The sequence below is a fragment of the Phyllobates terribilis genome, unplaced genomic scaffold, assembly GCF_046119375.1.
Source record: "Phyllobates terribilis strain yellow unplaced genomic scaffold, ASM4611937v1 Scaffold_6__1_contigs__length_29720123, whole genome shotgun sequence".
Classification (NCBI taxonomy): domain Eukaryota; kingdom Metazoa; phylum Chordata; class Amphibia; order Anura; family Dendrobatidae; genus Phyllobates; species Phyllobates terribilis.
Genome location: NW_027362766.1, coordinates 9,929,138 through 10,001,226, shown reverse-complemented (window position 1 = coordinate 10,001,226; position 72,089 = coordinate 9,929,138). Strand labels below are relative to the sequence as shown.

At 52.4% G+C, this 72,089-nt stretch overlaps 1 protein-coding gene across 1 annotated transcript; it reads right to left on the bottom strand.

The window, feature by feature from the left end:
- Positions 1-49,909: 49,909 nt before the first annotated feature.
- On the bottom strand, positions 49,910-61,974 carry RIIAD1 (regulatory subunit of type II PKA R-subunit domain containing 1). The gene is made up of 4 exons (XM_073637184.1): positions 61,815-61,974; positions 59,322-59,398; positions 59,195-59,241; positions 49,910-50,314 (listed from the first exon to the last, which is right to left on the bottom strand). The coding sequence occupies exons 1-4, from the start codon at positions 61,878-61,880 to the stop codon at positions 50,202-50,204; spliced, it is 303 nt and encodes a 100-aa protein (XP_073493285.1). The 5' UTR covers positions 61,881-61,974; the 3' UTR covers positions 49,910-50,201.
- Between the last annotated feature and the right edge of the window lie 10,115 nt (positions 61,975-72,089).

The window sequence follows — 72,089 nt, the reverse complement described above, 5'->3', positions numbered from 1 at the left end:
GCAGATGTCAGTGGTGTAATAACCTGCAGGATATATCACTGTCAGGAAGTGGAGGAGCGATGCTCTGCAGTTGTCAGTGGTGTAATAACCTGCAGGATATAGCACTGTCAGGAGATGGAGGAGCGATGCTCTGCAGTTGTCAGTGGTGTAAGAACCTGCAGAATAAAGCACTGTCCGGAGGTGGAGGAGCGATGCTCTGCAGAAGTCAGTGGTGTAATAACCTGCAGAATAAAGCAGTGTCCGGAGGTGGAGGAGCGATGCTCTGCAGATGTCAGTGGTGTAATTAGCTGCAGAATAAAGCACTGTCAGAAGGTGGAGGAGCGATACTCTGCAGATGTCAGTGGTGTAAGAACCTGCAGAATAAAGCACTGTCCGGAGGTGGAGGAGCGATGCTCTGCAGATGTCAGTGGTGTAATAACCTGCAGGATATAGCACTGTCAGGAGGTGGAGGAGCGATGCTCTGCAGATGTCAGTGGTGTAATAACCAGCAGGATATATCACAGTTAGGAGGTGGAGGAGCGATGCTCTGCAGATGTCAGTGGTGTAATAACCTGCTGGATATAGCACTGTCAGGAGGTGGAGGAGCGATGCTCTGCAGATGTCAGTGGTGTAATAACCTGCAGGATATATCACTGTCAGGAGGTGGAGGAGCGATGCTCTGCAGATGTCAGTGGTGTAATTAGCTGCAGAATATATCACTGTCAGGAGGTGGAGGAGCGATACTCTGCAGATGTCAGTGGTGTAAGAACCTGCAGAATAAAGCACTGTCCGGAGGTGGAGGAGCGATGCTCTGCAGAAGTCAGTGGTGTAATAACCTGCAGGATATATCACTGTCAGGAGGTGGAGGAGCGATGCTCTGCAGATGTCAGTGGTGTAATAACCTGCAGAATATATCACTGTCAGGAGGTGGAGGAGCGATGCTCTGCAGAAGTCAGTGGTGTAATAACCTGCAGGATATATCACTGTCAGGAGGTGGATGAGCGATGCTCTGCAGATGTCAGTGGTGTAATAACCTGCAGAATATATCACTGTCAGGAGGTGGAGGAGCGATGCTCTGCAGATGTCAGTGGTGTAATAACCTGCAGGATATATCACTGTTAGGAGGTGGAGGAGCGATGCTCTGCAGATGTCAGTGGTGTAAGAACTTGCTGGATATATCACTGTCAGGAGGTGGAGGAGCGATGCTCTGCAGATGTCAGTGGTGTAATAACCTGCAGGATATATCACTGTCAGGAGGTGGAGGAGCGATGCTCTGCAGATGTCAGTGGTGTAATAACCTGCAGGATATATCGCTGTCAGGAGGTGGAGGAGCGATGCTCTGCAGATGTCAGTGGTGTAATAACCTGCAGGATATATCACTGTCAGGAGGTGGAGGAGCGATGCTCTGCAGATGTCAGTGGTGTAATAACCTGCAGGATATATCACTGTCAGGAGGTGGAGGAGCGATGCTCTGCAGATGTCAGTGGTGTAAGAACTTGCTGGATATATCACTGTTAGGAGGTGGAGGAGCGATGCTCTGCAGATGTCAGTGGTGTAATAACCTGCAGGATATATCACCGTCAGGAGGTGGAGGAGCGATGCTCTGCAGATATCAGTGGTGTAATAACCTGCAGGATATAGCACTGTCAGGAGATGGAGGAGCGATGCTCTGCAGATGTCAGTGGTGTAATAACCTGCAGGATATATCACTGTCAGGAGGTGGAGGAGCGATGCTCTGCAGATGTCAGTGGTGTAATAACCTGCAGGATATATCACTGTCAGGAAGTGGAGGAGCGATGCTCTGCAGATGTCAGTGGTGTAATAACCTGCAGAATAAAGCAGTGTCCGGAGGTGGAGGAGCGATGCTCTGCAGATGTCAGTGGTGTAATAACCTGCAGGATATATCACTGTCAGGAGGTGGAGGAGCGATGCTCTGCAGATGTCAGTGGTGTAATAACCTGCAGAATAAAGCACTGTCCGGAGGTGGAGGAGCGATGCTCTGCAGAAGTCAGTGGTGTAATAACCTGCAGGATATAGCACTGTCAGGAGGTGGAGGAGCGATGCTCTGCAGATGTCAGTGGTGTAATAACCTGCTGGATATAGCACTGTCAGGAGGTGGAGGAGCGATGCTCTGCAGATGTCAGTGGTGTAATAACCTGCAGGATATATCACTGTCAGGAGGTGGAGGAGCGATGCTCTGCAGATGTCAGTGGTGTAAGAACTTGCTGGATATATCACTGTCAGGAGGTGGAGGAGCGATGCTCTGCAGATGTCAGTGGTGTAATAACCTGCAGGATATAGCACTGTCAGGAGGTGGAGGAGCGATGCTCTGCAGATGTCAGTGGTGTAATAACCTGCAGGATATATCACTGTCAGGAGGTGGAGGAGCGATGCTCTGCAGATGTCAGTGGTGTAATTAGCTGCAGAATAAAGCACTGTCAGAAGGTGGAGGAGCGATACTCTGCAGATGTCAGTGGTGTAAGAACCTGCAGAATAAAGCACTGTCCGGAGGTGGAGGAGCGATGCTCTGCAGATGTCAGTGGTGTAATAACCTGCAGGATATAGCACTGTCAGGAGGTGGAGGAGCGATGCTCTGCAGATGTCAGTGGTGTAAGAACCTGCAGAATAAAGCACTGTCCGGAGGTGGAGGAGCGATGCTCTGCAGAAGTCAGTGGTGTAATAACCTGCAGGATATATCACTGTCAGAAGGTGGAGGAGCGATGCTCTGCAGATGTCAGTGGTGTAATAACCAGCAGGATATATCACTGTTAGGAGGTGGAGGAGCGATGCTCTGCAGATGTCAGTGGTGTAATAACCTGCTGGATATAGCACTGTCAGGAGGTGGAGGAGCGATGCTCTGCATATGTCAGTGGTGTAATAACCTGCAGGATATATCACTGTCAGGAGGTGGAGGAGCGATGCTCTGCAGATGTCAGTGGTGTAATTAGCTGCAGAATATATCACTGTCAGGAGGTGGAGGAGCGATACTCTGCAGATGTCAGTGGTGTAAGAACCTGCAGAATAAAGCACTGTCCGGAGGTGGAGGAGCGATGCTCTGCAGAAGTCAGTGGTGTAATAACCTGCAGGATATATCACTGTCAGGAGGTGGAGGAGCGATGCTCTGCAGATGTCAGTGGTGTAATAACCTGCAGAATATATCACTGTCAGGAGGTGGAGGAGCGATGCTCTGCAGAAGTCAGTGGTGTAATAACCTGCAGGATATATCACTGTCAGGAGGTGGAGGAGCGATGCTCTGCAGATGTCAGTGGTGTAATAACCTGCAGAATATATCACTGTCAGGAGGTGGAGGAGCGATGCTCTGCAGATGTCAGTGGTGTAATAACCTGCAGGATATATCACTGTCAGGAGGTGGAGGAGCGATGCTCTGCAGATGTCAGTGGTGTAATAACCTGCAGGATATATCACTGTCAGGAGGTGGAGGAGCGATGCTCTGCAGATGTCAGTGGTGTAATAACCTGCAGGATATATCACTGTCAGGAGGTGGAGGAGCGATGCTCTGCAGATGTCAGTGGTGTAATAACCTGCAGGATATATCACTGTCAGGAGGTGGAGGAGCGATGCTCTGCAGATGTCAGTGGTGTAAGAACTTGCTGGATATATCACTGTTAGGAGGTGGAGGAGCGATGCTCTGCAGATGTCAGTGGTGTAATAACCTGCAGGATATATCACCGTCAGGAGGTGGAGGAGCGATGCTCTGCAGATATCAGTGGTGTAATAACCTGCAGGATATAGCACTGTCAGGAGATGGAGGAGCGATGCTCTGCAGATGTCAGTGGTGTAATAACCTGCAGGATATATCACTGTCAGGAGGTGGAGGAGCGATGCTCTGCAGATGTCAGTGGTGTAATAACCTGCAGGATATATCACTGTCAGGAAGTGGAGGAGCGATGCTCTGCAGATGTCAGTGGTGTAATAACCTGCAGAATAAAGCAGTGTCCGGAGGTGGAGGAGCGATGCTCTGCAGATGTCAGTGGTGTAATAACCTGCAGGATATATCACTGTCAGGAGGTGGAGGAGCGATGCTCTGCAGATGTCAGTGGTGTAATAACCTGCAGAATAAAGCACTGTCCGGAGGTGGAGGAGCGATGCTCTGCAGAAGTCAGTGGTGTAATAACCTGCAGGATATATCACTGTCAGGAGGTGGAGGAGCGATGCTCTGCAGATGTCAGTGGTGTAATAACCTGCAAGATATAGCACTGTCAGGAGGTGGAGGAGCGAAGCTCTGCAGATGTCAGTGGTGTAATAACCTGCAGGATATATCACTGTTAGGAGGTGGAGGAGCGATGCTCTGCAGATGTCAGTGGTGTAATAACCAGCAGGATATATCACTGTTAGGAGGTGGAGGAGCGATGCTCTGCAGATGTCAGTGGTGTAATAACCTGCAGGATATATCACTGTCAGGAGGTGGAGGAGCGATGCTCTGCAGATGTCAGTGGTGTAATAACCTGCTGGATATAGCACTGTCAGGAGGTGGAGGAGCGATGCTCTGCAGATGTCAGTGGTGTAATAACCTGCAGGATATATCACTGTCAGGAGGTGGAGGAGCGATGCTCTGCAGATGTCAGTGGTGTAATTAGCTGCAGGATATATCACTGTCAGGAGGTGGAGGAGCGATGCTCTGCAGATGTCAGTGGTGTAATAACCAGCAGGATATATCACTGTCAGGAGGTGGAGGAGCGATGCTCTGCAGAAGTCAGTGGTGTAATAACCTGCAGGATATATCACTGTCAGGAGGTGGAGGAGCGATGCTCTGCAGATGTCAGTGGTGTAATAACCTGCAGAATATATCACTGTCAGGAGGTGGAGGAGCGATGCTCTGCAGAAGTCAGTGGTGTAATAACCTGCAGGATATATCACTGTCAGGAGGTGGAGGAGCGATGCTCTGCAGATGTCAGTGGTGTAATAACCTGCAGGATATATCACTGTTAGGAGGTGGAGGAGCGATGCTCTGCAGATGTCAGTGGTGTAAGAACTTGCTGGATATATCACTGTCAGGAGGTGGAGGAGCAATGCTCTGCACTCCCAGCGGTGTGATAGTCTGCAGGCTGTTGATTCTGCCGGCAGCTGCTGCTCCTTTCCTGCCCGTCCTCAGTGGTATAATGGAGGGCTGTGTGCGGGGGGATTATGTGATGTGCAGGAACGAGGCTCCGTGTAACATCCTGGCATCAGAGGGGCGCCAGCTGCTACCTTATCACAGCAGATACAACGGGAAAGAGGCCTGCAGAGCATCACTCCCACAATTGATATATCCTGCAGATGATTACGCTGCTATGAGATCTGCAGAACAGCTTTCCGCAGTTTGCGGTTGGATGGGTGTGCTGATGGGGCGGGGGGCACACAGGGACGTGGGGATGAGACTGATCTGATGACGGGGTCTGCCGGGTAGTGGGGGACAAATAGCAAAAGACTTCCCGACAGCAGGGTCCTGCCTTCCCCCATAACTGTAGGCTTCCGCCTCGGAGAGGATTCACACTAGATCGGTCCCAGCAGACAGTCGCCTTACCGTGGTCAGTCGCCTTACTGTGGTCAGGGTAGAGTCGCCTTACTGTGGCCGCCGGGTCAGCTGAGAGTCGCCTTACCGTGGCCGCCGGGTCAGCGGAGAGTCGCCTTACCGTGGCCGCCAGGTCAGCGGAGAGTCGCCTTACCATGGTCAGTCGCCTTACCGTGGCCGCCGGGACAGCGGAGAGTTGCCATATCGTGGTCAGTCGCCTTATTGTGGTCAGGGGAAAGTCTCCTTACCGTGGCCGCCGGGTCAGCGGAGATTCGCCTTACCATGACCGCCGGGTCAGCGGAGAGTCGCCTTACCGTGGTCAGCGGAGAGTCGCCTTACCGTGGTCAGCGGAGAGTCGCCTTACCGTGGTCAGAGGAGTCGCCTTACCGTGGCCGCCGGGTCAGCGGAGAGTCGCCTTACCGTGGTCAGAGGAGTCGCCTTACCGTGGCCGCCGGGTCAGCGGAGAGTCGCCTTACCGTGGTCAGAAGAGTCGCCTTACCGTGGCCGCCGGGTCAGTGGAGAGTCGCCTCACCGTGGTCAGCGGAGAGTCGCCTTACCGTGGCCGCCGGGTCAGCGGAGAGTCGCCTTACCGTGGTCAGCGGAGAGTCGCCTTACCGTGGTCAGCGGAGAGTCGCCTTACCGTGGTCAGCGGAGAGTCGCCTTACCGTGGTCAGCGGAGAGTCGCCTTACCGTGGTCAGCGGAGAGTCGCCTTACCGTGGCCGCCGGGTCAGCGGAGAGTCGCCTTACCGTGGTCAGCGGAGAGTCGCCTTACCGTGGTCAGCGGAGAGTCGCCTTACCGTGGTCAGCGGAGAGTCGCCTTACCGTGGTCAGCGGAGAGTCGCCTTACCGTGGCCGCCGGGTCAGCGGAGAGTCGCCTTACCGTGGTCAGCGGAGAGTCTCCTTACCGTGGTCAGCGGAGAGTCGCCTTACCGTGGCCGCCGGGCCAGCGGAGAGTCGCCTTACCGAGGCCGCCATGTACTCATGAACTGGCCGCTGACTATTTTCCATTATTCCTATTTTCTACAGCAGTAATGCAGTTCTTATTTCCTATATTTCATGTTATAGCGCTACAGAGTGCTACTATTTGTTGGGTATTGGGGGACAATCAGGAGCTGTAGGGCTGTACATGATGGGTCGTGCTTCGGGCCCAGGAGCTTACGATCACATTCCTCACATATGTAGGGTGCTGTAGGGCTGTACATGATGGGTCGTGCTTCGGGCCCAGGAGCTTACAATCACATTCCTCACATATGTAGGGTGCTGTAGGGCTGTACATGATGGGTCATGCTTCGGGCCCAGGAGCTTACGATCACATTCCTCACATATGTAGGGTGCTGTAGGGCTGTACATGATGGGTCGTGCTTCGGGTCCAGGAGCTTACGATCACATCCCTCACATATGTAGGGTGCTGTAGGGCTGTACATGATGGGTCGTGCTCCGGGCCCAGGAGCTTACAATCACATTCCTCACATATGTAGGGTGCTGTAGGGCTGTACATGATGGGTCATGCTTCGGGCCCAGGAGCTTACGATCACATCCCTCACCTATGTAGGGTGCTGTAGGGCTGTACATGATGGGTCATGCTTCGGGTCCAGGAGCTTACAATCAGATTCCTCACATATGTAGGGTGCTGTAGGGCTGTACATGATGGGTCGTGCTCCGGGCCCAGGAGCTTACGATCACATTCCTCACATATGTAGGGTGCTGTAGGGCTGTACATGATGGGTCGTGCTCCCGGCCCAGGAGCTTACAATCACATCCCTCACCTATGTAGGGTGCTGTAGGGCTGTACATGATGGGTCGTGCTTCGGGCCCAGGAGCTTACGATCACATTCCTCACATATGTAGGGTGCAGTAGGGCTGTACATGATGGGTCGTGCTTCGGGCCCAGGAGCTTACAATCACATTCCTCACATATGTAGGGTGCTGTAGGGCTGTACATGATGGGTCGTGCTTCGGGTCCAGGAGCTTACAATCACATTCCTCACATATGTAGGGTGCTGTAGGGCTGTACATGATGGGTCGTGCTTCGGGCCCAGGAGCTTACAATCACATTCCTCACCTATGTAGGGTGCTGTAGGGCTGTACATGATGGGTCATGCTTCGGGCCCAGGAGCTTACGATCACATTCCTCACATATGTAGGGTGCTGTAGGGCTGTACATGATGGGTCGTGCTTCGAGCCCAGGAGCTTACAATCACATTCCTCACATATGTAGGGTGCTGTAGGGCTGTACATGATGGGTCGTGCTCCGGCCCCAGGAGCTTACGATCACATTCCTCACATATGTAGGGTGCTGTAGGGCTGTACATGATGGGTCGTGCTCCGGGTCCAGGAGCTTACGATCACATCCCTCACCTATGTAGGGTGCTGTAGGGCTGTACATGATGGGTCATGCTTCGGGCCCAGGAGCTTACGATCACATTCCTCACATATGTAGGGTGCTGTAGGGCTGTACATGATGGGTCATGCTTCGGGCCCAGGAGCTTACGATCACATTCCTCACCTATGTAGGGTGCTGTAGGGCTGTACATGATGGGTCGTGCTCCGGGTCCAGGAGCTTACAATCACATTCCTCACCTATGTAGGGTGCTGTAGGGCTGTACATGATGGGTCGTGCTCCGGGTCCAGGAGCTTACGATCACATTCCTCACCTATGTAGGGTGCTGTAGGGCTGTACATGATGGGTCGTGCTTCGGGCCCAGGAGCTTACAATCACATTCCTCACATATGTAGGGTGCTGTAGGGCTGTACATGATGGGTCATGCTTCGGGCCCAGGAGCTTACGATCACATTCCTCACATATGTAGGGTGCTGTAGGGCTGTACATGATGGGTCATGCTCCGGGTGCAGGAGCTTACAATCACATCCCTCACATATGTAGGGTGCTGTAGGGCTGTACATGATGGGTCGTGCTTCGGGCCCAGGAGCTTACGATCACATCCCTCACCTATGTAGGGTGCTGTAGGGCTGTACATGATGGGTCGTGCTCCGGGCCCAGGAGCTTACGATCACATTCCTCACATATGTAGGGTGCTGTAGGGCTGTACATGATGGGTCATGCTTCGGGCCCAGGAGCTTACGATCACATTCCTTACATATGTAGGGTGCTGTAGGGCTGTACATGATGGGTCGTGCTTCGGGCCCAGGAGCTTACAATCACATTCCTCACATATGTAGGGTGCTGTAGGGCTGTACATGATGGGTTGTGCTCCGGGTCCAGGAGCTTACAATCACATTCCTCACATATGTAGGGTGCTGTAGGGCTGTACATGATGGGTCGTGCTTCGGGCCCAGGAGCTTACGATCACATCCCTCACCTATGTAGGGTGCTGTAGGGCTGTACATGATGGGTCATGCTTCGGGCCCAGGAGCTTATGATCACATTCCTCACATATGTAGGGTGCTGTAGGGCTCTACATGATGGGTCATGCTTCGGGCCCAGGAGCTTACGATCACATCCCTCACCTATGTAGGGTGCTGTAGGGCTGTACATGATGGGTCGTGCTTCGGGCCCAGGAGCTTACGATCACATTCCTCACATATGTAGGGTGCTGTAGGGCTGTACATGATGGGTCATGCTTCGGGTCCAGGAGCTTACAATCACATTCCTCACATATGTAGGGTGCTGTAGGGCTGTACATGATGGGTCATGCTTCGGGCCCAGGAGCTTACGATCACATTCCTCACATATGTAGGGTGCTGTAGGGTTGTACATGATGGGTCGTGCTTCGGGCCCAGGAGCTTACAATCACATCCCTCACATATGTAGGGTGCTGTAGGGCTGTACATGATGGGTCGTGCTCCGGGCCCAGGAGCTTACAATCACATTCCTCACATATGTAGGGTGCTGTAGGGCTGTATATGATGGGTCGTGCTTCGGGCCCAGGAGCTTACAATCACATTCCTCACATATGTAGGGCTGTATATGATGGGTCGTGCTTCGGGCCCAGGAGCTTACAATCACATTCCTCACATATGTAGGGTGCAGTAGGGCTGTACATGATGGGTCGTGCTTCGTGTCCAGGAGCTTACAATCACATTCCTCACATATGTAGGGTGCTGTAGGGCTGTACATGATGGGTCGTGCTTCGGGCCCAGGAGCTTACGATCACATTCCTCACATATGTAGGGTGCTGTAGGGCTGTACATGATGGGTCGTGCTCCCGGCCCAGGAGCTTACAATCACATCCCTCACATATGTAGGGTGCTGTAGGGCTGTACATGATGGGTCGCGCTTCGAGCCCAGGAGCTTACAATCACATCCCTCACATATGTAGGGTGCTGTAGGGCTGTACATGATGGGTCATGCTCCCGGCCCAGGAGCTTACAATCACATTCCTCACATATGTAGGGTGCTGTAGGGCTGTACATGATGGGTCGTGCTTCGGGTCCAGGAGCTTACGATCACATCCCTCACATATGTAGGGTGCTGTAGGGCTGTACATGATGGGTCGTGCTCCGGGCCCAGGAGCTTACGATCACATCCCTCACATATGTAGGGTGCTGTAGGGCTGTACATGATGGGTCGTGCTCCGGGCCCAGGAGCTTACGATCACATCCCTCACATATGTAGGGTGCTGTAGGGCTGTACATGATGGGTCGTGCTTCGGGCCCAGGAGCTTACGATCACATTCCTCACATATGTAGGGTGCTGTAGGGCTGTACATGATGGGTCGTGCTCCGGGCCCAGGAGCTTACGATCACATTCCTCACATATGTAGGGTGCTGTAGGGCTGTACATGATGGGTCGTGCTCCGGGTCCAGGAGCTTACAATCACATTCCTCACCTATGTAGGGTGCTGTAGGGCTGTACATGATGGGTCGTGCTCCGGGCCCAGGAGCTTACGATCACATTCCTCACATATGTAGGGTGCTGTAGGGCTGTACATGATGGGTCGTGCTCCGGGTCCAGGAGCTTACAATCACATTCCTCACCTATGTAGGGTGCTGTAGGGCTGTACATGATGGGTCGTGCTTCGGGCCCAGGAGCTTACGATCACATCCCTCACCTATGTAGGGTGCTGTAGGGCTGTACATGATGGGTCGTGCTCCCGGCCCAGGAGCTTACAATCACATCCCTCACATATGTAGGGTGCTGTAGGGCTGTACATGATGGGTCATGCTTCGGGCCCAGGAGCTTACGATCACATCCCTCACCTACGTAGGGTGCTGTAGGGCTGTACATGATGGGTCGTGCTTCGGGCCCAGGAGCTTACGATCACATTCCTCACATATGTAGGGTGCTGTAGGGCTGTACATGATGGGTCGTGCTCCGGGCCCAGGAGCTTACGATCACATTCCTCACATATGTAGGGTGCTGTAGGGCTGTACATGATGGGTCGTGCTCCGGGTCCAGGAGCTTACAATCACATTCCTCACCTATGTAGGGTGCTGTAGGGCTGTACATGATGGGTCGTGCTTCGGGCCCAGGAGCTTACGATCACATCCCTCACCTATGTAGGGTGCTGTAGGGCTGTACATGATGGGTCGTGCTCCCGGCCCAGGAGCTTACAATCACATCCCTCACATATGTAGGGTGCTGTAGGGCTGTACATGATGGGTCGTGCTCCCGGCCCAGGAGCTTACAATCACATCCCTCACATATGTAGGGTGCTGTAGGGCTGTACATGATGGGTCGTGCTTCGGGCCCAGGAGCTTACGATCACATTCCTCACATATGTAGGGTGCTGTAGGGCTGTACATGATGGGTCGTGCTCCGGGCCCAGGAGCTTACGATCACATTCCTCACATATGTAGGGTGCTGTAGGGCTGTACATGATGGGTTGTGCTCCGGGTCCAGGAGCTTACAATCACATTCCTCACCTATGTAGGGTGCTGTAGGGCTGTACATGATGGGTCGTGCTCCCGGCCCAGGAGCTTACAATCACATCCCTCACATATGTAGGGTGCTGTAGGGCTGTACATGATGGGTCGTGCTTCGGGCCCAGGAGCTTACGATCACATCCCTCACATATGTAGGGTGCTGTAGGGCTGTACATGATGGGTCGTGCTCCCGGCCCAGGAGCTTACAATCACATCCCTCACATATGTAGGGTGCTGTAGGGCTGTACATGATGGGTCATGCTTCGGGCCCAGGAGCTTACGATCACATCCCTCACCTATGTAGGGTGCTGTAGGGCTGTACATGATGGGTCGTGCTTCGGGCCCAGGAGCTTACGATCACATCCCTCACCTATGTAGGGTGCTGTAGGGCTGTACATGATGGGTCGTGCTTCGGGCCCAGGAGCTTACGATCACATTCCTCACATATGTAGGGTGCTGTAGGGCTGTACATGATGGGTCGTGCTCCGGGCCCAGGAGCTTACGATCACATTCCTCACATATGTAGGGTGCTGTAGGGCAGTACATGATGGGTCGTGCTTCGGGCCCAGGAGCTTACGATCACATCCCTCACATATGTAGGGTGCTGTAGGGCTGTACATGATGGGTCGTGCTTCGGGCCCAGGAGCTTACGATCACATTCCTCACATATGTAGGGTGCTGTAGGGCAGTACATGATGGGTCGTGCTTCGGGCCCAGGAGCTTACGATCACATCCCTCACCTATGTAGGGTGCTGTAGGGCTGTACATGATGGGTCGTGCTTCGGGCCCAGGAGCTTACGATCACATTCCTCACATATGTAGGGTGCTGTAGGGCAGTACATGATGGGTCGTGCTTCGGGCCCAGGAGCTTACGATCACATCCCTCACATATGTAGGGTGCTGTAGGGCTGTACATGATGGGTCGTGCTTCGGGCCCAGGAGCTTACGATCACATTCCTCACATATGTAGGGTGCTGTAGGGCAGTACATGATGGGTCGTGCTTCGGGCCCAGGAGCTTACGATCACATCCCTCACCTATGTAGGGTGCTGTAGGGCTGTACATGATGGGTCGTGCTTCGGGCCCAGGAGCTTACGATCACATTCCTCACATATGTAGGGTGCTGTAGGGCTGTACATGATGGGTCATGCTTCGGGCCCAGGAGCTTACGATCACATTCCTCACATATGTAGGGTGCTGTAGGGCTGTACATGATGGGTCGTGCTCCGGGTCCAGGAGCTTACAATCACATCCCTCACATATGTAGGGTGCTGTAGGGCTGTACATGATGGGTCGTGCTCCGGGTCCAGGAGCTTACAATCACATCCCTCACATATGTAGGGTGCTGTAGGGCTGTACATGATGGGTCGCGCTTCGAGCCCAGGAGCTTACAATCACATCCCTCACATATGTAGGGTGCTGTAGGGCTGTACATGATGGGTCATGCTCCCGGCCCAGGAGCTTACAATCACATTCCTCACATATGTAGGGTGCTGTAGGGCTGTACATGATGGGTCGTGCTTCGGGTCCAGGAGCTTACGATCACATCCCTCACATATGTAGGGTGCTGTAGGGCTGTACATGATGGGTCGTGCTCCGGGCCCAGGAGCTTACGATCACATCCCTCACATATGTAGGGTGCTGTAGGGCTGTACATGATGGGTCGTGCTCCGGGCCCAGGAGCTTACGATCACATCCCTCACATATGTAGGGTGCTGTAGGGCAGTACATGATGAGTCGTGCTTCGGGTCCAGGAGCTTACAATCACATCCCTCACATATGTAGGGTGCTGTAGGGCTGTACATGATGGGTCGTGCTCCGGGCCCAGGAGCTTACAATCACATCCCTCACATATGTAGGGTGCTGTAGGGCTGTACATGATGAGTCGTGCTTCGGGTCCAGGAGCTTACAATCACATCCCTCACATATGTAGGGTGCTGTAGGGCTGTACATGATGGGTCGTGCTCCGGGCCTAGGAGCTTACAATCACATTCCTCACATATGTAGGGTGCTGTAGGGCTGTACATGATGGGTCGTGCTCCGGGCCCAGGAGCTTACGATCACATCCCTCACATATGTAGGGTGCTGTAGGGCTGTACATGATGGGTCGTGCTCCGGGTCCAGGAGTTTACGATCATATCCCTCACATATGTAGGGTGCTGTAGGGCTGTACATGATGGGTCGTGCTTCGGGCCCAGGAGCTTACGATCACATTCCTCACATATGTAGGGTGCTGTAGGGCTGTACATGATGGGTCGTGCTCCCGGCCCAGGAGCTTACAATCACATTCCTCACATATGTAGGGTGCTGTAGGGCTGTACATGATGGGTCATGCTTCGGGTCCAGGAGCTTACAATCAGATTCCTCACATATGTAGGGTGCTGTAGGGCTGTACATGATGGGTCGTGCTCCCGGCCCAGGAGCTTACGATCACATCCCTCACCTATGTAGGGTGCTGTAGGGCTGTACATGATGGGTCATGCTCCGGGTCCAGGAGCTTACGATCACATCCCTCACCTATGTAGGGTGCTGTAGGGCTGTACATGATGGGTCGTGCTCCGGGCCCAGGAGCTTACGATCACATCCCTCACATATGTAGGGTGCTGTAGGGCTGTACATGATGGGTCATGCTCCGGGTCCAGGAGCTTACGATCACATCCCTCACCTATGTAGGGTGCTGTAGGGCTGTACATGATGGGTCGTGCTCCGGGCCCAGGAGCTTACAATCACATTCCTCACATATGTAGAGTGCTGTAGGGCTGTACATGATGGGTCATGCTTCGGGTCCAGGAGCTTACGATCACATCCCTCACCTATGTAGGGTGCTGTAGGGCTGTACATAATGGGTCGTGCTCCGGGCCCAGGAGCTTACAATCACATTCCTCACATATGTAGGGTGCTGTTGGGCTGTACATGATGGGTCATGCTTCGGGCCCAGGAGCTTACGATCACATCCCTCACCTATGTAGGGTGCTGTAGGGCTGTACATGATGGGTCGTGCTCCGGGCCCAGGAGCTTACAATCACATCCCTCACATATGTAGGGTGCTGTAGGGCTGTACATGATGGGTCGTGCTTCGGGCCCAGGAGCTTACGATCACATCCCTCACCTATGTAGGGTGCTGTAGGGCTGTACATGATGGGTCATGCTTCGGGCCCAGGAGCTTACGATCACATTCCTCACATATGTAGGGTGCTGTAGGGCTGTACATGATGGGTCGTGCTCCGGGCCCAGGAGCTTACAATCACATTCCTCACATATGTAGGGTGCTGTAGGGCTGTACATGATGGGTCGTGCTTCGGGCCCAGGAGCTTACGATCACATCCCTCACCTATGTAGGGTGCTGTAGGGCAGTACATGATGGGTCGTGCTCCCGGTCCAGGAGCTTACAATCACATTCCTCACATATGTAGGGTGCTGTTGGGCTGTACATGATGGGTCGTGCTCCCGGCCCAGGGGCTTACAATCACATCCCTCACATATGTAGGGTGCTGTAGGGCTGTACATGATGGGTCGTGCTTCGGGCCCAGGAGCTTACGATCACATTCCTCACATATGTAGGGTGCTGTAGGGCTGTACATGATGGGTCGTGCTCCGGGCCCAGGAGCTTACGATCACATTCCTCACATATGTAGGGTGCTGTAGGGCTGTACATGATGGGTCGTGCTCCGGGTCCAGGAGCTTACAATCACATTCCTCACCTATGTAGGGTGCTGTAGGGCTGTACATGATGGGTCGTGCTTCGGGCCCAGGAGCTTACGATCACATCCCTCACCTATGTAGGGTGCTGTAGGGCTGTACATGATGGGTCGTGCTCCCGGCCCAGGAGCTTACAATCACATCCCTCACATATGTAGGGTGCTGTAGGGCTGTACATGATGGGTCGTGCTTCGGGCCCAGGAGCTTACGATCACATCCCTCACATATGTAGGGTGCTGTAGGGCTGTACATGATGGGTCGTGCTCCCGGCCCAGGAGCTTACAATCACATCCCTCACATATGTAGGGTGCTGTAGGGCTGTACATGATGGGTCATGCTTCGGGCCCAGGAGCTTACGATCACATCCCTCACCTATGTAGGGTGCTGTAGGGCTGTACATGATGGGTCGTGCTTCGGGTCCAGGAGCTTACGATCACATCCCTCACCTATGTAGGGTGCTGTAGGGCTGTACATGATGGGTCGTGCTTCGGGCCCAGGAGCTTACAATCACATTCCTCACATATGTAGGGTGCTGTAGGGCTGTACATGATGGGTCGTGCTTCGGGCCCAGGAGCTTACGATCACATTCCTCACATATGTAGGGTGCTGTAGGGCTGTACATGATGGGTCGTGCTCCGGGCCCAGGAGCTTACGATCACATTCCTCACATATGTAGGGTGCTGTAGGGCAGTACATGATGGGTCGTGCTTCGGGCCCAGGAGCTTACGATCACATCCCTCACATATGTAGGGTGCTGTAGGGCTGTACATGATGGGTCGTGCTTCGGGCCCAGGAGCTTACGATCACATTCCTCACATATGTAGGGTGCTGTAGGGCTGTACATGATGGGTCGTGCTCCGGGCCCAGGAGCTTACGATCACATTCCTCACATATGTAGGGTGCTGTAGGGCTGTACATGATGGGTCGTGCTTCGGGCCCAGGAGCTTACGATCACATTCCTCACATATGTAGGGTGCTGTAGGGCTGTACATGATGGGTCGTGCTCCGGGTCCAGGAGCTTACGATCACATCCCTCACATATGTAGGGTGCTGTAGGGCTGTACATGATGGGTCGTGCTCCGGGTCCAGGAGCTTACAATCACATCCCTCACATATGTAGGGTGCTGTAGGGCTGTACATGATGGGTCATGCTTCGGGCCCAGGAGCTTACGATCACATTCCTCACATATGTAGGGTGCTGTAGGGCTGTACATGATGGGTCGTGCTCCGGGTCCAGGAGCTTACGATCACATTCCTCACATATGTAGGGTGCTGTAGGGCTGTACATGATGGGTCGTGCTCCGGGCCCAGGAGCTTACGATCACATCCCTCACATATGTAGGGTGCTGTAGGGCAGTACATGATGAGTCGTGCTTCGGGTCCAGGAGCTTACAATCACATCCCTCACATATGTAGGGTGCTGTAGGGCTGTACATGATGGGTCGTGCTCCGGGCCCAGGAGCTTACAATCACATCCCTCACATATGTAGGGTGCTGTAGGGCTGTACATGATGAGTCGTGCTTCGGGTCCAGGAGCTTACAATCACATCCCTCACATATGTAGGGTGCTGTAGGGCTGTACATGATGGGTCGTGCTCCGGGCCTAGGAGCTTACAATCACATTCCTCACATATGTAGGGTGCTGTAGGGCTGTACATGATGGGTCGTGCTCCGGGCCCAGGAGCTTACGATCACATCCCTCACATATGTAGGGTGCTGTAGGGCTGTACATGATGGGTCGTGCTTCGGGTCCAGGAGCTTACGATCACATTCCTCACATATGTAGGGTGCTGTAGGGCTGTACATGATGGGTCGTGCTTCGGGCCCAGGAGCTTACAATCACATTCCTCACATATGTAGGGTGCTGTAGGGCTGTACATGATGGGTCATGCTTCGGGCCCAGGAGCTTACGATCACATTCCTTACATATGTAGGGTGCTGTAGGGCTGTACATGATGGGTCGTGCTCCGGGCCCAGGAGCTTACAATCACATTCCTCACATATGTAGGGTGCTGTAGGGCTGTACATGATGGGTCGTGCTCCGGGCCCAGGAGCTTACGATCACATCCCTCACATATGTAGGGTGCTGTAGGGCTGTACATGATGGGTCGTGCTCCGGGTCCAGGAGTTTACGATCATATCCCTCACATATGTAGGGTGCTGTAGGGCTGTACATGATGGGTCGTGCTCCCGGCCCAGGAGCTTACAATCACATTCCTCACATATGTAGGGTGCTGTAGGGCTGTACATGATGGGTCATGCTTCGGGCCCAGGAGCTTACGATCACATTCCTCACATATGTAGGGTGCTGTAGGGCTGTACATGATGGGTCGTGCTCCCGGCCCAGGAGCTTACAATCACATTCCTCACATATGTAGGGTGCTGTAGGGCTGTACATGATGGGTCATGCTTCGGGTCCAGGAGCTTACAATCAGATTCCTCACATATGTAGGGTGCTGTAGGGCTGTACATGATGGGTCGTGCTCCCGGCCCAGGAGCTTACGATCACATCCCTCACCTATGTAGGGTGCTGTAGGGCTGTACATGATGGGTCATGCTCCGGGTCCAGGAGCTTACGATCACATCCCTCACCTATGTAGGGTGCTGTAGGGCTGTACATGATGGGTCATGCTCCGGGTCCAGGAGCTTACGATCACATCCCTCACCTATGTAGGGTGCTGTAGGGCTGTACATGATGGGTCATGCTTCGGGTCCAGGAGCTTACGATCACATCCCTCACCTATGTAGGGTGCTGTAGGGCTGTACATAATGGGTCGTGCTCCGGGCCCAGGAGCTTACAATCACATTCCTCACATATGTAGGGTGCTGTTGGGCTGTACATGATGGGTCATGCTTCGGGCCCAGGAGCTTACGATCACATTCCTCACATATGTAGGGTGCTGTAGGGCTGTACATGATGGGTCATGCTTCGGGCCCAGGAGCTTACGATCACATTCCTCACATATGTAGGGTGCTGTAGGGCTGTACATGATGGGTCGTGCTCCGGGTCCAGGAGCTTACAATCACATTCCTCACATATGTAGGGTGCTGTAGGGCTGTACATGATGGGTCGTGCTCCGGGTCCAGGAGCTTACAATCACATCCCTCACATATGTAGGGTGCTGTAGGGCTGTACATGATGGGTCATGCTTCGGGCCCAGGAGCTTACGATCACATTCCTCACATATGTAGGGTGCTGTAGGGCTGTACATGATGGGTCATGCTTCGAGCCCAGGAGCTTACAATCACATCCCTCACATATGTAGGGTGCTGTAGGGCTGTACATGATGGGTCATGCTTCGGGCCCAGGAGCTTACAATCACATCCCTCACATATGTAGGGTGCTGTAGGGCTGTACATGATGGGTCGCGCTTCGAGCCCAGGAGCTTACAATCACATCCCTCACATATGTAGGGTGCTGTAGGGCTGTACATGATGGGTCGTGCTCCGGGTCCAGGAGCTTACAATCACATCCCTCACATATGTAGGGTGCTGTAGGGCTGTACATGATGGGTCGCGCTTCGAGCCCAGGAGCTTACAATCACATTCCTCACATATGTAGGGTGCTGTAGGGCTGTACATGATGGGTCGTGCTTCGGGTCCAGGAGCTTACGATCACATCCCTCACATATGTAGGGTGCTGTAGGGCTGTACATGATGGGTCGTGCTCCGGGCCCAGGAGCTTACGATCACATCCCTCACATATGTAGGGTGCTGTAGGGCTGTACATGATGGGTCGTGCTCCCGGCCCAGGAGCTTACAATCACATCCCTCACATATGTAGGGTGCTGTAGGGCTGTACATGATGGGTCGTGCTTCGGGCCCAGGAGCTTACGATCACATTCCTCACATATGTAGGGTGCTGTAGGGCTGTACATGATGGGTCATGCTTCGGGCCCAGGAGCTTACGATCACATTCCTTACATATGTAGGGTGCTGTAGGGCTGTACATGATGGGTCGTGCTCCGGGCCCAGGAGCTTACAATCACATTCCTCACATATGTAGGGTGCTGTAGGGCTGTACATGATGGGTCGTGCTCCCGGCCCAGGAGCTTACAATCACATTCCTCACCTATGTAGGGTGCTGTAGGGCTGTACATGATGGGTCGTGCTCCGGGTCCAGGAGTTTACGATCATATCCCTCACATATGTAGGGTGCTGTAGGGCTGTACATGATGGGTCGTGCTTCGGGCCCAGGAGCTTACGATCACATTCCTCACATATGTAGGGTGCTGTAGGGCTGTACATGATGGGTCGTGCTCCCGGCCCAGGAGCTTACAATCACATTCCTCACCTATGTAGGGTGCTGTAGGGCTGTACATGATGGGTCATGCTTCGGGTCCAGGAGCTTACAATCAGATTCCTCACATATGTAGGGTGCTGTAGGGCTGTACATGATGGGTCGTGCTCCCGGCCCAGGAGCTTACGATCACATCCCTCACCTATGTAGGGTGCTGTAGGGCTGTACATGATGGGTCATGCTCCGGGTCCAGGAGCTTACGATCACATCCCTCACCTATGTAGGGTGCTGTAGGGCTGTACATGATGGGTCATGCTCCGGGTCCAGGAGCTTACGATCACATCCCTCACCTATGTAGGGTGCTGTAGGGCTGTACATGATGGGTCATGCTTCGGGTCCAGGAGCTTACGATCACATCCCTCACCTATGTAGGGTGCTGTAGGGCTGTACATAATGGGTCGTGCTCCGGGCCCAGGAGCTTACAATCACATTCCTCACATATGTAGGGTGCTGTTGGGCTGTACATGATGGGTCATGCTTCGGGCCCAGGAGCTTACGATCACATCCCTCACCTATGTAGGGTGCTGTAGGGCTGTACATGATGGGTCGTGCTCCGGGCCCAGGAGCTTACAATCACATCCCTCACATATGTAGGGTGCTGTAGGGCTGTACATGATGGGTCGTGCTTCAGGCCCAGGAGCTTACGATCACATCCCTCACCTATGTAGGGTGCTGTAGGGCTGTACATGATGGGTCATGCTTCGGGCCCAGGAGCTTACGATCACATTCCTCACATATGTAGGGTGCTGTAGGGCTGTACATGATGGGTCGTGCTCCGGGCCCAGGAGCTTACAATCACATTCCTCACATATGTAGGGTGCTGTAGGGCTGTACATGATGGGTCGTGCTTCGGGCCCAGGAGCTTACGATCACATCCCTCACCTATGTAGGGTGCTGTAGGGCAGTACATGATGGGTCGTGCTCCCGGTCCAGGAGCTTACAATCACATTCCTCACATATGTAGGGTGCTGTAGGGCTGTACATGATGGGTCGTGCTCCCGGCCCAGGAGCTTACGATCACATTCCTCACATATGTAGAGTGCTGTAGGGCTGTACATGATGGGTCGTGCTTCGGGCCCAGGAGCTTACGATCACATTCCTCACATATGTAGGGTGCTGTAGGGCTGTACATGATGGGTCGTGCTTCGGGCCCAGGAGCTTACAATCACATTCCTCACATATGTAGGGTGCTGTAGGGCTGTACATGATGGGTCATGCTCCTGGTCCAGGAGCTTACGATCACATCCCTCACATATGTAGGGTGCTGTAGGGCTGTACATGATGGGTCATGCTTCGGGCCCAGGAGCTTACAATCACATCCCTCACATATGTAGGGTGCTGTAGGGCTGTACATGATGGGTCATGCTTCGGGTCCAGGAGCTTACGATCACATCCCTCACATATGTAGGGTGCTGTAGGGCTGTACATGATGGGTCATGCTTCGGGCCCAGGAGCTTACAATCACATTCCTCACATATGTAGGGTGCTGTAGGGCTGTACATGATGGGTCATGCTTCGGGCCCAGGAGCTTACGATCACATTCATCACCTATGTAGGGTGCTGTAGGGCTGTACATGATGGGTCGTGCTTCGGGCCCAGGAGCTTACGATCACATTCCTCACATATGTAGGGTGCTGTAAGGCTGTACATGATGGGTCGTGCTTCGGGCCCAGGAGCTTACGATCACATTCCTCACATATGTAGGGTGCTGTAGGGCTGTACATGATGGGTGATGCTTCGGGCCCAGGAGCTTACGATCACATTCCTCACATATGTAGGGTGCTGTAGGGCTGTACATGATGGGTCGTGCTTCGGGCCCAGGAGCTTACGATCACATTCCTCACATATGTAGGGTGCTGTAGGGCTGTACATGATGGGTCGTGCTCCGGGTCCAGGAGCTTACGATCACATTCCTCACATATGTAGGGTGCTGTAGGGCTGTACATGATGGGTCGTGCTTCGGGCCCAGGAGCTTACGATCACATTCCTCACATATGTAGGGTGCTGTAGGGTTGTACATGATGGGTCATGCTTCGGGCCCAGGAGCTTACGATCACATTCCTCACATATGTAGGGTGCTGTAGGGCTGTACATGATGGGTCATGCTTCGGGCCCAGGAGCTTACAATCACATTCCTCACATATGTAGGGTGCTGTAGGGCTGTACATGATGGGTCATGCTTCGGGCCCAGGAGCTTACGATCACATTCCTCACCTATGTAGGGTGCTGTAGGGCTGTACATGATGGGTCATGCTTCGGGCCCAGGAGCTTACGATCACATTCCTCACATATGTAGGGTGCTGTAGGGCTGTACATGATGGGTCATGCTCCGGGCCCAGGAGCTTACAATCACATCCCTCACATATGTAGGGTGCTGTAGGGCTGTACATGATGGGTCATGCTCCGGGTCCAGGAGCTTACGATCACATTCCTCACATATGTAGGGTGCTGTAGGGCTGTACATGATGGGTCGTGCTCCGGGCCCAGGAGCTTACAATCACATCCCTCACATATGTAGGGTGCTGTAGGGCTGTACATGATGGGTCATGCTCCGGGCCCAGGAGCTTACAATCACATCCCTCACATATGTAGGGTGCTGTAGGGCTGTACATGATGGGTCGTGCTTCGGGCCCAGGGTCTTACGATCACATCCCTCACGTATGTAGGGTGCTGTAGGGCTGTACATGATGGGTCGTGCTCCGGGCCCAGGAGCTTACAATCACATTCCTCACATATGTAGGGTGCTGTAGGGCTGTACATGATGGGTCATGCTTCGGGTCCAGGAGCTTACAATCACATCCCTCACCTATGTAGGGTGCTGTAGGGCTATACATGATGGGTCGTGCTCCGGGCCCAGGAGCTTACAATCACATCCCTCACCTATGTAGGGTGCTGTAGGGTTGTACATGATGGGTCGTGCTCCCGGCCCAGGAGCTTACAATCACATCCCTCACATATGTAGGGTGCTGTAGGGCTGTACATGATGGGTCGTGCTTCGGGTCCAGGAGCTTACGATCACATCCCTCACCTATGTAGGGTGCTGTAGGGCTGTACATGATGGGTCGTGCTCCGGGTCCAGGAGCTTACAATCACATTCCTCACATATGTAGGGTGCTGTAGGGCTGTACATGATGGGTCATGCTCCTGGTCCAGGAGCTTACAATCACATTCCTCACATATGTAGGGTGCTGTAGGGCTGTACATGATGGGTCGTGCTTCGGGTCCAGGAGCTTACGATCACATTCCTCACATATGTAGGGTGCTGTAGGGCTGTACATGATGGGTCGTGCTTCGCGTCCAGGAGCTTACAATCACATTCCTCACATATGTAGAGTGCTGTAGGGCTGTACATGATGGGTCGTGCTTCGAGCCCAGGAGCTTACAATCACATTCCTCACATATGTAGGGTGCTGTAGGGCTGTACATGATGGGTCGTGCTCCCGGCCCAGGAGCTTACAATCACATCCCTCACATATGTAGGGTGCTGTAGGGTTGTACATGATGGGTCGTGCTTCGGGTCCAGGAGCTTACGATCACATTCCTCACATATGTAGGGTGCTGTAGGGCTGTACATGATGGGTCGTGCTCCGGGCCCAGGAGCTTACAATCACATCCCTCACATATGTAGGGTGCTGTAGGGCTGTACATGATGGGTCATGCTCCGGGCCCAGGAGCTTACAATCACATCCCTCACATATGTAGGGTGCTGTAGGGCTGTACATGATGGGTCATGCTCCTGGTCCAGGAGCTTACAATCACATTCCTCACATATGTAGGGTGCTGTAGGGCTGTACATGATGGGTCGTGCTTCGGGCCCAGGAGCTTACGATCACATCCCTCACCTATGTAGGGTGCTGTAGGGCTGTACATGATGGGTCATGCTTCAGGCCCAGGAGCTTACGATCACATCCCTCACATATGTAGAGTGCTGTAGGGCTGTACATGATGGGTCGTGCTTCGGGTCCAGGAGCTTACGATCACATCCCTCACCTATGTAGGGTGCTGTAGGGCTGTACATGATGGGTCATGCTTCGGGTCCAGGAGCTTACGATCACATCCCTCACCTATGTAGGGTGCTGTAGGGCTGTACATGATGGGTCGTGCTTCGGGTCCAGGAGCTTACGATCACATTCCTCACCTATGTAGGGTGCTGTAGGGCTGTACATGATGGGTCGTGCTCCGGGCCCAGGAGCTTACGATCACATCCCTCACCTATGTAGGGTGCTGTAGGGCTGTACATGATGGGTCGTGCTTCGGGCCCAGGAGCTTACGATCACATTCCTCACATATATAGGGTGCTGTAGGGCTGTACATGATGGGTCGTGCTTCGGGCCCAGGAGCTTACAATCACATTCCTCACATATGTAGGGTGCTGTAGGACTGTACATGATGGGTCGTGCTTCGGGCCCAGGAGCTTACGATCACATTCCTCACATATGTAGGGTGCTGTAGGGCTGTACATGATGGGTCGTGCTTCGGGCCCAGGAGCTTACAATCACATTCCTCACATATGTAGGGTGCTGTAGGGCTGTACATGATGGGTCATGCTTCGGGTCCAGGAGCTTACGATCACATTCCTCACATATGTAGAGTGCTGTAGGGCTGTACATGATGGGTCGTGCTTCGGGTCCAGGAGCTTACGATCACATTCCTCACATATGTAGAGTGCTGTAGGGCTGTACATGATGGGTCGTGCTCCGGGCCCAGGAGCTTACGATCACATTCCTCACATATGTAGGGTGCTGTAGGGCTGTACATGATGAGTCGTGCTCCGGGCCCAGGAGCTTACAATCACATCCCTCACATATGTAGGGTGCTGTAGGGTTGTACATGATGGGTCATGCTCCCGGCCCAGGAGCTTACGATCACATCCCTCACATATGTAGGGTGCTGTAGGGCTGTACATGATGGGTCGTGCTCCCGGCCCAGGAGCTTACAATCACATCCCTCACCTATGTAGGGTGCTGTAGGGCTGTACATGATGGGTCATGCTTGGGGCTCCGGAGCTTACAATCACATCCCTCACATATGTAGGGTGCTGTAGGGCTGTACATGATGGGTCGTGCTCCCGGCCCAGGAGCTTACGATCACATCCCTCACATATGTAGGGTGCTGTAGGGCTGTACATGATGGGTCGTGCTCCCGGCCCAGGAGCTTACAATCACATTCCTCACATATGTAGGGTGCTGTAGGGCTGTACATGATGGGTCGTGCTTCGGGCGCCGGAGCTTACAATCACATCCCTCACATATGTAGGGTGCTGTAGGGCTGTACATGATGGGTCGTGCTTCGGGCCCAGGAGCTTACAATCACATTCCTCACATATGTAGAGTGCTGTAGGGCTGTACATGATGGGTCATGCTTCGGGTCCAGGAGCTTACGATCACATCCCTCACCTATGTAGGGTGCTGTAGGGCTGTACATGATGGGTCGTGCTCCGGGCCCAGGAGCTTACAATCACATCCCTCACATATGTAGGGTGCTGTAGGGCTGTACATGATGGGTCGTGCTCCGGGTCCAGGAGCTTACAATCACATCCCTCACATATGTAGAGTGCTGTAGGGCTGTACATGATGGGTCGTGCTTCGGGTCCAGGAGCTTACTGTAACGGGTCTGGGAGGCGGAACCTCTGAGCTACTATACAAGGGGGCGGTCCTTGTAAGGGAGCGGGTGGTGACCAGGGAAGACGGGCTGGAAGTCTCAGCAGGTGAACGGGACAGTCTCTGGGTGAACGGGCTGGAGGTCACGGCAAGTGACCGGGGCAGTCTCTGGATGAACGGGCAGGAGGTCACGGCAAGTGACCGGGGCAGTCTCTGGATGAACGGGCAGGAGGTCACGGCAAGTGACCGGGGCAGTCTCTGGGTAAAGGGTAGGTACGACCTGTGATGGCAGAGCCTCCAGGTAGGCTAGCAGGCAGATGGTTGATGTGAGCTCCCAGGTGAGCAAGCGAGAGTCTCTGGAATGGCAGGTGGTCACAGCACGTGACGGCGGAGCCTCCAGGTAGGCTAGCAGGCAGGTAACAGGTGTGCGCTCCCAGGTGAGCGGACAGGAGTCACTGGACAGGCAGGTGGTCACAGCACGTGACGGCGGAGCCTCCAGGTAGGCTAGCAGGCAGATAACAGATGTGCGCTCCCAGGTGAGCGGGCAAGCTGGTCCATAGACAGACTGACAGGAGTTGGAGGGCAGACCGTCGGACCTCAGGCAAGCAGGCAGGTAGCAGAGGAGCGCTCCCAGGTGAGCGGGCAAGCTGGTCCTTAGACAGACTGACAGGAGTCGGTAGGCAGACCGTCGGACTTCAGGCTAGCAGGCAGGTAGCAGAATATCAGGCAGGAATTAGACAGCAGACTGGCAGGTATCTGGCAGGTAACTGGCAACGGGACCTGAGGGCTGAAGCAGAGTAGTGAACAGTACAACAACATTGCTCGGGCACCTCCATTTTGGAGGAGGTGCCTTATATATGGTGAAGTCCTCCGGCCATTGGCCGGGGACTCCTTAGGACGGCGCGCGCGGCCCCTTTAAGAGGGAGGGAGCGCGCGCGCGTCTTAAGCACAGTGGCCGGGAAGGAGCGTGCGCTGCCAGCAGAGCGGGAGGAGGACGCCGGGCTCGGAGCAGAGGGGTGAGGGGAACAGCGTCCCTGCCTAGCAGAGGGCAGGGACGCCGGCGCTACACTTACGATCACATCCCTCACATATGTAGGGTGCTGTAGGGCTGTACATGATGGGTCGTGCTTCGGGCCCAGGAGCTTACAATCACATTCCTCACATATGTAGGGTGCTGTAGGGCTGTACATGATGAGTCGTGCTTCGGGTCCAGGAGCTTACAATCACATCCCTCACATATGTAGGGTGCTGTAGGGCTGTACATGATGGGTCGTGCTCCGGGCCCAGGAGCTTACGATCACATTCCTCACATATGTAGGGTGCTGTAGGGCTGTACATGATGGGTCGTGCTTCGGGCCCAGGAGCTTACAATCACATCCCTCACATATGTAGGGTGCTGTAGGGCTGTACATGATGGGTCGTGCTTCGGGCCCAGGAGCTTACAATCACATTCCTCACATATGTAGGGTGCTGTAGGGCTGTACATGATGGGTCGTGCTCCCGGCCCAGGAGCTTACAATCACATTCCTCACATATGTAGAGTGCTGTAGGGCTGTACATGATGGGTCGTGCTTCGGGCCCAGGAGCTTACGATCACATTCCTCACATATGTAGGGTGCTGTAGGGCTGTACATGATGGGTCGTGCTTCGGGCCCAGGAGCTTACGATCACATTCCTCACATATGTAGGGTGCTGTAGGGCTGTACATGATGGGTCGTGCTCCGGGCCCAGGAGCTTACAATCACATTCCTCACATATGTAGAGTGCTGTAGGGCTGTACATGATGGGTCGTGCTTCGGGTCCAGGAGCTTACGATCACATTCCTCACATATGTAGGGTGCTGTAGGGCTGTACATGATGGGTCGTGCTTCGGGCCCAGGAGCTTACAATCACATTCCTCACATATGTAGGGTGCTGTAGGGCTGTACATGATGGGTCGTGCTTCGGGCCCAGGAGCTTACAATCACATTCCTCACATATGTAGGGTGCTGTAGGGCTGTACATGATGGGTCGTGCTTCGGGCCCAGGAGCTTACAATCACATTCCTCACATATGTAGGGTGCTGTAGGGCTGTACATGATGGGTCGTGCTCCCGGCCCAGGAGCTTACGATCACATCCCTCACCTATGTAGGGTGCTGTAGGGCTGTACATGATGGGTCGTGCTTCGGGTCCAGGAGCTTACGATCACATCCCTCACATATGTAGGGTGCTGTAGGGCTGTACATGATGGGTCGTGCTTCGGGCCCAGGAGCTTACGATCACATTCCTCACATATGTAGGGTGCTGTAGGGCTGTACATGATGAGTCGTGCTTCGGGTCCAGGAGCTTACAATCACATCCCTCACATATGTAGGGTGCTGTAGGGCTGTACATGATGGGTCGTGCTCCGGGCCCAGGAGCTTACGATCACATTCCTCACATATGTAGGGTGCTGTAGGGCTGTACATGATGGGTCGTGCTTCGGGCCCAGGAGCTTACAATCACATTCCTCACATATGTAGGGTGCTGTAGGGCTGTACATGATGGGTCGTGCTTCGGGCCCAGGAGCTTACAATCACATTCCTCACATATGTAGGGTGCTGTAGGGCTGTACATGATGGGTCGTGCTTCGGGCCCAGGAGCTTACAATCACATTCCTCACATATGTAGGGTGCTGTAGGGCTGTACATGATGGGTCGTGCTCCCGGCCCAGGAGCTTACGATCACATCCCTCACCTATGTAGGGTGCTGTAGGGCTGTACATGATGGGTCGTGCTTCGGGTCCAGGAGCTTACGATCACATCCCTCACATATGTAGGGTGCTGTAGGGCTGTACATGATGGGTCGTGCTTCGGGCCCAGGAGCTTACGATCACATTCCTCACATATGTAGGGTGCTGTAGGGCTGTACATGATGAGTCGTGCTTCGGGTCCAGGAGCTTACAATCACATCCCTCACATATGTAGGGTGCTGTAGGGCTGTACATGATGGGTCGTGCTCCGGGCCCAGGAGCTTACGATCACATTCCTCACATATGTAGGGTGCTGTAGGGCTGTACATGATGGGTCGTGCTTCGGGCCCAGGAGCTTACAATCACATTCCTCACATATGTAGGGTGCTGTAGGGCTGTACATGATGGGTCGTGCTTCGGGCCCAGGAGCTTACAATCACATTCCTCACATATGTAGGGTGCTGTAGGGCTGTACATGATGGGTCGTGCTCCCGGCCCAGGAGCTTACAATCACATTCCTCACATATGTAGAGTGCTGTAGGGCTGTACATGATGGGTCGTGCTTCGGGCCCAGGAGCTTACGATCACATTCCTCACATATGTAGGGTGCTGTAGGGCTGTACATGATGGGTCGTGCTTCGGGCCCAGGAGCTTACGATCACATTCCTCACATATGTAGGGTGCTGTAGGGCTGTACATGATGGGTCGTGCTCCGGGCCCAGGAGCTTACAATCACATTCCTCACATATGTAGAGTGCTGTAGGGCTGTACATAATGGGTCGTGCTTCGGGTCCAGGAGCTTACGATCACATTCCTCACATATGTAGGGTGCTGTAGGGCTGTACATGATGGGTCGTGCTTCGGGCCCAGGAGCTTACAATCACATTCCTCACATATGTAGGGTGCTGTAGGGCTGTACATGATGGGTCGTGCTTCGGGCCCAGGAGCTTACAATCACATTCCTCACATATGTAGGGTGCTGTAGGGCTGTACATGATGGGTCGTGCTTCGGGCCCAGGAGCTTACAATCACATTCCTCACATATGTAGGGTGCTGTAGGGCTGTACATGATGGGTCGTGCTCCCGGCCCAGGAGCTTACGATCACATTCCTCACATATGTAGGGTGCTGTAGGGCTGTACATGATGGGTCATGCTTCGGGCCCAGGAGCTTACGATCACATTCCTCACATATGTAGGGTGCTGTAGGGCTGTACATGATGGGTCATGCTTCGGGCCCAGGAGCTTACGATCACATTCCTCACATATGTAGGGTGCTGTAGGGCTGTACATGATGGGTCGTGCTTCGGGCCCAGGAGCTTACAATCACATTCCTCACATATGTAGGGTGCTGTAGGGCTGTACATGATGAGTCGTGCTTCGGGTCCAGGAGCTTACAATCACATCCCTCACATATGTAGGGTGCTGTAGGGCTGTACATGATGGGTCGTGCTCCGGGCCCAGGAGCTTACGATCACATTCCTCACATATGTAGGGTGCTGTAGGGCTGTACATGATGGGTCGTGCTTCGGGCCCAGGAGCTTACAATCACATCCCTCACATATGTAGGGTGCTGTAGGGCTGTACATGATGGGTCGTGCTTCGGGCCCAGGAGCTTACAATCACATTCCTCACATATGTAGGGTGCTGTAGGGCTGTACATGATGGGTCGTGCTCCCGGCCCAGGAGCTTACAATCACATTCCTCACATATGTAGAGTGCTGTAGGGCTGTACATGATGGGTCGTGCTTCGGGCCCAGGAGCTTACGATCACATTCCTCACATATGTAGGGTGCTGTAGGGCTGTACATGATGGGTCGTGCTTCGGGCCCAGGAGCTTACGATCACATTCCTCACATATGTAGGGTGCTGTAGGGCTGTACATGATGGGTCGTGCTCCGGGCCCAGGAGCTTACAATCACATTCCTCACATATGTAGAGTGCTGTAGGGCTGTACATGATGGGTCGTGCTTCGGGTCCAGGAGCTTACGATCACATTCCTCACATATGTAGGGTGCTGTAGGGCTGTACATGATGGGTCGTGCTTCGGGCCCAGGAGCTTACAATCACATTCCTCACATATGTAGGGTGCTGTAGGGCTGTACATGATGGGTCGTGCTTCGGGCCCAGGAGCTTACAATCACATTCCTCACATATGTAGGGTGCTGTAGGGCTGTACATGATGGGTCGTGCTTCGGGCCCAGGAGCTTACAATCACATTCCTCACATATGTAGGGTGCTGTAGGGCTGTACATGATGGGTCGTGCTCCCGGCCCAGGAGCTTACGATCACATCCCTCACCTATGTAGGGTGCTGTAGGGCTGTACATGATGGGTCGTGCTTCGGGTCCAGGAGCTTACGATCACATCCCTCACATATGTAGGGTGCTGTAGGGCTGTACATGATGGGTCGTGCTTCGGGCCCAGGAGCTTACGATCACATTCCTCACATATGTAGGGTGCTGTAGGGCTGTACATGATGAGTCGTGCTTCGGGTCCAGGAGCTTACAATCACATCCCTCACATATGTAGGGTGCTGTAGGGCTGTACATGATGGGTCGTGCTCCGGGCCCAGGAGCTTACGATCACATTCCTCACATATGTAGGGTGCTGTAGGGCTGTACATGATGGGTCGTGCTTCGGGCCCAGGAGCTTACAATCACATTCCTCACATATGTAGGGTGCTGTAGGGCTGTACATGATGGGTCGTGCTTCGGGCCCAGGAGCTTACAATCACATTCCTCACATATGTAGGGTGCTGTAGGGCTGTACATGATGGGTCGTGCTTCGGGCCCAGGAGCTTACAATCACATTCCTCACATATGTAGGGTGCTGTAGGGCTGTACATGATGGGTCGTGCTCCCGGCCCAGGAGCTTACGATCACATCCCTCACCTATGTAGGGTGCTGTAGGGCTGTACATGATGGGTCGTGCTTCGGGTCCAGGAGCTTACGATCACATCCCTCACATATGTAGGGTGCTGTAGGGCTGTACATGATGGGTCGTGCTTCGGGCCCAGGAGCTTACGATCACATTCCTCACATATGTAGGGTGCTGTAGGGCTGTACATGATGAGTCGTGCTTCGGGTCCAGGAGCTTACAATCACATCCCTCACATATGTAGGGTGCTGTAGGGCTGTACATGATGGGTCGTGCTCCGGGCCCAGGAGCTTACGATCACATTCCTCACATATGTAGGGTGCTGTAGGGCTGTACATGATGGGTCGTGCTTCGGGCCCAGGAGCTTACAATCACATTCCTCACATATGTAGGGTGCTGTAGGGCTGTACATGATGGGTCGTGCTTCGGGCCCAGGAGCTTACAATCACATTCCTCACATATGTAGGGTGCTGTAGGGCTGTACATGATGGGTCGTGCTCCCGGCCCAGGAGCTTACAATCACATTCCTCACATATGTAGAGTGCTGTAGGGCTGTACATGATGGGTCGTGCTTCGGGCCCAGGAGCTTACGATCACATTCCTCACATATGTAGGGTGCTGTAGGGCTGTACATGATGGGTCGTGCTTCGGGCCCAGGAGCTTACGATCACATTCCTCACATATGTAGGGTGCTGTAGGGCTGTACATGATGGGTCGTGCTCCGGGCCCAGGAGCTTACAATCACATTCCTCACATATGTAGAGTGCTGTAGGGCTGTACATAATGGGTCGTGCTTCGGGTCCAGGAGCTTACGATCACATTCCTCACATATGTAGGGTGCTGTAGGGCTGTACATGATGGGTCGTGCTTCGGGCCCAGGAGCTTACAATCACATTCCTCACATATGTAGGGTGCTGTAGGGCTGTACATGATGGGTCGTGCTTCGGGCCCAGGAGCTTACAATCACATTCCTCACATATGTAGGGTGCTGTAGGGCTGTACATGATGGGTCGTGCTTCGGGCCCAGGAGCTTACAATCACATTCCTCACATATGTAGGGTGCTGTAGGGCTGTACATGATGGGTCGTGCTCCCGGCCCAGGAGCTTACGATCACATTCCTCACATATGTAGGGTGCTGTAGGGCTGTACATGATGGGTCATGCTTCGGGCCCAGGAGCTTACGATCACATTCCTCACATATGTAGGGTGCTGTAGGGCTGTACATGATGGGTCATGCTTCGGGCCCAGGAGCTTACGATCACATTCCTCACATATGTAGGGTGCTGTAGGGCTGTACATGATGGGTCGTGCTCCGGGCCCAGGAGCTTACAATCACATTCCTCACATATGTAGGGTGCTGTAGGGCTGTACATGATGGGTCATGCTTCGGGCCCAGGAGCTTACAATCACATTCCTCACATATGTAGGGTGCTGTAGGGCTGTACATGATGGGTCATGCTTCGGGCCCAGGAGCTTACGATCACATTCCTCACATATGTAGGGTGCTGTAGGGCTGTACATGATGGGTCGTGCTTCGGGCCCAGGAGCTTACAATCACATTCCTCACATATGTAGGGTGCTGTAGGGCTGTACATGATGGGTCGTGCTTCGGGCCCAGGAGCTTACAATCACATTCCTCACATATGTAGGGTGCTGTAGGCCTGTACATGATGGGTCATGCTTCGGGTCCAGGAGCTTACGATCACATTCCTCACATATGTAGAGTGCTGTAGGGCTGTACATGATGGGTCGTGCTTCGGGTCCAGGAGCTTACGATCACATTCCTCACATATGTAGGGTGCTGTAGGGCTGTACATGATGGGTCGTGCTTCGGGTCCAGGAGCTTACGATCACATTCCTCACATATGTAGGGTGCTGTAGGGCTGTACATGATGGGTCGTGCTTCGGGCCCAGGAGCTTACGATCACATTCCTCACATATATAGGGTGCTGTAGGGCTGTACATGATGAGTCGTGCTCCAGGTCCAGGAGCTTACGATCACATTCCTCACATATGTTGGGTGCTGTAGGGCTGTACATGATGGGTCGTGCTCCGGGCCCAGGAGCTTACGATCACATTCCTCACATATGTAGGGTGCTGTAGGGCTGTACATGATGAGTCGTGCTCCGGGCCCAGGAGCTTACAATCACATCCCTCACATATGTAGGGTGCTGTAGGGTTGTACATGATGGGTCATGCTCCCGGCCCAGGAGCTTACGATCACATCCCTCACATATGTAGGGTGCTGTAGGGCTGTACATGATGGGTCATGCTCCGGCTCCAGGAGTTTTCGATCATATCCCTCACATATGTAGGGTGCTGTAGGGCTGTACATGATGGGTCGTGCTCCCGGCCCAGGAGCTTACAATCACATCCCTCACCTATGTAGGGTGCTGTAGGGCTGTACATGATGGGTCATGCTTGGGGCTCCGGAGCTTACAATCACATCCCTCACATATGTAGGGTGCTGTAGGGCTGTACATGATGGGTCGTGCTCCCGGCCCAGGAGCTTACGATCACATCCCTCACATATGTAGGGTGCTGTAGGGCTGTACATGATGGGTCGTGCTCCCGGCCCAGGAGCTTACAATCACATTCCTCACATATGTAGGGTGCTGTAGGGCTGTACATGATGGGTCGTGCTTCGGGCGCCGGAGCTTACGATCACATCCCTCACCTATGTAGGGTGCTGTAGGGCTGTACATGATGGGTCGTGCTCCGGGCCCAGGAGCTTACAATCACATCCCTCACATATGTAGGGTGCTGTAGGGCTGTACATGATGGGTCGTGCTCCGGGTCCAGGAGCTTACAATCACATCCCTCACATATGTAGAGTGCTGTAGGGCTGTACATGATGGGTCGTGCTTCGGGTCCAGGAGCTTACTGTAACGGGTCTGGGAGGCGGAACCTCTGAGCTACTATACAAGGGGGCGGTCCTTGTAAGGGAGCGGGTGGTGACCAGGGAAGACGGGCAGGCAGTCACAGCAGGTGACCGGGACAGTCTCTGAGTGAACGGGCTGGAGGTCACGGCAAGTGACCGGGGCAGTCTCTGGATGAACGGGCAGGAGGTCACGGCAAGTGACCGGGGCAGTCTCTGGATGAACGGGCAGGAGGTCACGGCAAGTGACCGGGGCAGTCTCTGGGTAAAGGGTAGGTACGACCTGTGATGGCAGAGCCTCCAGGTAGGCTAGCAGGCAGATGGTTGATGTGAGCTCCCAGGTGAGCAAGCGAGAGTCTCTGGAATGGCAGGTGGTCACAGCACGTGACGGCGGAGCCTCCAGGTAGGCTAGCAGGCAGGTAACAGGTGTGCGCTCCCAGGTGAGCGGACAGGAGTCACTGGACAGGCAGGTGGTCACAGCACGTGACGGCGGAGCCTCCAGGTAGTCTAGCAGGCAGGTAACAGATGTGCGCTCCCAGGTGAGCGGGCAAGCTGGTCCTTAGACAGACTGACAGGAGTCGGTAGGCAGACCGTCGGACTTCAGGCTAGCAGGCAGGTAGCAGAATATCAGGCAGGAATTAGACAGCAGACTGGCAGGTATCTGGCAGGTAACTGGCAACGGGACCTGAGGGCTGAAGCAGAGTAGTGAACAGTGCAACAACATTGCTCGGGCACCTCCATTTTGGAGGAGGTGCCTTATATATGGTGAAGTCCTCCGGCCATTGGCCGGGGACTCCTTAGGACGGCGCGCGCGGCCCCTTTAAGAGGGAGGGAGCGCGCGCGCGCGCGCGCCTTAAGCACAGTTGCCGGGAAGGAGCGCGCGCTGCCAGCAGAGCAGGAGGAGGACGCCGGGCACGGAGCAGAGGGGTGAGAGGAACAGCGTCCTTGCCTAGCAGAGGGCAGGGACGCCGGCGCTACACTTACGATCACATCCCTCACATATGTAGGGTGCTGTAGGGCTGTACATGATGGGTCGTGCTTCGGGCCCAGGAGCTTACAATCACATTCCTCACATATGTAGGGTGCTGTAGGGCTGTACATGATGAGTCGTGCTTCGGGTCCAGGAGCTTACAATCACATTCCTCACATATGTAGGGTGCTGTAGGGCTGTACATGATGGGTCGTGCTCCGGGCCCAGGAGCTTACGATCACATTCCTCACATATGTAGGGTGCTGTAGGGCTGTACATGATGGGTCGTGCTTCGGGTCCAGGAGCTTACGATCACATCCCTCACATATGTAGGGTGCTGTAGGGCTGTACATGATGGGTCGTGCTTCGGGCCCAGGAGCTTACAATCACATTCCTCACATATGTAGGGTGCTGTAGGGCTGTACATGATGGGTCGTGCTTCGGGCCCAGGAGCTTACAATCACATTCCTCACATATGTAGGGTGCTGTAGGGCTGTACATGATGGGTCGTGCTCCCGGCCCAGGAGCTTACAATCACATTCCTCACATATGTAGAGTGCTGTAGGGCTGTACATGATGGGTCGTGCTTCGGGCCCAGGAGCTTACGATCACATTCCTCACATATGTAGGGTGCTGTAGGGCTGTACATGATGGGTCGTGCTTCGGGCCCAGGAGCTTACGATCACATTCCTCACATATGTAGGGTGCTGTAGGGCTGTACATGATGGGTCGTGCTCCGGGCCCAGGAGCTTACAATCACATTCCTCACATATGTAGAGTGCTGTAGGGCTGTACATGATGGGTCGTGCTTCGGGTCCAGGAGCTTACGATCACATTCCTCACATATGTAGGGTGCTGTAGGGCTGTACATGATGGGTCGTGCTTCGGGTCCAGGAGCTTACGATCACATTCCTCACATATGTAGGGTGCTGTAGGGCTGTACATGATGGGTCGTGCTTCGGGCCCAGGAGCTTACAATCACATTCCTCACATATGTAGGGTGCTGTAGGGCTGTACATGATGGGTCGTGCTTCGGGCCCAGGAGCTTACAATCACATTCCTCACATATGTAGGGTGCTGTAGGGCTGTACATGATGGGTCGTGCTCCCGGCCCAGGAGCTTACAATCACATTCCTCACATATGTAGGGTGCTGTAGGGCTGTACATGATGGGTCATGCTTCGGGCCCAGGAGCTTACGATCACATTCCTCACATATGTAGGGTGCTGTAGGGCTGTACATGATGGGTCATGCTTCGGGCCCAGGAGCTTACGATCACATTCCTCACATATGTAGGGTGCTGTAGGGCTGTACATGATGGGTCGTGCTCCGGGCCCAGGAGCTTACAATCACATTCCTCACATATGTAGGGTGCTGTAGGGCTGTACATGATGGGTCATGCTTCGGGCCCAGGAGCTTACAATCACATTCCTCACATATGTAGGGTGCTGTAGGGCTGTACATGATGGGTCATGCTTCGGGCCCAGGAGCTTACGATCACATTCCTCACATATGTAGGGTGCTGTAGGGCTGAACATGATGGGTCATGCTTCGGGCCCAGGAGCTTACGATCACATTCCTCACATATGTAGGGTGCTGTAGGACTGTACATGATGGGTCGTGCTCCGGGCCCAGGAGCTTACGATCACATTCCTCACATATGTAGGGTGCTGTAGGGCTGAACATGATGGGTCATGCTTCGGGCCCAGGAGCTTACGATCACATTCCTCACATATGTAGGGTGCTGTAGGGCTGAACATGATGGGTCATGCTTCGGGCCCAGGAGCTTACAATCACATTCCTCACATATGTAGGGTGCTGTAGGGCTGTACATGATGGGTCATGCTTCGGGCCCAGGAGCTTACGATCACATTCCTCACATATGTAGGGTGCTGTAGGGCTGAACATGATGGGTCATGCTTCGGGCCCAGGAGCATACGATCACATTCCTCACATATGTAGGGTGCTGTAGGGCTGTACATGATGGGTCATGCTTCGGGCCCAGGAGCTTACGATCACATTCCTCACATATGTAGGGTGCTGTAGGGCTGTACATGATGGGTCGTGCTTCGGGCCCAGGAGCTTACGATCACATTCCTCACATATGTAGGGTGCTGTAGGGCTGTACATAATGGGTCATGCTTCGGGCCCAGGAGCTTACGATCACATTCCTCACATATGTAGAGTGCTGTAGGGCTGTACATGATGGGTCGTCCTTCGGGCCCAGGAGCTTACAATTACATTCCTCACATATGTAGGGTGCTGTAGGGCTGTACATGATGGGTCGTGCTTCGGGTCCAGGAGCTTACGATCACATTCCTCACATATGTAGGGTGCTGTAGGGCTGTACATGATGGGTCATGCTTCGGGCCCAGGAGCTTACGATCACATTCCTCACATATGTAGGGTGCTGTAGGGCTGTACATGATGGGTCGTGCTCCGGGTCCAGGAGCTTACAATCACATTCCTCACATATGTAGGGTGCTGTAGGTCTGTACATGATGGGTCGTGCTTCGGGCCCAGGAGCTTACGATCACATTCCTCACATATGTAGGGTGCTGTCGGGCTGTACATGATGGGTCGTGCTTCGGGCCCAGGAGCTTACGATCACATTCCTCACATATGTAGGGTGCTGTAGGGCTGTACATGATGGGTCGTGCTTCGGGCCCAGGAGCTTACGATCACATTCCTCACATATGTAGAGTGCTGTAGGGCTGTACATGATGGGTCGTGCTCCGGGTCCAGGAGCTTACGATCACATCCCTCACATATGTAGGGTGCTGTAGGGTTGTACATGATGGGTCGTGCTTCGGGCCCAGGAGCTTACGATCACATTCCTCACATATGTAGAGTGCTGTAGGGCTGTACATGATGGGTCGTGCTCCGGGTCCAGGAGCTTACGATCACATTCCTCACATATGTAGGGTGCTGTAGGGCTGTACATGATGGGTCGTGCTTCGGGCCCAGGAGCTTACGATCACATTCCTCACCTATGTAGGGTGCTGTAGGGCTGTACATGATGGGTCATGCTTCGGGTCCAGGAGCTTACGATCACATTCCTCACATATGTAGGGTGCTGTAGGGCTGTACATGGAGGGTCGTGCTCCGGGTCCAAGAGCTTACGATCACATTCCTCACCTATGTAGGGTGCTGTAGGGCTGTACATGATGGGTCGTGCTCCGGTTCCAAGAGCTTACGATCACATTCCTCACCTATGTAGGGTGCTGTAGGGCTGTACATGATGGGTCGTGCTCCGGGTCCAAGAGCTTACGATCACATTCCTCACCTATGTAGGGTGCTGTAGGGCTGTACATGATGGGTCGTGCTTCGGGTTCAGGAGCTTACGATCACATTCCTCACATATGTAGGGTGCTGTAGGGCTGTACATGATGGGTCGTGCTTCGGGCCCAGGAGCTTACGATCACATTCCTCACATATGTAGGGTGCTGTAGGGCTGTACATAATGGGTTGTGCTTCGGGTCCAGGAGCTTACGATCACATTCCTCACATATGTAGGGTGCTGTAGGGCAGTACATGATGGGTCGTGCTTCGGGCCCAGGAGCTTACAATCACATCCCTCACATATGTAGGGTGCTGTAGGGCTGTACATAATGGGTCGTGCTTCGGGTCCAGGAGCTTACGATCACATTCCTCACATATGTAGGGTGCTGTAGGGCAGTACATGATGGGTCGTGCTTCGGGTTCAGGAGCTTACGATCACATTCCTCACATATGTAGGGTGCTGTAGGGCTGTACATGATGGGTCATGCTTCGGGCCCAGGAGCTTACAATCACATCCCTCACATATGTAGGGTGCTGTAGGGCTGTACATGATGGGTCATGCTTCGGGCCCAGGAGCTTACGATCACATTCCTCACATATGTAGGGTGCTGTAGGGCTGTACATGATGGGTCATGCTTCGGGCCCAGGAGCTTACAATCACATCCCTCACATATGTAGGGTGCTGTAGGGCTGTACATGATGGGTCGTGCTCCGGGCCCAGGAGCTTACGATCACATCCCTCACATATGTAGGGTGCTGTAGGGCTGTACATGATGGGTCGTGCTTCGGGCCCAGGAGCTTACAATCACATTCCTCACATATGTAGGGTGCTGTAGGGCTGTACATGATGGGTCGTGCTTCGGGTTCAGGAGCTTACGATCACATCCCTCACATATGTAGGGTGCTGTAGGGCTGTACATGATGGGTCATGCTTCGGGTCCAGGAGCTTACGATCACATTCCTCACATATGTAGGGTGCTGTAGGGCTGTACATGATGGGTCATGCTTCGGGCCCAGGAGCTTACGATCACATTCCTCACATATGTAGGGTGCTGTAGGGCTGTACATGATGGGTCGTGCTTCGGGCCCAGGAGCTTACAATCCCATCCCTCACATATGTAGGGTGCTGTAGGGCTGTACATGATGGGTCGTGCTCCCGGCCCAGGAGCTTACGATCACATCCCTCACATATGTAGGGTGCTGTAGGGCTGTACATGATGGGTCGTGCTCCCGGCCCAGGAGCTTACAATCCCATCCCTCACATATGTAGGGTGCTGTAGGGCTGTACATGATGGGTCGTGCTCCCGGCCCAGGAGCTTACAATCACATTCCTCACACATGTATGGTGTTGTAGGGCTGTACATGATGGGTCGCGCTACCGGCCCAGGAGCTTACAATCACATCCCTCACATATGTAGGGTGCTGTAGGGCTGTACATGATGGGTCATGCTTCGGGCCCAGGAGCTTATGATCACATTCCTCACATATGTAGGGTGCTGTAGGGCTGTACATGATGGGTCGTCCTTCGGGCCCAGGAGCTTACAATCACATCCCTCACATATGTAGGGTGCTGTAGGTCTGTACATGATGGGTCGCGCTTCGAGCCCAGGAGCTTACAATCACATCCCTCACATATGTAGGGTGCTGTAGGTCTGTACATGATGGGTCATGCTTCGAGCCCAGGAGCTTACGATCACATTCCTCACATATGTAGGGTGCTGTAGGGCTGTACATGATGGGTCGTGCTCCGGGCCCAGGAGCTTACGATCACATCCCTCACATATGTAGGGTGCTGTAGGGCTGTACATGATGGGTCGTGCTTCGGGTCCAGGAGCTTACAATCACATCCCTCACATATGTAGGGTGCTGTAGGGCTGTACATGATGGGTCGTGCTTCGAGCCCAGGAGCTTACAATCACATTCCTCACATATGTAGGGTGCTGTAGGGCTGTACATGATGGGTCGTGCTCCGGGCCCAGGAGCTTACGATCACATTCCTCACATATGTAGGGTGCTGTAGGGCTGTACATGATGGGTCGTGCTCCGGGTCCAGGAGCTTACAATCACATTCCTCACCTATGTAGGGTGCTGTAGGGCTGTACATGATGGGTCATGCTTCGGGCCCAGGAGCTGACAATCACATTCCTCACATATGTAGGGTGCTGTAGGGCTGTACATGATGGGTCGTGCTCCAGGTCCAGGAGCTTACAATCACATTCCTCACATATGTAGGGTGCTGTAGGGCTGTACATGATGGGTCGTGCTCCGGGTCCAGGAGCTTACAATCACATTCCTCACCTATGTAGGGTGCTGTAGGCCTGTACATGATGGGTCATGCTTCGGGCCCAGGAGCTTACGATCACATTCCTCACATATGTAGGGTGCTGTAGGGCTGTACATGATGGGTCGTGCTCCGGGTCCAGGAGCTTACAATCACATTCCTCACCTATGTAGGGTGCTGTAGGGCTGTACATGATGGGTCATGCTCCGGGCGCAGGAGCTTACAATCACATCCCTCACATTTGTAGGGTGCTGTAGGGCTGTACATGATGGGTCGTGTTTCGGGCCCAGGAGCTTACGATCCCATCCCTCACATATGTAGGGTGCTGTAGGCCTGTACATGATGGGTCATGCTTCGGGCCCAGGAGCTTACGATCACATTCCTCACATATGTAGGGTGCTGTAGGGCTGTACATGATGGGTCATGCTCCGGGCCCAGGAGCTTACAATCACATCCCTCACATATGTAGGGTGCTGTAGGGCTGTACATGATGGGTCGCGCTTCGGGCCCAGGAGCTTACGATCCCATTCCTCACATATGTAGGGTGCTGTAGGGCTGTACATGATGGGTCATGCTCCGGGCGCAGGAGCTTACAATCACATCCCTCACATTTGTAGGGTGCTGTAGGGCTGTACATGATGGGTCGTGTTTCGGGCCCAGGAGCTTACGATCCCATCCCTCACATATGTAGGGTGCTGTAGGGCTGTACATTCGGGCCCAGGAGCTTACGATCACATTGCTCACATACGTCGGGTGCAATAGAGCTGTACATGATGGGTCGTGCTCCGGGCCCAGGAGCTTACGATCACATCCCTCACATATGTAGGGTGCTGCAGGGCTGTACATGATGGGTCATGCTTCGGGTCCAGGAGCTTACAATCACATCCCTCACATATGTAGGGTGCTGTAGGGCTGTACATGATGGGTCGTGCTTCGGGTCCAGGAGCTTACAATCACATTCCTCACATATGTAGGGTGCTGTAGGGCTGTACATGATGGGTCGTGCTTCGGGTCCAGGAGCTTACGATCACATTCCTCACATATGTAGGGTGCTGTAGGGCTGTACATGATGGGTCATGCTTCGGGTCCAGGAGCTTACAATCACATCCCTCACATATGTAGGGTGCTGTAGGGCTGTACATGATGGGTCGTGCTCCGGGCCCAGGAGCTTACGATCACATCCCTCACATATGTAGGGTGCTGTAGGGCTGTACATGATGGGTCGTGCTTCGGGCCCAGGAGCTTACAATCACATTCCTCACATATGTAGGGTGCTGTAGGGCTGTACATGATGGGTCGTGCTTCGGGTCCAGGAGCTTACGATCACATTCCTCACATATGTAGGGTGCTGTAGGGCTGTACATGATGGGTCATGCTTCGGGCCCAGGAGCTTACGATCACATTCCTCACATATGTAGGGTGCTGTAGGGCTGTACATAATGGGTCGCGCTACCGGCCCAGGAGCTTACAATCACATCCCTCACATATGTAGGGTGCTGTAGGGCTGTACATGATGGGTCATGCTTCGGGCCCAGGAGCTTATGATCACATTCCTCACATATGTAGGGTGCTGTAGGGCTGTACATGATGGGTCGTCCTTCGGGCCCAGGAGCTTACAATTACATCCCTCACATATGTAGGGTGCTGTAGGTCTGTACATGATGGGTCGCGCTACCGGCCCAGGAGCTTACAATTACATCCCTCACATATGTAGGGTGCTGTAGGGCTGTATATGATGGGTCGTGCTTCGGGTCCAGGAGCTTACAATCACATTCCTCACATATGTAGGGTGCTGTAGGGCTGTACATGATGGGTCATGCTTCGGGCCCAGGAGCTTACGATCACATTCCTCACACATGTATGGTGCTGTAGGGCTGTACATAATGGGTCGCGCTACCGGCCCAGGAGCTTACAATCACATCCCTCACATATGTAGGGTGCTGTAGGGCTGTACATGATGGGTCATGCTTCGGGCCCAGGAGCTTATGATCACATTCCTCACATATGTAGGGTGCTGTAGGGCTGTACATGATGGGTCGTCCTTCGGGCCCAGGAGCTTACAATTACATCCCTCACATATGTAGGGTGCTGTAGGGCTGTATATGATGGGTCGTGCTTCGGGTCCAGGAGCTTACAATCACATTCCTCACATATGTAGGGTGCTGTAGGGCTGTACATGATGGGTCGTGCTCCGGGCCCAGGAGCTTACGATCACATCCCTCACATATGTAGGGTGCTGTAGGGCTGTACATGATGGGTCGTGCTCCGGGTCCAGGAGCTTACAATCACATTCCTCACCTATGTAGGGTGCTGTAGGCCTGTACATGATGGGTCATGCTTCGGGCCCAGGAGCTTACGATCACATTCCTCACATATGTAGGGTGCTGTAGGGCTGTACATGATGGGTCGTGCTCCGGGTCCAGGAGCTTACAATCACATTCCTCACCTATGTAGGGTGCTGTAGGCCTGTACATGATGGGTCATGCTTCGGGCCCAGGAGCTTACGATCACATCCCTCACATATGTAGGGTGCTGTAGGGCTGTACATGATGGGTCATGCTCCGGGCCCAGGAGCTTACAATCACATCCCTCACATATGTAGGGTGCTGTAGGGCTGTACATGATGGGTCGCGCTTCGGGCCCAGGAGCTTACGATCCCATTCCTCACATATGTAGGGTGCTGTAGGGCTGTACATGATGGGTCGTGCTCCGGGCGCAGGAGCTTACAATCACATCCCTCACATTTGTAGGGTGCTGTAGGGCTGTACATGATGGGTCGTGTTTCGGGCCCAGGAGCTTACGATCCCATCCCTCACATATGTAGGGTGCTGTAGGGCTGTACATTCGGGCCCAGGAGCTTACGATCACATTCCTCACATATGTAGGGTGCTGTAGGGCTGTACATGATGGGTCGTGCTCCGGGCCCAGGAGCTTACGATCACATCCCTCACATATGTAGGGTGCTGCAGGGCTGTACATGATGGGTCGTGCTTCGGGTCCAGGAGCTTACAATCACATTCCTCACATATGTAGGGTGCTGTAGGGCTGTACATGATGGGTCGTGCTTCGGGTCCAGGAGCTTACGATCACATTCCTCACATATGTAGGGTGCTGTAGGGCTGTACATGATGGGTCATGCTTCGGGTCCAGGAGCTTACAATCACATCCCTCACATATGTAGGGTGCTGTAGGGCTGTACATGATGGGTCGTGCTCCGGGCCCAGGAGCTTACGATCACATCCCTCACATATGTAGGGTGCTGTAGAGCTGTACATGATGGGTCATGCTTCGGGCCCAGGAGCTTACGATCACATTCCTCACATATGTAGGGTGCTGTAGGGCTGTACATGATGGGTCATGCTTCGGGTCCAGGAGCTTACAATCACATCCCTCACATATGTAGGGTGCTGTAGGGCTGTACATGATGGGTCGTGCTCCGGGCCCAGGAGCTTACGATCACTTCCCTCACATATGTAGGGTGCTGTAGGGCTGTACATGATGGGTCGTGCTTCGGGCCCAGGAGCTTACGATCACATTCCTCACATATGTAGGGTGCTGTAGGGCTGTACATGATGGGTCGTGCTTCGGGTCCAGGAGCTTACAATCACATTCCTCACATATGTAGGGTGCTGTAGGGCTGTACATGATGGGTCGTGCTTCGGGTCCAGGAGCTTACGATCACATTCCTCACATATGTAGGGTGCTGTAGGGCTGTACATGATGGGTCATGCTTCGGGCCCAGGAGCTTACGATCACATTCCTCACATATGTAGGGTGCTGTAGGGCTGTACATGATGGGTCGTGCTTCGGGCCCAGGAGCTTACAATCCCATCCCTCACATATGTAGGGTGCTGTAGGGCTGTACATGATGGGTCGTGCTCCCGGCCCAGGAGCTTACGATCACATCCCTCACATATGTAGGGTGCTGTAGGGCTGTACATGATGGGTCGTGCTCCCGGCCCAGGAGCTTACAATCACATTCCTCACACATGTATGGTGCTGTAGGGCTGTACATAATGGGTCGCGCTACCGGCCCAGGAGCTTACAATCACATCCCTCACATATGTAGGGTGCTGTAGGGCTGTACATGATGGGTCATGCTTCGGGCCCAGGAGCTTATGATCACATTCCTCACATATGTAGGGTGCTGTAGGGCTGTACATGATGGGTCGTCCTTCGGGCCCAGGAGCTTACAATCACATCCCTCACATATGTAGGGTGCTGTAGGTCTGTACATGATGGGTCGCGCTTCGAGCCCAGGAGCTTACAATTACATCCCTCACATATGTAGGGTGCTGTAGGGCTGTACATGATGGGTCGTGCTCCGGGCCCAGGAGCTTACGATCACATCCCTCACATATGTAGGGTGCTGTAGGGCTGTACATGATGGGTCGTGCTTCGGGTCCAGGAGCTTACAATCACATCCCTCACATATGTAGGGTGCTGTAGGGCTGTACATGATGGGTCGTGCTTCGAGCCCAGGAGCTTACAATCACATTCCTCACATATGTAGGGTGCTGTAGGGCTGTACATGATGGGTCGTGCTCCGGGCCCAGGAGCTTACGATCACATTCCTCACATATGTAGGGTGCTGTAGGGCTGTACATGATGGGTTGTGCTCCGGGTCCAGGAGCTTACGATCACATCCCTCACCTATGTAGGGTGCTGTAGGGCTGTACATGATGGGTCATGCTTCGGGCCCAGGAGCTTACAATCACATTCCTCACATATGTAGGGTGCTGTAGGGCTGTACATGATGGGTCGTGCTCCGGGTCCAGGAGCTTACAATCACATTCCTCACCTATGTAGGGTGCTGTAGGGCTGTACATGATGGGTCGTCCTTCGGGCCCAGGAGCTTACAATCACATTCCTCACATATGTAGGGTGCTGTAGGGCTGTACATGATGGGTCGTGCTCCAGGTCCAGGAGCTTACAATCACATTCCTCACATATGTAGGGTGCTGTAGGGCTGTACATGATGGGTCGTGCTCCGGGTCCAGGAGCTTACAATCACATTCCTCACCTATGTAGGGTGCTGTAGGCCTGTACATGATGGGTCATGCTTCGGGCCCAGGAGCTTACGATCACATCCCTCACATATGTAGGGTGCTGTAGGGCTGTACATGATGGGTCATGCTCCGGGCCCAGGAGCTTACAATCACATCCCTCACATATGTAGGGTGCTGTAGGGCTGTACATGATGGGTCATGCTTCGGGCCCAGGAGCTTACGATCCCATTCCTCACATATGTAGGGTGCTGTAGGGCTGTACATGATGGGTCATGCTCCGGGCGCAGGAGCTTACAATCACATCCCTCACATTTGTAGGGTGCTGTAGGGCTGTACATGATGGGTCGTGTTTCGGGCCCAGGAGCTTACGATCCCATCCCTCACATATGTAGGGTGCTGTAGGGCTGTACATTCGGGCCCAGGAGCTTACGATCACATTGCTCACATACGTCGGGTGCAATAGAGCTGTACATGATGGGTCGTGCTCCGGGCCCAGGAGCTTACAATCACATCCCTCACATATGTAGGGTGCTGCAGGGCTGTACATGATGGGTCATGCTTCGGGTCCAGGAGCTTACAATCACATCCCTCACATATGTAGGGTGCTGTAGGGCTGTACATGATGGGTCGCGCTTCGGGCCCAGGAGCTTACGATCACATCCCTCACATATGTAGGTTTTCCCATCCCCCTTACTCATTGGTCACACAGACCCCGGATCATCCTCGCTGTGGTGCATTCACCTTCTGGATCGCTGGTGGCCATGATGACCGATCAGTAGCTCCTGCCATGGCAGTCTCCCATCCCCCGCCTCTTGTTACTATATTCTAGACCCCCCTCTCCCACCCAATTGAGGCCTCTTAATATTCTGCCTCATTCTTCAGATCTCACCCCAAGGACAGAAAAGGGGGTGTGCAATATAGTGTTGTAGGCTGTTCACACGATACAGCCGCGGTGCTGTTTTTCTGCATTGCACCCTCTACATCTTTGGACAGTAGGGGTGGAGGTCTGTAGAGATGGCGGCTCTAGTGCCAGGGTACAGGTAGGAGTTATCTCCGCCGGCCGCACACGCATGTGACGTGCTCTGTGTTTGGCCTGCGTGACAATATCCCCAGAGGAGAAGTCATTATGTCGAATCTGCTCTTCGGGGAGGATTATTTTGAGCGTCGCTCCTGGTGGACTGTCTGAGGCCTGCGCACAGGTATATGACGCCTCTACAACCTGCACAGTAAGCCGCACAGTGCAGAGTATACTACAGCCCACAATACCCGCTCTGTGTGCGTAGTCTGCACAGTACTTCACGTTACCAGAAGTTTGTTTTCCAGAGCAGGACGCCTCGTGATCGGGACTGTCCACATGGCCGTCCTTCTGCCACTCCCTGTTAATGATGAGTATCCTGCTCGGACTGTCCACATGGCCGTCCTTCTGCCACTCCCTGTTGGTGAGTATCCTGATCGGACTGTCCACATGGCCGTCCTTCTGCCACTCCCTGTTGGTGAGTATCCTGATCGGACTGTCCACATGGCTGTCCTTCTGCCACTCCCTGTTAATGATGAGTATCCTGATCGGACTGTCCACATGGCCATCCTGCCACTCCCTGTGGGCGGGGAGTATCCTGCTCGGACTGTCCACATGGCCGTCCTTCTGCCACTCCCTGTTGGCGGCGAGTATCCTGATCGGACTGTCTACATGGCCGTCCTTCTGCCACTCCCTGTTAATGATGAGTATCCTGCTCGGACTGTCCACATGGCCGTCCTTCTCCCACTCCCTGTTGGCGGTGAGTATCCTGATCGGACTGTCCACATGGCCGTCCTTCTGCCACTCCCTGTTAATGATGAGTATCCTGCTCGGACTGTCCACATGGCCGTCCTTCTGCCACTCCCTGTTGGCGGGGAGTATCCTGCTCGGACTGTCCACATGGCTGTCCTTCTGCTACTCCCTGTTAATGATGAGTATCCTGATCGGACTGTCCACATGGCCATCCTTCTGCCTCTCCCTGGTGGCGGTGAGTATCCTGATCGGACTGTCCACATGGCCATCCTTCTGCCTCTCCCTGGTGGCGGTGAGTATCCTGATCGGACTGTCCACATGGCCGTCCTTCTGCCACTCCCTGTTAATGATGAGTATCCTGATCGGACTGTCCACATGGCCATACTTCTGCCACTCCCTGGTGGCGGTGAGTATCCTGATCGGACTGTCCACATGGCCGTCCTTCTGCCACTCCCTGTTAATGATGAGTATCCTGCTCGGACTGTCCACATGGCCGTCCTTCTGCCACTCCCTGTTGGCGGGGAGTATCCTGCTCGGACTGTCCACATGGCCGTCCTTCTGCCACTCCCTGTTGGTGGTGAGTATCCTGCTCGGACTGTCCACATGGCCGTCCTTCTGCCACTCCCTGTTAATGATGAGTATCCTGCTCGGACTGTCCACATGGCCGTCCTTCTGCCACTCCCTGTTGGCGGGAAGTATCCTGCTCGGACTGTCCACATGGCCGTCCTTCTGCCACTCCCTGTTGGCGGCGAGTATCCTGATCGGACTGTCCACATGGCCATCCTTCTGCCACTCCCTGTTAATGATGAGTATCCTGCTCGGACTGTCCACATGGCCGTCCTTCTGCCACTCCCTGTTGGCGGGGAGTATCCTGCTCGGACTGTCCACATGGCTGTCCTTCTGCCACTCCCTCTTAATGATGAGTATCCTGATCGGACTGTCCACATGGCCATCCTTCTGCCTCTCCCTGGTGGCGGTGAGTATCCTGATCGGACTGTCCACATGGCCGTCCTTCTGCCACTCCCTGGTGGCGGTGAGTATCCTGATCGGACTGTCCACATGGCCGTCCTTCTGCCACTCCCTGTTAATGATGAGTATCCTGATCGGACTGTCCACATGGCCGTCCTTCTGCCACTCCCTGTTAATGATGAGTATCCTGATCGGACTGTCCACATGGCCGTCCTTCTGCCACTCCCTGTTGGCGGCGAGTATCCTGATCGGACTGTCCACATGGCCGTCCTTCTGCCACTCCCTGTTGGCGGTGAGTATCCTGCTCGGACTGTCCACATGGCCGTCCTTCTGCCACTCCCTGTTGGCGAGTATCCTGATCGGACTGTCCACATGGCCATCCTTCTGCCACTCCCTGTTGGCGGCGAGTATCCTGATCGGACTGTCCACATGGCCGTCCTTCTGCCACTCCCTGTTGGCGGTGAGTATCCTGCTCGGACTGTCCACATGGCCGTCCTTCTGCCACTCCCTGTTGGCGAGTATCCTGATCGGACTGTCCACATGGCCGTCCTTCTGCCACTCCCTGTTGGCGGCGAGTATCCTGATCGGACTGTCCACATGGCCATCCTTCTGCCACTCCCTGTTAATGATGAGTATCCTGCTCGGACTGTCCACATGGCCGTCCTTCTGCCACTCCCTGTTGGCGGGGCGTATCCTGCTCGGACTGTCCACATGGCTGTCCTTCTGCCACTCCCTGTTAATGATGAGTATCCTGATCGGACTGTCCACATGGCCATCCTTCTGCCTCTCCCTGGTGGCGGTGAGTATCCTGATCGGACTGTCCACATGGCCGTCCTTCTGCCACTCCCTGGTGGCGGTGAGTATCCTGATCGGACTGTCCACATGGCCGTCCTTCTGCCACTCCCTGGTGGCGGTGAGTATCCTGATCGGACTGTCCACATGGCCGTCCTTCTGCCACTCCCTGTTAATGATGAGTATCCTGATCGGACTGTCCACATGGCCGTCCTTCTGCCTCTCCCTGGTGGCGGTGAGTATCCTGATCGGACTGTCCACATGGCCGTCCTTCTGCCACTCCCTGTTGGCGGTGAGTATCCTGCTCGGACTGTCCACATGGCCGTCCTTCTGCCACTCCCTGTTGGCGAGTATCCTGATCGGACTGTCCACATGGCCGTCCTTCGAACACTCCCTGTTGGCGAGTATCCTGATCGGACTGTCCACATGGCCGTCCTGCTGCCACTCCCTGTTGGCGAGTATCCTGATCGGACTGTCCACATGGCCGTCCTGCTGCCACTCCCTGTTGGCAGTGAGTATCTGTCCTGATGGTATATGACTGGTGATGTCCGTGTCTCTCACATGGCGCTCTCTGGGGGCTGTCGCCGCTGACTCTTGCCCAGGAGCTAAGCCACTGCCCGTGGAGGGTCTTGTCTTCAGTTTATTTACCCACCATCTTACTCTCGAATCCAGCGGTATACCAAGCCCAGGTTACACCACCATATAAACATGGCTGCCGTCTCATCCTCACCTATCCGCTGTTCTGTCGCTCGTTACCGCCATCTCCTGAAGGATGTTCTGATTGATGGTGGCGGCCATGTTTCTCTGGCTTTAGAGCAGTATCTTGGCTGCAATACTCAGGTGCTCCCGGGGGGGCAGCAGTGGTGGTGGAGGAGGGTTTATAGAAGCTGTTGCCAGCCGGGGGTCTTATCTTCTGGACGAGATTCAGTTTGTGGCCCCCAGAGAGTGCCATGAAATATTCAAATAGAGCGCTGTGGTGATGATGGCTGACCACTGATGAGGGCTCTCTCCGACGAGAGCGCTCTGCTGCCTCCAGATCTGCTCTAATGATGGCAGCGCTCTCTGTGGACTCTTCCTCGTTTCCATCCTCTTCTCCTCTGTGTGCTCCAGGGGGACCGCCAGGCACAAAAGCTTTCATTACCAGGGAGCCGTCTGATGGGGGAGGGACGCCACTCATCCACACTCACAAGGCTTTGCCCCGAGCGGCACGTATAGATCTGCCATTACCAGCCGCGCTTTCTAGGAACTGAGCAATGGCGGCTGGGGGGGGGGTAGGCAGCACATTACCCGAGCGCAGAGACTGACCCCCAATCCTCCAAGACACCTCTTCCCTGGATAAGCAGCAGCTTTTTGATGCGGGGGGCACAACACACAAGGCTGGATTAGCGACCCTCACACACAATAAATATGATCGTACAGACACTGAACAAGCAGGGGGCGGCTGGGAAATATCAGATCTGTGCTCATATCATCATTTTATGGTGGTGTACATACTGCATCACCCACAATGCACCACAGCAGAATTAAGATTGCAGCTCTGAAGGTATATGGACTCTGGAACAGTAAAGAATGAAGTAAAGCTGTGACCAAGTTATGTCTGGGTAGATGCAGACATCAGTCACAGGAGAAGCAGGAAATGTCTATAGGTGCCATGTAAGGATGGAGAAGGCTCCAGCAGTCATCACTCCACCCATCCACCATCGAAGATCATTCTCTCCAATCTCCATCATCAGACAAGAGTCAATATGTTATCCACAGCAGCCGGAGTCATCATGGCTCTGAATCTCACACTTAGTGGGGTACACACTGGGACTCCCCTTCTCCGGGAGCTTGGCTCGTCTTGTCGGATCTGTGAAATAATCTGAAAAGCCAAATAGTAAGATGCAGAAGCAACATCAACAGGACCGACCATCGGACCTGCCCAACAGGGTCTCACTAACAACACAAACAATGCCACACGTGGCTGCAAATGTGAGAGTGCGGTCGGGGGCTCTAAGTGCAATAAGATGATTGTCTGTGTGAGAGTGGGGTCGGGGGTTCTAGGTGCGATCAGATGATTGTAGGTGTAAGGGTGGGGTCGGGGGTTCTAGGTGAGAGCAGATGATTGTCTGTGTGAGGGTGGGGTCGGGGGTTCTAGGTGCGATCAGATGATTGTAGATGTGAGGGTGAGGTCGGGGGTTCTAGGTGCGATCAGATGATTGTAGATGTGAGGGTGAGGTCGGGGGTTCTAGGTGCGATCAGATGATTGTAGATGTGAAGGTGGGGTTGGGGGCTCCAGGCGCTATCAGATGATTGTAGATGTGAGGGTGAGGTCGGGGGTTCTAGGTGCGATCAGATGATTGTAGATGTGAGGGTGGGGTCGGGGGTTCTAGGTGCAATCAGATGATTGTAGATGTGAGGGTGGGGTCGGGGGTTCTAGGTGCGATCAGATGATTGTAGATGTGAGGGTGGGGTCGGGGGCTCCAGGTGCGATCAGATGAATGTAGATGTAAGGGTGGGGTCGGGGGCTCCAGGAGCTATCAGATGATTGTAGATGTGAGGGTGGGGGTCGGGGGCTCCAGGCGCTATCAGATGATTGTAGATGTGAGGGTGGGGGTCGGGGGCTCCAGGCGCTATCAGATGATTGTAGATGTGAGGGTGGGGTCGGGGGCTCCAGGCGCGATCAGATGATTGTAGATGTGAGGGTGGGGTCGGGGGCTCCAGGTGCGATCAGATGATTGTAGATGTGAGGGTGGGGTCAGGGGCGATCAGATGATTGTAGATGTGAGGGTGGGGTCGGGGGCTCCAGGCGCGATCAGATGATTGTAGATGTGAGGGTGGGGTCAGGGGCGATCAGATGATTGTAGATGTGAGACCCGTTTCATATTCTCCACTCTGTTACTATACATGTTAGTCCATCTGACACTATATCCTGCTCTCCTCGGTAATCATTAACTTTGCCTGCACGGAGACGAAGCTTTCTCCTCCGCTCGTCTCCATAGTAACCGTTGCGTGTGGGATACTGTATAACTACATTACAAGGCTGTAATATGATTAAATAAAGGCCATAAAGGATCTGTTGGGGCCGTCTGGAGCGGATCAGGAGACACGAGCCGTCATTGCCTCTATCTACAGTGGTTGGGGGTCTCCTCATCCGCGTGGTTCTCCCAAGGAAAGACCCTTGATTCCTGCGGTCTGCAGGTTTCTATCAACGTAATACAGCGCCCGACCAGGAGGTGATCAGCAAATGTCCCCGGGGTGCAGACCTGTATACACAGACCAGTGATACCCCAAAACTGCACCCAGTCCGCCCCTTATACCGCTACTGCCCACTGTGCCCAGATTACACCAGTGTACCCATGTGTACACCACAGGCCCCGCCACCTGCCATCACTGTGTACACCATGTGTATACCACGGGCCCCGCCACCTGCCATCACTGTGTACACCATGTGTATACCACGGGCCCCGCCACCTGCCATCACTGTGTACACCATGTGTATACCACGGGCCCCGCCACCTGCCATCACTGTGTACACCATATGTATACCACGGGCCCCGCCACCTACCATCACTGTGTACACCATGTGTATACCACGGACCCCGCCACCTACCATCACTGTGTACACCATGTGTATACCACGGGCCCCGCCACCGGCCATCACTGTGTACACCATGTGTATACCACGGGCCCCGCCACCTGCCATCACTGTGTACACCATGTGTATACCACGGGCCCCGCCACCTACCATCACTGTGTACACCATGTGTATACCACGGACCCCGCCACCTACCATCACTGTGTACACCATGTGTATACCACGGGCCCCGCCCCCTGCCATCACTGTGTACACCATGTGTATACCACGGGCCCCGCCCCCTGCCATCACTGTGTACACCATGTGTATACCACGGGCCCCGCCACCTGCCATCACTGTGTACACCATGTGTATACCACGGGCCCCGCCACCTACCATCACTGTGTACACCACGTGTATACCACGGGCCCCGCCACATACCATCACTGTACACCACGTGTATACCACGGGCCCCGCCACATACCATCACTGTACACCACGTGTATACCACGGGCCCCGCCACCTACCATCACTGTGTACACCACGGGCCCCGCCACCTGCCATCACTGTGTACACCACGTGTATACCACGGGCCCCGCCACATACCATCACTGTACACCACGTGTATACCACGGGCCCCGCCACATACCATCACTGTACACCACGTGTATACCACGGGCCCCGCCACCTACCATCACTGTGTACACCACGGGCCCCGCCACCTGCCATCACTGTGTACACCATGTGTATACCACGGGCCCCGCCACCTGCCATCACTGTGTACACCACGTGTATACTACAGGCCCCGCCACCTACCATCACTGTGTACACCACGTGTATACCACAGGCCCCGCCACCTACCATCACTGTGTACACCATGTGTACACCACGGGCCCCGCCACCTACCATCACTGTGTACACCATGTGTATACCACGGGCCCCGCCACCTACCATCACTGTGTACACCATGTGTATACCACGGGCCCCGCCACCTACCATCACTGTGTATACCACGGGCCCCGCCACCTGCCACACTGTGTACACCACGTGTATACCACAGGCCCCGCCACCTACCATCACTGCGTACACCACGTGTATACCACAGGCCCCGCCACCTACCATCACTGCGTACACCACGTGTATACCACAGGCCCCGCCACCTACCATCACTGCGTACACCACGTGTATACCACAGGCCCCGCCACCTGCCATCACTGCGTACACCACGTGTATACCACAGGCCCCGCCACCTGCCATCACTGCGTACACCACGTGTATACCAGGGGCCCCGCCACCTGCCATCACTGCGTACACCACGTGTATACCAGGGGCCCCGCCACCTGCCATCACTGCGTACACCACGTGTATACCAGGGGCCCCGCCACCTGCCATCACTGCGTACACCACGTGTATACCAGGGGCCCCGCCACCTGCCATCACTGCGTACACCACGTGTATACCAGGGGCCCCGCCACCTGCCATCACTGCGTACACCACGTGTATACCAGGGGCCCCGCCACCTGCCATCACTGCGTACACCACGTGTATACCAGGGGCCCCGCCACCTGCCATCACTGCGTACACCACGTGTATACCAGGGGCCCCGCCACCTGCCATCACTGCGTACACCACGTGTATACCAGGGGCCCCGCCACCTGCCATCACTGCGTACACCATGTGTATACCAGGGGCCCCGCCACCTGCCATCACTGCGTACACCATGTGTATACCAGGGGCCCCGCCACCTGCCATCACTGCGTACACCATGTGTATACCAGGGGCCCCGCCACCTGCCATCACTGCGTACACCATGTGTATACCAGGGGCCCCGCCACCTGCCATCACTGCGTACACCATGTGTATACCAGGGGCCCCGCCACCTGCCATCACTGCGTACACCATGTGTATACCAGGGGCCCCGCCACCTGCCATCACTGTGTACACCATGTGTATACCACGGGCCCCGCCACCTGCCATCACTGTGTACACCACGGATCCCGCCACCTACCATCACTGTGTACACCATGTGTATACCACAGGCCCCGCCACCTGCCATCACTGTGTACACCATGTGTATACCACGGGCCCCGCCACCTGCCATCACTGTGTACACCATGTGTATACCACGGGCCCCGCCACCTGCCATCACTGTGTACACCATGTGTATACCACGGGCCCCGCCACCTGCCACACTGTGTACACCATGTGTATACCACGGGCCCCGGCACCTGCCATCACTGTGTACACCATGTGTATACCACGGGCCCCGCCCCCTGCCATCACTGTGTACACCATGTGTATACCACGGGCCCCGCCACCTGCCATCACTGTACATCATGTGTATACCACGGGCCCCGCCACCTGCCATCACTGTGTACACCATGTGTATGCCACGGGCCCCGCCACCTGCCATCACTGTGTACACCATGTGTATACCACGGGCCCCGCCACCTGCCATCACTGTGTACACCATGTGTATACCACGGGCCCCGCCACCTGCCATCACTGTGTACACCATGTGTATACCACGGGCCCCGCCACCTGCCATCACTGTACACCATGTGTATACCACGGGCCCCGCCACCTGCCATCACTGTGTACACCATGTGTATACCACGGGCCCCGCCACCTGCCATCACTGTGTACACCATGTGTATACCACGGGCCCCGCCACCTGCCATCACTGTGTACACCATGTGTATACCACGGGCCCCGCCACCTGCCATCACTGTGTACACCATGTGTATACCACGGGCCCCGTCACCTGCCATCACTGTGTACACCATGTGTATACCACGGGCCCCGCCACCTGCCATCACTGTGTACACCATGTGTATACCACGGGCCCCGCCACCTGCCATCACTGTGTACACCATGTGTATACCACGGGCCCCGCCACCTGCCATCACTGTACACCATGTGTATACCACGGGCCCCGCCACCTGCCATCACTGTGTACACCATGTGTATACCACGGGCCCCGCCACCTGCCATCACTGTGTACACCATGTGTATACCACGGGCCTCGCCACCTACCATCACTGTGTACACCATGTGTATACCACGGGCCTCGCCACCTACCATCACTGTGTACACCATATGTATACCACGGGCCCCGCCACCTACCATCACTGTGTACACCATATGTATACCACGGGCCCCGCCACCTACCATCACTGTGTACACCGTGCCACACTGTACCCATCACCCCGACCTTCCGACCCATGACCACCTGTCATTGTGGCAGATTGCAGATCCAGAAAACAGGGCGAGAATATCAGGGGTCTCCTAATCCACATCATTCCTCTGCAAGCACCCCTCAACAGACTGGCCCCGTACATTAGATCCACCCAATGCCCCCTCCCCCGTACATTAGATCCACCCAATGCCCCCTCCCCCGTACATTAGATCCACCCAATGCCCCCTCCCCCGTACATTAGATCCACCCAATGCCCCCTCCCCCGTACATTAGATCCACCCAATGCCCCCTCCCCCGTACATTAGATCCACCCAATGCCCCCTCCCCCATACATTAGATCCACCCAATGCCCCCTCCCCCGTACATTAGATCCACCCAATGCCCCCTCCCCCGTACATTAGATCCACCCAATGCCCCCTCCCCCGTACATTAGATCCACCCAATGCCCCCTCCCCCGTACATTAGATCCACCCAATGCCCCCTCCCCCGTACATTAGATCCACCCAATGCCCCCTCCCCCGTACATTAGATCCACCCAATGCCCCCTCCCCCGTACATTAGATCCACCCAATGCCCCCTCCCCCGTACATTAGATCCACCCAATGCCCCCTCCCCCGTACATTAGATCCACCCAATGCCCCCTCCCCCGTACATTAGATCCACCCAATGCCCCCTCCCCCGTACATTAGATCCACCCAATGCCCCCTCCCCCGTACATTAGATCCACCCAATGCCCCCTCCCCCGTACATTAGATCCACCCAATGCCCCCTCCCCCGTACATTAGATCCACCCAATGCCCCCTCCCCCGTACATTAGATCCACCCAATGCCCCCTCCCCCATACATTAGATCCACCCAATGCCCCCTCCCCCGTACATTAGATCCAGGCAGCACGGTGGCTCAGTGGTTAGCACTGCAGCCTAACAGCGCTGGGGTCCTGGGTTCACGGACGACATCTGCAAGGAGTGTATATGTTCTCCCCGTGTTTGTGTGGGTTTCCTCCGGGTTCTTCGGTTTCCTCCCACATTCCAAAGACTGATAGGGAATCTAGATTGTAAGCCCCAATGGGGACAGTGATGATAATGTATGTAAAGCGTTGTGGAATTAATGGCGCTATGTAAGTGAGGAAAATAACTAAATAAAATATAATACACCACCCATATATATATTTTTTTGCCCTTCTCGCCTCCTCTGCCCGCACCCCTCCTCACAGACCGCCCTTCTCGCCTCCTCTGCCCGCACCCCTCCGCACAGACTGCTTTTCTCGCCTCCTCTGCCCGCACCCCTCCACACAGACCGCCCTTCTCGCCTCCTCTGCCCGCACCCCTCCACACAGACCGCCCTTCTCGCCTCCTCTGCCCGCACCCCTCCGCACAGACTGCCCTTCTCGCCTCCTCTGCCCGCACCCCTCCGCACAGACTGCCCTTCTCGCCTCCTCTGCCCGCACCCCTCCACACAGACTGCCCTTCTCGCCTCCTCTGCCCGCACCCCTAAGCACAGACTGCCCTTTTCGCCTCCTCTGCCCGCACCCCTAAGCACAGACTGCCCTTTTCGCCTCCTCTGCCCGCACCCCTAAGCACAGACTGTCCTTTTCGCCTCCTCTGCCCGCACCCCTCCGCACAGACTGCCCTTTTCGCCTCCTCTGCCCGCACCCCTCCGCACAGACTGCCCTTTTCGCCTCCTCTGCCCGCACCCCTAAGCACAGACTGCCCTTTTCGCCTCCTCTGCCCGCACCCCTAAGCACAGACTGTCCTTTTCGCCTCCTCTGCCCGCACCCCTCCGCACAGACTGCCCTTTTCGCCTCCTCTGCCCGCACCCCTAAGCACAGACTGCCCTTTTCGCCTCCTCTGCCCGCACCCCTAAGCACAGACTGTCCTTTTCGCCTCCTCTGCCCGCACCCCTCCGCACAGACTGCCCTTTTCGCCTCCTCTGCCCGCACCCCTAAGCACAGACTGCCCTTTTCGCTTTCCTCCTCTGCCCGTACCCCTCCACACAGACTGCCCTTGTTACTTCCTCTGCTCCGCACCCCTCTGCCCAGACTACTCTTCTTGCCTCCTCTGCCTGCACCCCTCCACCAGCTCCCCACTGTATAGACTGCCCTTCTTTCCTTCTCCTATGTCCGCACCCCACAGCACAGACTGCGTTTCCCCCCTCCTCTGCTGCCACCCATCCACACCATCTATCCCCATCCCCTCTACTGCTCCTCTCTTGTTGCACCCCTTTGCATTGTCGGTCCCTTCTTCGGTGTGCAACCTTTTACACAGTCTTTCCTTTGAACTAGCCCCCCCCCCCCATCACCTCCCCACCCCCTCTGTACCACTGCCCTCACCAACCCATAGTACCATTACGTACCCCCCAGCACACAGTCTGCCACCTCCTCTTGCACCCTAGTCGCTGGCTATCCCCCACCCCAGGGGCCGAGGTTGTGTTCTTCCAGTAATTAAATTCATTACGCTTTCTTACTTCCACTCTGCAGCCATGGAAATCTCTGTTTTCCACAGGCTGGGTGGTCCCAGGGGACGCACAGTATTGGGCCGGATCTTGGGTCTCATTAGGGGAAGGTAACGATGTCCCTGGTGAAATGCGCTTATAATAACTTATTACAGATGGCAGCCGCGACCGTCTACACCGAGGTCGTATCACTAGAAACGTGCCCCATCACCAGTAATGCCCCTCATGTCCCAAACGCCATGTGCACAGCAACCAGGACCGCCGGAGAAGGACACGCTCCATCATCAGCTTCATCGCTGCTCTGACAGATGGGGTGAAGGTGCTGGCGGTGCGGTGGCCCCCCCCCCACCCCTGACACCGCGCCGGCGGTTAGGTCGCCCCCCCGACACCGCGCCGGCGGTTAGAGAGGACATGAGCCGTGCTGCTCTCCGGGAAGCGATGCCTGTGGTCCTAATCCATGAAAATCCACATTATTCCTGCCACTTGTCCTGACAGTGTTACCACACAGAGAATCAGTCAGACGCGGCGGCTGAGTGTGATGGACGACGTGCGAGAGCAGATAATGTGCTGTCTGTCCTCCGGCTCCGCGTCCTTCTTACTGATGGATTCCCCCAAAATAGCATCTGCTGCGCCCAGCTCTGTCCTTACTAAAAGCTCCGTCACCGCACACAGCGGGCTCCGCACTGTCACCCACTGAGCATGGGCTGATGGGACAGACTACGAGGAAGCCACACACTGCATGCTGACTGTTTCCCTTATTTTGATACAGGGAAACTATATATTTTTGTACCATGTTAGCCAGTAGATAGAAGGTTTGCCTTATGGCAGTGTAGAATCAGATGATCAATGCCGATTCCCCAGAACCAGACAACAAAATAAACCCCGACCGGCCATTTCTGGGCAGCATCCGTATTGGCAGACTTAGGGGTCACATTCCCTGGGAGACAGGCGTACAACCCGACCCTGCCTGCTGCAGAATTCATGGGTCATGTAACGCGCGTGACGAGAGGTGAGAGGTGTGCGCCGCTCGTGGGTCATGTGACGCATGCGCCGAGAGGTAAGAGGTGTGCGCCGCCCGTGGGTCATGTGACGCGCGCGTGACGAGAGGTGTGCGCCACCCATGGGTCATGTGACGCGTGCGCCGAGAGGTGTGCGCTGCCCGACTAGAGGTGTGCGCCACCCGTGGGTCATGTGACGCGCGCGTGACGAGAGGTGTGCGCTGCCCGTGGGTCATGTGACGCGTGCGCCGAGAGGTGAGAGGTGTGCGCCGCCCGTGGGTCATGTGACGCGCGCGTGACGAGAGGTGTGCGCCGTCCGTGGGTCATGTGACGCGCGCGATGAGAGGTGTGCGCCGCCCGTGGGTCATGTGACGCGTGCGCCGAGAGGTGTGCGCCGCCCGTGGGTCATGTGACGCGCACGATGAGAGGTGTGCGCCGTCCGTGGGTCATGTGACGCGCACGATGAGAGGTGTGCGCCGTCCGTGGGTCATGTGACGTGTGCGATGATCGCTCTCTAGAGATGACTAGATTTCTCACCTGCTGCAAATTCTCTGATATTTTCTGGTCTCTTCAGTAGAACTTCTCTAGAAAACAGAAATGGAGAGAAACCCGGTCAGGAGGGGCCGTCATGTGACCCAAGGGAGCAGCTATACATTATAATTACCGGATGAATCCAGAGAGCAGCAGCTGCAGCTCAGGACGGCTCCTCAGATATTGCTCATTAATGATCCGGGTCTGAATCTGGAGCAAGAAAAACGTGAGATGTCAGCAGGTGGCAGATATAACAATGGGGGCAACGCCAGGTGTACGGAGAGGGGGGGGGGGGGGGGGGAGACACGCCGCCAGGTGTACGGGGGGAGGCCGCCGCCAGGCGTATGGAGAGGGGGGGGGACCGCCAGGTGTACGGAGGGGGACTGCCAGGTGTACGGGGAAGAGGGGGCGCCGTCAGGTGTACGGATGGGGAAGCTGCCGCCAGGCGTACAGAGGCGGGGCCGCCAGGGGTACCGAAGGGGGTAGGGGGGCACCGCCAGGCGTAGAGGGGGGAGGGGTGGCAGGCAGCAGCCGGTGTATGGGGGGCGCTGGTGGCAGCGGCCGGTGTATGGGGGGGCAGCGGCCGGTGTATGGGGGGCGCGGTGGGCAGCGGCCAGTGTATGGGGAGGGGGCAGCGCCAGGTGTATGGAGAGGGGGCATCGGCCGGTGTATAGGGGGGGGGCCGCCGCCAGGTGTATGGAGAGGGGGCATCGTCAGGTGTACGGAGAGGGGGGGGGGGGCGCCGCCGCCTGGCGTATGGAGAGGGGGGGGGGACCGCCAGGTGTATGAGGGGGACTGCCAGGTGTACGGGGAAGAGGGGGCGCCGTCAGGTGTACGGACGGGGGGAAGCTGCCGCCAGGCGTACAGAGGCGGGGCCGCCAGGGGTACCGAAGGGGGTAGGGGGGCACCGCCAGGCATACCGAAGGGGTAGGGGGGCACCGCCAGGCGTAGAGGGGGGAGGGGGGGCAGGCAGCAGCCGGTGTATGGGGGGCGCTGGTGGCAGCGGCCGGTGTATGGGGGGGCAGCGGCCGGTGTATGGGGGGCGCGGTGGGCAGCGGCCAGTGTATGGGGGAGGGGGGGACGGGGGCCGGTGTATGGGGGGGGGGCAGCGGCCGGTGTATGGGGGCGGGCAGCGGCCGGTGTACAGGGGGGGGAGCGGCCGGTGTACAGGGGGGGGAGCGGCCGGTGTACAGGGGGGGGCAGCGGCCGGTGTATGGGGGGGGGGCAGCGGCCGGTGTATGGGGGGGGGGCAGCGGCCGGTGTACGGGGGGGGGCAGCGGCCGGTGTATGGGGGGGGGGCAGCGGCCGGTGTATGGGGGGGGGGCAGCGGCCGGTGTATGGGGGGGGGGGGGGCAGCGGCCGGTGTATGGGGGGGGAGCACCGGCCGGTGTATGGGGGGGGGGCAGCGGCCGGTGTATGGGGGAGCACCGGCCGGTGTATGGGGGGGCAGCGGCCGGTGTATGGGGGGGGGCACCGGCCGGTGTATGGGGGGGGGCACCGGCCAGTGTATGGGGGGGGGCACCGGCCAGTGTATGGGGGGGGGCACCGGCCAGTGTATGGGGGGGGGCACCGGCCAGTGTATGGGGGGGGGCACCGGCCAGTGTATGGGGGGGGGCACCGGCCAGTGTATGGGGGGGGGCACCGGCCGGTGTATGGGGGGGCAGCGGCCGGTGTATGGGGGGGCAGCGGCCGGTGTATGGGGGAGCAGCGGCCGTTGTATGGGGGGGGGGGCACCGGCCAGTGTATGGGGGGCAGCGGCCGGTGTATGGGGGAGCACCGGCCAGTGTATGGGGGAGCACCGGCCAGTGTATGGGGGAGCACCGGCCAGTGTATGGGGGAGCACCGGCCGGTGTATGGGGGAGCACCGGCCGGTGTATGGGGGGGCACCGGCCGGTGTATGGGGGGGCACCGGCCGGTGTATGGGGGGGCAGCGGCCAGTGTATGGGGGGGCAGCGGCCGGTGTATGGGGGGGCAGCGGCCGGTGTATGGGGGGGCAGCGGCCGGTGTATGGGGGGGCAGCGGCCAGTGTATGGGGGGGCAGCGGCCAGTGTATGGGGGGGCAGCGGCCAGTGTATGGGGGGGCAGCGGCCGGTGTATGGGGGGGCAGCGGCCGGTGTATGGGGGGGCAGCGGCCGGTGTATGGGGGGGCAGCGGCCGGTGTATGGGGGGGCAGCGGCCGGTGTATGGGGGGCAGCGGCCGGTGTATGGGGGGGCAGCGGCCAGTGTATGGGGGGGCACCGGCCAGTGTATGGGGGGGCAGCGGCCAGTGTATGGGGGGGCAGCGGCCGGTGTATGGGGGGGCAGCGGCCGGTGTATGGGGGTGCACCGCCCAGTGTATGGGGGGGCAGCGGCCAGTGTATGGGGGGGCAGCGGCCAGTGTATGGGGGGGCAGCGGCCAGTGTATGGGGGGGCAGCGGCCGGTGTATGGGGGGGCAGCGGCCGGTGTATGGGGGAGCACCGGCCGGTGTATGGGGGGGCAGCGGCCAGTGTATGGGGGGGCAGCGGCCAGTGTATGGGGGGGCAGCGGCCAGTGTATGGGGGAGCACCGGCCAGTGTATGGGGGAGCACCGGCCGGTGTATGGGGGGGCAGCGGCCGGTGTATGGGGGGGCAGTGGCCTCCTTTCACCTTCCAGTCCCGCAGTTGCTCCTGCTGCACGCAGTTCAGCGCTCCTTGGTCCGCATCTTCCGCCATGTCTCCACGCGCGGCACCGTTGCTAGGATTGGACGGTGGACGCTCCTTTTACGTATCGGGTCACGTGACCTTTTCACAGTTCCCATAGAGACGGCGACACTGGCTCCTGTGTGACGTCACTGGTCAGTGGATATCGTGTATTCCGATATGTGGTGTCTACTCACAACGGCGCTGTACACACTGCTGTAACTGCAGCTGTAATATATAGTAATGTAAGATATACCTTCTATATATAATACACCCCCTATACATTATATGTATATAATACACCCCCCGTACATTATATGTATATAATACACCCCCCCGTACATTATATGTATATAATACACCCCCCCGTACATTATATGTATATAATACACCCCCCCGTACATTATATGTATATAATACACCCCCCGTACATTATATGTATATAATACACCCCCCGTACATTATATGTATATAATACCCCCCCGTACATTATATGTATATAATACACCCCCCGTACATTATATGTATATAATACACCCCCCCGTACATTATATGTATATAATACACCCCCCCGTACATTATATGTATATAATACACCCCCCGTACATTATATGTATATAATACACCCCCCCGTACATTATATGTATATAATACACCCCCCCGTACATTATATGTATATAATACACCCCCCGTACATTATATGTATATAATACCCCCCCTGTACATTATATGTATATAATACACCCCCCTGTACATTATATGTATATAATACACCCCCCGTACATTATATGTATATAATACACCCCCCTGTACATTATATGTATATAATAAACCCCCCTGTACATTATATATATATAATACCCCCCCTGTACATTATATGTATATAATACACCCCCTATACATTATATGTATATAATACACCCCCCGTACATTATATGTATATAATACACCCCCCGTACATTATATGTATATAATACACCCCCCCGTACATTATATGTATATAATACACCCCCGTACATTATATGTATAATACACCCCCCTGTACATTATATGTATATAATACACCCCCCGTACATTATATGTATATAATACACCCCCCGTACATTATATGTATATAATAAACCCCCCGTACATTATATGTATATAATACACCCCCCTGTACATTATATGTATATAATACACCCCCCGTACATTATATGTATATAATACACCCCCCTGTACATTATATGTATATAATACACCCCCCGTACATTATATGTATAATACACCCCCCTGTACATTATATGTATATAATACACCCCCCGTACATTATATGTATATAATACACCCCCCGTACATTATATGTATATAATAAACCCCCCTGTACATTATATGTATATAATACCCCCCCTGTACATTATATGTATATAATACACCCCCTATACATTATATGTATATAATACACCCCCCGTACATTATATGTATATAATACACCCCCCGTACATTATATGTATATAATACACCCCCTGTACATTATATGTATATAATACACCCCCTGTACATTATATGTATATAATACACCCCCCGTACATTATATATATGTAATACACCCCCCGTACATTATATGTATATAATACACCCCCCGTACATTATATGTATATAATACACCCCCTGTACATTATATGTATATAATACACCCCCTGTACATTATATGTATATAATACACCCCCTATACATTATATGTATATAATACACCCCCCGTACATTATATGTATATAATACACCCCCCGTACATTATATGTATATAATACACCCCCTGTACATTATATGTATATAATACACCCCCTGTACATTATATGTATATAATACACCCCCCGTACATTATATGTATATAATACACCCCCTGTACATTATATGTATATAATACACCCCCTGTACATTATATGTATATAATACACCCCCCGTACATTATATGTATGTAATAAACCCCCCCGTAACTTAAATATGTATATAATACACCGCCCGTACATTATATGTATATAATACACCCCCCGTACATTATATGTATATAATACCCCCCCTGTACATTATATGTATATAATACACCCCCCGTACATTATATGTATATAATACACCCCCCGTACATTATATGTATATAATACACCCCCCGTACATTATATGTATAATACACCCCCCGTACATTATATGTATATAATACCCCCCCTGTACATTATATGTATATAATACACCCCCTGTACATTATATGTATATAATACACCCCTGTACATTACATGTATATAATACCCCCCCTGTACATTATATGTATATAATACACCCCCCCGTACATTATATGTATATAATACCCCCCCTGTACATTATATGTATATAATACACCCCCTGTACATTATATGTATATAATACACCCCCCGTACATTATATGTATATAATACACCCCCCGTACATTATATGTATAATACACCCCCCTGTACATTATATGTATATAATACACCCCCCGTACATTATATGTATATAATACACCCCCCGTACATTATATGTATATAATAAACCCCCCTGTACATTATATGTATATAATACACCCCCCGTACATTATATGTATATAATACACCCCCCGTACATTATATGTATATAATACACCCCCTATACATTATATGTATATAATACACCCCCCGTACATTATATGTATATAATACACCCCCTGTACATTATATGTATATAATACCCCCCCTGTACATTATATGTATATAATACACCCCCTATACATTATATGTATATAATACACCCCCTGTACATTATATGTATATAATACACCCCCTGTGCATTATATGTATATAATATATAATACACCCCCCGTACATTATATGTATATAATACACCCCCTGTACATTATATGTATATAATACACCCCCTATACATTATATGTATATAATACACCACCTGTACATTATATGTATATAATACCCCCCCTGTACATTATATGTATATAATACACCCCCCGTACATTATATGTATATAATACACCCCCCGTACATTATATGTATATAATACACCCCCCGTACATTATATGTATATAATACACCACCTATACATTATATGTATATAATACACCCCCCGTACATTATATGTATATAATACACCCCCCGTACATTATATGTATAATACACCCCCCTGTACATTATATGTATATAATACACCCCCCGTACATTATATGTATATAATACACCCCCTATACATTATATGTATATAATACACCCCCCGTACATTATATGTATATAATACACCCCCCGTACATTATATGTATATAATACACCCCCCCGTACATTATATGTATATAATACCCCCCCTGTACATTATATGTATATAATACCCCCCCTGTACATTATATGTATATAATACACCCCCTATACATTATATGTATATAATACACCCCCTGTACATTATATGTATATAATACACCACCTGTACATTATATGTATATAATACCCCCCCTGTACATTATATGTATATAATACCCCCCCTGTACATTATATGTATATAATACCCCCCCTGTACATTATATGTATATAATACCCCCCCGTACATTATATGTATATAATACACCCCCTGTACATTATATGTATATAATACACCCCCTGTACATTATATGTATATAATACACCCCCTATACATTATATGTATATAATACACCACCTGTACATTATATGTATATAATACCCCCCCTGTACATTATATGTATATAATACACCCCCCGTACATTATATGTATATAATACACCCCCCGTACATTATATGTATATAATACACCCCCCGTACATTATATGTATATAATACACCACCTATACATTATATGTATATAATACACCCCCCGTTCATTATATGTATATAATACACCCCCCGTACATTATATGTATATAATACACCCCCCGTACATTATATGTATAATACACCCCCCTGTACATTATATGTATATAATACACCCCCCGTACATTATATGTATATAATACACCCCCTATACATTATATGTATATAATACACCCCCCGTACATTATATGTATATAATACACCCCCCGTACATTATATGTATATAATACACCCCCCGTACATTATATGTATATAATACACCCCCCCGTACATTATATGTATATAATACCCCCCCTGTACATTATATGTATATAATACACCCCCTATACATTATATGTATATAATACACCCCCTGTACATTATATGTATATAATACACCACCTGTACATTATATGTATATAATACCCCCCCTGTACATTATATGTATATAATACCCCCCCTGTACATTATATGTATATAATACCCCCCCTGTACATTATATGTATATAATACCCCCCCGTACATTATATGTATATAATACACCCCCTGTACATTATATGTATATAATACACCCCCTATACATTATATGTATATAATACACCCCCTGTACATTATATGTATATAATACACCACCTGTACATTATATGTATATAATACCCCCCTGTACATTATATGTATATAATACACCCCCCGTACATTATATGTATATAATACACCCCCCGTACATTATATGTATAATACACCCCCCTGTACATTATATGTATATAATACACCCCCCTGTACATTATATGTATATAATACACCCCCTGTACATTATATGTATATAATACACCCCCCTGTACATTATATGTATATAATACACCCCCTGTACATTATATGTATATAATACACCCCCCTGTACATTATATGTATATAATACACCCCCCTGTACATTATATGTATATAATACACCCCCTGTACATTATATGTATATAATACACCCCCCTGTACATTATATGTATATAATACACCCCCCTGTACATTATATGTATATAATACACCCCCCGTACATTATATGTATATAATACACCCCCCGTACATTATATGTATATAATACACCCCCCTGTACATTATATGTATATAATACACCCCCTGTACATTATATGTATATAATACACCCCCCTGTACATTATATGTATATAATACACCCCCCTGTACATTATATGTATATAATACACCCCCCGTACATTATATGTATATAATACACCCCCCTGTACATTATATGTATATAATACCCCCCCTGTACATTATATGTATATAATACACCCCCCTGTACATTATATGTATATAATACACCCCCCTGTACATTATATGTATATAATACACCCCCCTGTACATTATATGTATATAATACACCCCCTGTACATTATATGTATATAATACACCCCCCTGTACATTATATGTATATAATACACCCCCCTGTACATTATATGTATATAATACACCCCCCGTACATTATATGTATATAATACACCCCCTGTACATTATATGTATATAATACACCCCCTGTACATTATATGTATATAATACACCCCCCGTACATTATATGTATGTAATACACCCCCCCGTACATTATATGTATATAATACACCCCCCGTACATTATATGTATATAATACACCCCCCGTACATTATATGTATATAATACACCCCCTATACATTATATGTATATAATACACCCCCCGTACATTATATGTATATAATACCCCCCCTGTACATTATATGTATATAATACACCCCCTATACATTATATGTATATAATACACCCCCTGTACATTATATGTATATAATACCCCCCCTGTACATTATATGTATATAATACACCCCCTATACATTATATGTATATAATACACCCCCTGTACATTATATGTATATAATACCCCCCCTGTACATTATATGTATATAATACACCCCCTATACATTATATGTATATAATACCCCCCCTGTACATTATATGTATATAATACCCCCCTGTACATTATATGTATATAATACACCCCCTATACATTATATGTATATAATACACCCCCCGTACATTATATGTATATAATACACCCCCCGTACATTATATGTATATAATACACCCCCTATACATTATATGTATATAATACCCCCCCTGTACATTATATGTATATAATACACCCCCTGTACATTATATGTATATAATACACCCCCTGTACATTATATGTATATAATACCCCCCCTGTACATTATATGTATATAATACACCCCCTATACATTATATGTATATAATACCCCCCCTGTACATTATATGTATATAATACCCCCCTGTACATTATATGTATATAATACACCCCCTATACATTATATGTATATAATACACCCCCCGTACATTATATGTATATAATACACCCCCCGTACATTATATGTATATAATACACCCCCTATACATTATATGTATATAATACACCCCCCGTACATTATATGTATATAATACACCCCCCGTACATTATATGTATATAATACCCCCCCTGTACATTATATGTATATAATACCCCCCCTGTACATTATATGTATATAATACACCCCCTATACATTATATGTATATAATACACCCCCTGTACATTATATGTATATAATACACCACCTGTACATTATATGTATATAATACCCCCCCTGTACATTATATGTCTATAATACCCCCCCTGTACATTATATGTATATAATACCCCCCTGTACATTATATGTATATAATACCCCCCTGTACATTATATGTATATAATACACCCCCCGTACATTATATGTATATAATACACCCCCTATACATTATATGTATATAATACACCCCCCGTACATTATATGTATATAATACACCCCCCGTACATTATATGTATATAATACCCCCCCTATACATTATATGTATATAATAAACCCCCCGTACATTATATGTATATAATACACCCCCCGTACATTATATGTATATAATACCCCCCCTGTACATTATATGTATATAATACCCCCCCTGTACATTATATGTATATAATACACCCCCTATACATTATATGTATATAATACACCCCCTGTACATTATATGTATATAATACACCACCTGTACATTATATGTATATAATACACCCCCCGTACATTATATGTATATAATACCCCCCCTGTACATTATATGTATATAATACCCCCCCTGTACATTATATGTATATAATACACCCCCTATACATTATATGTATATAATACACCCCCTGTACATTATATGTATATAATACCCCCCCTGTACATTATATGTATATAATACCCCCCTGTACATTATATCTATATAATACCCCCCCTGTACATTATATGTATATAATACACCCCCTGTACATTATATGTATATAATACACCCCCTGTACATTATATGTATATAATACACCCCCTATACATTATATGTATATAATACACCCCCTGTACATTATATGTATATAATACACCACCTGTACATTATATGTATATAATACACCCCCCGTACATTATATGTATATAATACACCCCCCCGTACATTATATGTATATAATACACCACCTGTACATTATATGTATATAATACCCCCCCTGTACATTATATGTATATAATACACCCCCCGTACATTATATGTATATAATACACCCCCTTTACATTATATGTATATAATACACCCCCCGTACATTATATGTATATAATACACCCCCTATACATTATATGTATATAATACACCCCCCGTACATTATATGTATATAATACACCCCCCGTACATTATATGTATATAATACACCCCCTGTACATTATATGTATAATACACCCCCCCGTACATTATATGTATATAATACCCCCCCTGTACATTATATGTATATAATACCCCCCCTGTACATTATATGTATATAATACCCCCCCTGTACATTATATGTATATAATACCCCCCCTGTACATTATATGTATATAATACACCCCCTGTACATTATATGTATATAATACACCCCCTATACATTATATGTATATAATACACCACCTGTACATTATATGTATATAATACACCCCCTGTACATTATATATATATAATACCCCCCCTGTACATTATATGTATATAATACCCCCCCTGTACATTATATGTATATAATACCCCCCTGTACATTATATGTATATAATACCCCCCCTGTACATTATATGTATATAATACACCCCCTGTACATTATATGTATATAATACACCCCCTATACATTATATGTATATAATACACCCCCTGTACATTATATGTATATAATACACCACCTGTACATTATATGTATATAATACCCCCCTGTACATTATATGTATATAATACACCCCCCGTACATTATATGTATATAATGCACCCCCCGTACATTATATGTATATAATACACCCCCTATACATTATATGTATATAATACACCCCCCGTACATTATATGTATATAATACACCCCCCGTACATTATATCTATATAATACACCCCCCCGTACATTATATGTATATAATTCCCCCCCAGTACATTATATGTATATAATACACCCCCTATACATTATATGTATATAATACACCCCCCGTACATTATATGTATATAATACACCCCCGTACATTATATGTATATAATACACCCCCCTGTACATTATATGTATATAATACACCCCCTGTGCATTATATGTATATAATACCCCCCCTGTACATTATATGTATATAATACACCCCCCGTACATTATATGTATATAATACACCCCCTGTACATTATATGTATATAATACCCCCCCTGTACATTATATGTATATAATACACCCCCTATACATTATATGTATATAATACACCCCCTGTACATTATATGTATATAATACCCCCCCTGTACATTATATGTCTATAATACCCCCCCTGTACATTATTTGTATATAATACCCCCCCTGTACATTATATGTATATAATACACCCCCCGTACATTATATGTATATAATACACCCCCCGTACATTATATGTATATAATACTCCCCCTATACATTATATGTATATAATACCCCCCCTGTACATTATATGTATATAATACCCCCCCTGTACATTATATGTATATAATACACCCCCTATACATTATATGTATATAATACACCCCCTGTACATTATATGTATATAATACACCACCTGTACATTATATGTATATAATACCCCCCCGTACATTATATGTCTATAATACCCCCCCTGTACATTATATGTATATAATACCCCCCCTGTACATTATATGTATATAATACACCCCCTGTACATTATATGTATATAATACACCCCCCGTACATTATATGTATATAATACACCCCCCGTACATTATATGTATATAATACACCCCCTGTACATTATATGTATATAATACCCCCCCTGTACATTATATGTATATAATACCCACCCTGTACATTATATGTATATAATACACCCCCTGTACATTATATGTATATAATACACCCCCTGTACATTATATGTATATAATACACCCCCCGTACATTATATGTATATAATACACCCCCCGTACATTATATGTATATAATACACCCCCCTGTACATTATATGTATATAATAAACCCCCCTGTACATTATATGTATATAATACACCCCCTGTACATTATATGTATATAATACACCCCCCGTACATTATATGTATATAATACACCCCCTGTGCATTATATGTATATAATACACCCCCCGTACATTATATGTATATAATACCCCCCCTGTACATTATATGTATATAATACACCCCCCGTACATTATATGTATATAATACACCCCCTGTACATTACATGTATATAATACCCCCCCTGTACATTATATGTATATAATACACCCCCTGTACATTATATGTATATAATACCCCCCCTGTACATTATATGTATATAATACACCCCCCTGTACATTATATGTATATAATACACCCCCTGTACATTATATGTATATAATACCCCCCCTGTACATTATATGTATATAATACACCCCCCTGTACATTATATGTATATAATACACCCCCTGTACATTATATGTATATAATACACCCCCCGTACATTATATGTATATAATACACCCCCCGTACATTATATGTATATAATACACCCCCTGTACATTATATGTATATAATACACCCCCCGTACATTATATGTATATAATACACCCCCCGTACATTATATGTATATAATACCCCCCCTGTACATTATATGTATATAATACACCCCCCTGTACATTATATGTATATAATACACCCCCCTGTACATTATATGTATATAATACCCCCCCTGTACATTATATGTATATAATACACCCCCCTGTACATTATATGTATATAATACACCCCCTGTACATTATATGTATATAATACACCCCCCGTACATTATATGTAT

What these genes read in the sequence shown, in the direction of transcription:
- RIIAD1 (XM_073637184.1), bottom strand. Translation starts at nt 61,880, where the DNA reads ATGGCGGAAGATGCGGACCAAGGAGCGCTGAACTGCGTGCAGCAGGAG. An exon ending in AGCAACTGCGGGACTGGAAG is followed by an intron (nt 59,399 to 61,814) that starts GTGAAAGGAGGC and finishes TTCTTGCTCCAG; the next exon opens with ATTCAGACCCGGATCATTAA. An exon ending in CTGCTCTCTGGATTCATCCG is followed by an intron (nt 59,242 to 59,321) that starts GTAATTATAATG and finishes TCTGTTTTCTAG; the next exon opens with AGAAGTTCTACTGAAGAGAC.